Raw genomic sequence first — 72,089 nt, 5'->3', positions numbered from 1 at the left:
TTTTATAGGTAAGGAAAGGGAAATTTGAAGGAAGTTAATAGACTTACGAAGAGGTGGAAAGTGATAACCCACAGTGACAACGATGTGATTTGAAGACTTTCAATATAATTATATTATTAACTTTTTTTTTCTTTATGATGATTGTATAAAAATGTTGGTTATATGTTAATAGTATTAAATATAAGTAGTGTTGTGAAAATATGTGGTTTCTTGCATATGACAAATTAGAAGAACACAAGCCTCAAAAGGATTTTCAAATGCTATGTATTTTGGTTCCACATGGTTTTGATTGAGAGATTGGATTCCTATTACGATTATATATTAATTAAAATAAATATTAGACAGCAAGGATTTACAAGATAAAGTAAATACTAATGTCCATATTAAAAATTCCTTTTTGATGGTTTATTGTATATTAGATAATCAATCTCTTTAATAAAACAAATTAAGAGACTAATTAATATATAATACAATAAAATTACAAACACAATTAATTTGATTTTTTTTTTAGAAACAAATTGTAGATGTCACTCTAATATGTTGGGATATTTTTCAAGAAGACCCTTGAGTCTACTAAGACTAATGCACAAGTGTCCTCTAGTCCAAATAATTGTTATCTCACTTTTATATCATTTAAAGCTTTTAAATATTTATTTCTTTTTATGAAAATCTAAGTGATTACGGGTTTAAATTTTGTATTATTTAAACAATTGGTAATTTAAGTTCCTTCGTCATAAAATCACTTGCATTAATTACATCTATTTATTATTGAAATTCTTTTTCATTTTCTTGGGATGATTTTGAAAAACTTATTGTTAGTAGAATTGTCAGAGGACACAATGAATGGAAGATGTCATGTCCAATTGTACATATGTAAATGACATCTTCTATGATGTCATAAAAGGAATAGACAAAAAGAATAAGACTTGATTTTAGATAACAGAGTTCAAAAAGTCAAACTCCTTTAACTTCTTCAAATGTTGATTGAATTTGAATAAATGAAGCATGTCATGTCAAACTTATACTAGGCAAATTAAGTCCATGAAAAACATGATAATTTTTGTTACAATAAAACAACACAATTTAAACATAAAGTTTTATTGGACTAAACATCTTCTTTAATCCAACCTCCTTCTGAACAAATGCATGATGATTAATATGATGAATGAAACAAATAATCATTTAAGTTTTATGATATATGTAATATTAATACATGGAAAATAATGCTTATGGAAACAATATATTATGACTTGTATGTATTTTGTTTCTTTTTTAAAAAATAAGGTAAATTTTAGTTTATCTACATATTATAATTGATATGTAAATGTTCATACATAGTGTTTAATCTATCTATAAATTTATATTCGTACATAATAATTAATAGATAAATCGTGATTTTGTTGTAGTATTTAATATTTGCTATAGTAATATTGATACCCATTCTAAAATATTATGACTAAAAGTTTGTATAAAAATAACTAGAGGTTATATATTTTTCATAAGACAACAAATTAATAAACAGGCACAAACAAAATTACACATATATGTTATTATTACTCTTAAAGAGACAGAAATATTACACCGAAAAAAACTTATTTTAAACGGAGTTGTTTATATAGTGACAACAATGTGCTTATAGTGACTAATTATGTAAATTTGAGTTTAAGTTCTTATTTATGATCCTAAACAACCAATACTCCATTTCGTTTAAATTTTTTGTGATAAAAACAAAGGATTGGTGACAATATATTTTTTATTATTATCAATTATAAGTGAAGCTTTTTGTCATGAATGACTAAGAATGTTTTTTATTTTGTAACTACATTGTATTACGCTAAGTCATTAGTACAATATGCATGTCAAGTTTGATTGAGTTGAGTAAATTAGATTGGAAACTCTTTAATTTGATTACACAGTTCTTTCACATACATTATTTTAGAGATTAAATTTTTAATTGACTGCTTAATATATAAAGGTTATTTGACAACTATATATAAGTCAATAACCTATTTGAATAAATTTTGGTTATAAATATTTTTTATTTTAAAAAAAGTGCATCGTATATCTTCAAATAAAACTTAATCTTCGCCAAATACATATTACTAGATACATATGCACCACGTCTACACTACTTAATCAGGACAAGGTCATACCAATTACATTATTAATCACATTAATCTATAAGTTAAATTAGATTCATAATTAATTAAGATAACTTAAGGTTAAAAAGTAATTAAATCCAAGCTCATCCAAATAAGGGTCCATGAATAATAAATATAAACAACATATTTTACGAAATATATTAATGATGTTCATTTTGTTGCTTAACTTGAAAGTCTATAGCCATAATTTATGTTTAGAAAGAAGGAATGAGTATTATTGAAGAGGATGAGTATTCCTTAAGTTGAAGACTTGAAATGTTTAAGGTATTCGTCGAAGTCTTTACATGATATATTTTAGTTTTGTAAGAATAAGAAAAAAAAATTAGTTTTTAAATAATTAGGTACATTTTTTTTAAAAAAAATTGTATAATGTTACTTAACGTAGCATTAAGAAATTTACTTTTAAAACTCTAGTTGTTAAATCTGAGTTAAAAATAATGATTAATAATTATCTGAAATTTTAAAAGATGGTGGGTTGGTGAGTAGAAAATAGAGATTTTTTGTTTTTGTTTAAAAATAATAAAAAAGGAAAGTGTAGAGAAGGAATGATGAGGGCATGGTTGTACCTGGCATGCATGATTGCACGCTAACGAAAGAAAGCAAATGAATGACGAAATGACGAAGAGAATAAGAGAGTAACCATGCAATGCAACACTTTTGCTCCCCTCATCAGACATCATCATGGGACATTTCTCATGCTCTTTTCTTTTCTTAATTATGCCTTTCATAATAATTCTCACTTTCATAATCTCATCGTCTTCTTCTTCTATCTGCTGCTGTCAAACTATGCGACAAACTCTTCCTAAAATATTTGCACCACACCAAACTTCTCCACTCACCCTTCTTCAAAACTTTCTTCAAAAATTTATTATATTTGAATAATTATTAAATAAGTAATTATAATATAATATTTTAGTTTAATATGATGAAGGAATCGTGTTAAGTATTTCACAGCATAAAAAAATTATAATAACTAATTATATAACGTCAATATATATGATTTTATGTATATGTATGAAGTTTTCTATTTTAAAACTGCTTCTTAAATTAAAAAATAAATTTTTTTAGCTCTGATTTCGACCATTTGTTCTTGGTTTTTGGTAAAGATAGATTATCTTTTGAAAAATTCCGACTTATATTTTAAAAATACAATTAGCCAAAATTCTTTTTAACAATAGAAATCAAAATATATTGCTTCACTTTTAAGATTAAAAACAACGTAATTGATTTTAAATTGATTTCTTTTAAAATGTATTTTAAATAATTAAAACAATAAAACTTGAAATTCACTTAAAAAATGAACTTCTACAAATAATATATATATATATATATATATATATATATATATATATATATATATATATATATATATATATATATATATATATATATATATATATATATATATATATATATATATATATATATATATATATATATACACGCCTGTTTTTCCGTTGGTTAGCAATGTGTACCGAGTTTTAGTAGAGAAAAATATTCTTAGATATCATGAATTCTAAGTTTTAAGGTTAAGAGTATTTTAATAATTTTCATTCTCAAAACTAAAAAAAAAAAAGAAACCCCCAAACCCTTACTCACATCTCTCATTCCTCTCAACCCTTTTTTTCATCTCTCTCACTCCAACATTTTCTCTGTCATCCTACTGTAGCTCACAATTGAAAAAATCAGAAACATTTTCTGTTAAACAATTTGTCTTTGTAAAGAGTTGAGTCATTGGCATATTCACCTTGAGGCAAAGGTTCTTTCAAGATCTCTTCAATTTCACAATGTTCACTAACCTCTCTAATTTCATCATCTGCATATGTTGAATCATCATCTCTAAAAAAAACCCTCCAGGCCAATTACCAATTCCTTCGGATGTCATTATGCGTGTGAAAATTAGATAAAATTATATACGACAAAAATTATAAAATGAAAACTCATTATAAAATCATTTTTTGTAAGAAATTGTTTCACAACGAATGTTTCTGATTTTTTTCAGGCCAATTACCAATTCCTTTGATGTTATTATGCTTGTGAAAATTAGATAAAATTAGATAAGACAAATAAAATGAAAACTCATTATAAAATCATTTTTTGTAAGAAATTGTTTAACAACAAGTATTTCTGATTTTTTCTAGGTCAATTACCAATTCCTTTATGCTTGTGAAAATTGGATAAAATTAGATAAGACAAAAATTATAAAATGAAAACTCATTATAAAATCATATTTTGTAAGATTGTTTAACCGCCAGTATTTCTGATTTTTTTTGTTGGGGCTACCATAGGATGACAGAGAAGATGTTGGAGTGAGAGAGATGAAAGAGAAAGGGTTGAGAGGAATGAGGGAGGTGAGCAAGGGTTTGGGGTTTCTTTTTCCTTTTTAAGTTTTGAGAATGAAAATTATTAAAATCCCCTTAACCTTAAAACTTAGAATCCATGATATATAAGGGTATTTTTGTCTACTAAAATTCGGTACACATTGCTAAAATGTACCAACTGAAAAACAGGCGTACGCGCGTTAGCAAACCCCATATATATATATATATATATATATATATATATATATATATATATATATATATATATATATATATATATATATATATATATATATACACACACACATACACACATGTGTGTGTGTGTTTTTTTTTTTCGCAATAATAATGAGGTTGAATGATGTACATGATTTTATAGAACCGAATTCACTCATGAAGGTAATAAGTTTGATGATATCCAAACCTATGTCACCACATGCTTTAATAGGGAAAAACTAATGTTATCAAAACGGATCACGCAGCCTGACCCACCACAAATTGACTATTTAGTGAGTCAACCCAACTCATTTATTAGCGAACTGAAAAAGTTCGAATCCGGTCTGGCCCACCATGGGTTGGTGGATTAAATAGGATGACCAACTGACTCACTTAATTATATTTTTTAAAAATAAAAAAATATAATTTTTTTGTAATTCAAATTTAAACAAATTTACTCTAAAATGATGTTAAACTCCACAGACAATTCAAATTAAAAAAAAGTAACATACAACACAAATGTAATCCAAAAACAAACTCAAAAAGCAAAAAAATAAGTTTATAATATTGATAATTTTTGTGTCACTTATCCATTTATAAGATTAGAGTCTTGAATGGATAAATTTATAATATTTTGCTGTCTTGAAACATCTTTTTCTTTATTCCCTTTTACAATACAATAAAAAAATGTTAACAAATAATATTGAAACATAAAATAATTAATAATTAAATTAAACTAGGTGGGTTGGTGAGCCAACCGAATTATCATGGGTTCAACCCGAGTGAGTCGGGTTCTAAGTGAGCCGAGTTGAAAATTGGTCCATATAACAAAAATCATTTTTTTCAAACCCAACCTAGCCCGAACCCGTGGTGGGTTGGGTTGGCCCACGGATTCTAACCCATTTTGACAGAACTAAGAAAAACAAATATATTTTTTCCCTACATTGTTGCGTAAGTTTAGTTTGTTGACATGTACTTATAATCTCTCATTTTAAGGACAACATTGTAGTTTTGTTCATTGCACAAATCTCCCCCAACCATTTCAGACATGTAATAGATTAGTTAGAACCTTAATGTAATGAATTTTCTTTGTTATATGAGTGTATACTAAAATATTCTCTTTTTTATAGTTTAATTGCTGGACATAACATGTTAAGAAAATCAACTGATAAGGCAAAAAACTTGCTTGATTGTCTTTCCAAGTTTAGTATTTTGGTCCATATATTTATAATTGTTTGATTTGTTTTCTTCCTCATTTATTTATAATTGTGTTGATATATTGCAGTGTAATAAACAAACTAGCTCATATGAGTGTCGTTACTATGTAATGTAATAGATTACAACCATTGTTCGTACTCGTATTACAACTAGTTAAGAAACAATAATAATTGCATTGAATCAAATACTTTGCAATTTTATCTTTTTATATATTAATTCAAATTTTTATCTCTTGTGCAAAAATTCAAGAATCCTGCACCAATTCTCGATAAGTCCATGAAATATAGTTTGTACAAAATATATGATGTAAATGTACAACAATATTTAGTATATTTACTTATTGCAAGGATAACATATTGTTATATCTAGATTTTGGTTTTGTATACAATGTGTTGGTTTTGGTTCTATTTTGAATTTGTGTAGGTTTAATATATATGTAGACATAAACAATAAAAACAAAAAAATTATTTAAAAAAGGTGTTTAGACTTCAACTAACCAAACTTGAAGCATAAAAGAGTATTAGGCTTCTATTACCACGATAACCGAAGCCAAATTCTTTGTTTTTTTATTATTTATTTGTGATTTTATGTTTCAATTGCTAAAAGAATTGAAGTACAATCGTGTTTTATTAATTATGATTTCATGTTTTGGTTCTCTCATAACCAAAGTCAAAACAATACTCTTTTTTACTTTACTAGTATGTGTTTTTATTATTAAATAAAAATTCAATATAAAAAATAATCGGTGTCAAAATTATTGTGTACAACTTCCTTTCAAATTTAAATAACTTCATCTAATTTTATACTTATTAAAAATGTTAATTAATTTGTTTATTTTGTTTTTTTTATTATAAATTGTATTTCTTAACCTATCTTTAATCATATTCAATAAAAATGTTGTTAATATTTAAAATAATTTTTTTTATATTTTTAAACAGTAATTATAACTAAAACTGAATTAGTTAAATTTTTTCTTATATCTCATATTAAAAAAAAGTGTTAGAAAATCCAGCTATAAATAAGTAGATACTTGAGTATGCATGGTTGTTTTGAAAAGGGATGATTATTATATAATTGCAATAATCACAATGATGATTAAGATAACATTGATAAACAACAACTTATGCTTGTCCAAAAAAGCAATGATGGAAAAGATGAGAGGGAATATATTGACTTTGATGATGGAAGCAATTCGCCATGAAAAGAAGGATGATGCTCGAGAATGATGATGAGAGTGTCCACGAGTTGTTGACCACACACACTCACAGTGTATAAACTCTAACCAAATTTTGGATTGTTATTATAACTCTTTTATTTTATCACATTTATCCAATTTTTTACGAACTTCATTCTAAATTAATTAACTCTCATTTTCAAATCCCTTATATAAAAATTTACTCAAATTCATAAATTCATTTTTATTCAAATTATCTTCACACACCGTGAATATCAACACAATCGATGTTCAATTTTAATTCACTAATTATTTGTCAAACTAGAAGGAAACATCATCCATATGTGAGATAAAATTGATACAAAAATTTATAAAAGAGTAAAATACAATTTTAGATACAAATTTAGGGAATGAAAGTAATTAACCCTTAAATGAAATTCCATTGAATATTATATATATATATATATATATATATATATATATATATATATATATATATATATATATATATATATATATATATATATATATATATATATATATATATATATATATATATAGCAAGAGAATTAATGTTATAAAAATAATAAAATTATCGAAGAAGAACATAAAATAATAGTACTTAAAAGTAAATGTGACGATTTCAGCTACAGTAACTCGTGTGCCCGACCACGCCCTTTCAGTGAATTCATCATTTTGTTTTCGGTGTTCTTTTTCAAGTGTCAGTCTTACGTATATCAGAATAATGATAAATGTTCTTAATATTTCAGACGACAGAGATTAAATAAAATTCAACAAAATGATTGTTTTAATTCATAAGTTAAATTTTGAATAATGATTCAATTAATTTTACATTAAATTTTGATATTAAAAATTGAGACTGATTTGTTAAGGAGTGGATAGGTACGAACATATCGAGAGTTATACTAGACAGGGATGATATAACAATAACAACCCAATAACGCATTAAACAATGTCTACCATATTAGGATAATTAGGATAAGTTCTGATCTAACTCTGAGATATTAAAGAATAAATTTTAAATCTAACTTAATTTCATTACATTAGAAATAAGATTTACACTTTTGAATTTGTCTTATCTTTATTCACGTAAGACTTTCAACATGATTTTGTACTCTCTTTTTTTTTTAGTATTTAAAAATTAAATCAAAATGTTTACACATTTAACAATTAAATTAGCTTTTTATCCATAAAATATAAGAAAATGAAGTTAAAATCAAAAGGGATATATTAAAAGTTCCTTCTTGTATGGTATGTTTTTCCTAAGAGTTCTGGAATGCTAGGAGAGTCTATCAAAATTAAAAGATTTAATTATACTTTTTTCCCAAAGTTGTAATCTGTTTGTTTGTTTCTTAATATTTAACAGTTTGTTAGTGTGCGTCAACTAGTCACAGACATGATGATAACTTCGTGCGTCTCATAAGATAATTTGCAATGTTATTTTTATTTCTTCATTTATATAGAATAAATATTTCAATAATATAACTTTAAAATGCAACTTTTACAGGACATTTATAATATTTTTAACAAATTATTAATGAATTAAACCTCCAATTTATTTTAAACATTGTTATTATAATATAAAAATATATAATTCATCTAAATTATTAACTTTTTATTCATTTTTAACAAATAATTAAATAAATAGACAAATTAAGGTGTTCACATATGGATATCACTTATCACCATTAAAACTAATTTTTCTTATTAATAATTACTTTTACATAAATACTTCATAATAATATTATATATATAGTTTTGAAATCCTACATAAACATATTATAAATAATAGTAGCAACCTATATTTCATTCCCATAAATCACAAATAATGAAAGAAATATTACTTTATTAATATTATTCTTAATATTTTATTATTATTCTTAATATTTTATTATTATGTTTTATTGGAATTAATGCTGAGACAATCGAGATCTAATGTTTTCCATTTTCATACTTCAACTCCTAACTTTATATTTATGTATCATATCCTTTAATTTGACTTGTTAATTTATATTAAATATTTTGTATAGATGCCTTTTTGATAGTATAATAATTATATTAATAATATTATTAATACTAATAATATAACCTCTCATTTTAATAGTTTTAACACTACTGTAAAGACATAATATATTTAATAAGAAATAACACTTAACTTAACAAAAAGGTTATGCAATTATAACCATAACAGTAAAAACTTTATACATAATTACATTTTAACACTATGTTTTTATACCGAAACTAAAGATTTAACTAGAGTTTCCAAACTAAAGATTTAACTAGAGTTTTACAAAACTGAATAAGACAGTAAATCTAACTATTTAACTCTAAGCTTCAACATTACTCTTGTCCTATACAGGACTAATAAGAATATTTTTATCTGCTCACACCATTAAGGTAATCATTGCAAACAAGATTAAATCTAAACATTTATAAAACATAATAGCTTATATTAACACACATAAAAAGTTGACATTAGACTTGATTATCCGGATCCATACTTTGATATATGTACTCAATATATGTATGCATTCATATTAGTATTTATACTCTGCATAATACTAAACAAAGAGGTATTCACCTTACTACTCACGAGGTTAATCCTTTAACACCTTAAGCCAAGGTAAAGTCCCTAGACTAAGACCTCTTGGTCCTATCACCACATAACCTACCATTCTCTACTTGAGATTAAATTATTATTAAAATGTCAATATACCATACTTTCATAACTTCGATATGTCAAAGCATGCACTAACTTTACCATATTACGAACTTGAAATTCTCTCAACAACATCTCACATCATATTCTTCATCCACATAAATAACATCACACATAATTAAGCATGCATAAGCGCCAATATCTATCCCAAATCTATAATAATCATGTACATTACTAATAACGTCTCATTATCACCATTATATCATGTATAAATAAACATCATATCTACTCATACTCAAATTACAGTCCATGAAGCATCACCCATTTCATATTTTGTGTATATATATATATATATATATATATATATATATATATATATATATATATATATATATATATATATATATATATATATAATCCAAACAAACCAATTAGAATTGCGAAATTACAAAAAAACAAGTACACAAACTCGCAGTAGGGAGCGCTCAGCGGTGAGAGGGTGGTGCTCAGTGGTTTGGAGCTTATATACTTCAGACCCTCATTGCAAATCTTGCACTCAATGCCACATCAGGACCGCACAATGTCATGCCAAGAAGATAAAAACTCTACACTGCGATTTGGTGAACTAGGGACTTGCTTAAATGATCAATTTGGTAATCTTGACTCAGTGAATGATTACAAAACAAGTTTAGGTGTTAGATTGAATACCAATTAGATCAAATGACCAGATTCTTGATTCTCCAATTCAACATCACTTTGAACCAAAACAAGCATAATTTATACAATAAATAGAAAAACAACTCAACATACAAAAAGGACCAATTCAGACCAAATTAAACATATAGTACAGAAAATCAATACAACAACATATCAAATAGACAAGTTCCTTAATTTCTCAACTTAACTACAACCAAACAATTCAAGAAAAACACAACCATTGTAACATGTCATGTTTAATTAGTTCAACCACAAATTACAGACTAATTAGACATGCAATTTAACATTCTCAAACATTTTTTAAAACTAAAACAAAGTAATTAATTTTCCTTACTTGACAAAAGACCAAACTGCTCTGGAAAGCCTAAAACAGCTCGACAAACATAGGAGGTCATATATGCTGCTACAAACCACAGAAACATGATCAGTGTATATCGTTAGGATCAGTGATCATGACTAAGTTTTACAAAAGAATCTAACGTAACATGCATCCACAACAAACTCCATGCAAAAGAAGTCAAACCAGACTAAAAAGAGGACAAAAAACCAACTTACTCTATTTGAGAAAATGATTGATCCAAATTGAAAAACTCACTACCAAGATCAATCCTATTGTCTCAATTCTTCAATCAGATGAACAAAAAAATGAGAACCCCTAAAGAGAAGTTAGAAAACTCTAGAAAAGTGACTTCTAGAGAGATGATTTGTTTTAAAATAATAAAACTCATTCATAATGAAACTACTTATATTAAAACCCTTTAATATTAAAATAATTGAGTCTCACTATTTTTAAACTATATCACTTCTAAAATATAATTTTTTGGAGTTTTATAAATAATATTTGTTTTGGGTGTAGGGTCGATGATCTTCACAAAACACTCCTTCACACTTTAATCAAAATCCTTCTTTGTTCACGCTCTAAACCGTTTGGTGTACCTATTAAAGGCCATCTGATGCTCAATTCAATTATTAATCCGATCGGGGTCATAGTGAAATCTTAAATTCGCAATAAATGCAATAATCTACCTTCTTATCTTTGATCTTTATTTATATGTGTTTCGAGTAAGGTTAAGGTCCCTTATTCAAAGCAAAGTTGTTCGCTCCATCATCCAGGTTATGCTAATCTCTCTCTTCACCTTGTCCTAGCCGCAGGGAGGGTGCTTGCAGAAGACACTCCAACGCTCAAGTCTGTGACTTTGCGTAATAATCTTTAATCAACATGAGTCTTTAGAATTCGTTACCTGACCCTATGTTAAACATATATTTAAAATGCGCTTACCAGCTTTCATTATTCCATTAATTGCCAATCAATGACTGTTATTATTATTGATTACCCCTTTAATTATCTTAACGGTTGCCTTTACCTATCGTTATTGAGTTTTTAATTGCTTGCCTGCTCGGTCCATTGGCCTGAAGGGTATCCATACAGTACAATATGTTTCAAAATGAGCTTGTGAGTAGTGAAATCCTAATTACGGCGCAATCATTGTCCATTATCCACTAAGTAATTCTTACAGTAATCTTGATTATAAGCGATGTTTTAGGGGTGATTATTGTCGGTGGCCGTTTTTCGATCTTCCATCGTCCTTGACCGTGTAGTTGGTTAATAAACTATTTATCTTTCTTGCATGATACATGATGATGCTGATCTTAGCCTATTCGTCCAATCGCCCGTACTCGGTAGTCATATCCAATCAGTCCCTTTGTGCGGCTGTATGACCATACAACACAATATTAATAAATTTAATCCTTTCAATTTTTTTTATTTACAAATTAAGGTGTTCACTTAACGATATCATGTATCACCCACTAGTGCAAAAACAATGCATAACGTCACGCGTTCAACGTCCAACCACTGAATAACCAACGTTAAAAATGATCGGTGAAATTTTTGTAAATAAATGCAATTATTTGACGTCGTTTAGATTTGTAATTCGACGTCAATTTGTTATATTGGGTAAATTTTGCGAAAATGTTTGGTCCGAAGGTGAAAATGTATTTACGTATGACGTCGAATTCGCTAGAATTAGACGTCAAAAGGATATAAAACGTCAAATGCCCTAACGTTAGACGTTAAAAGGTTAGTGAATTCAATAAAAAATTGAGCAAGAGATTGAAAATTCATTCACTTTATCTTAGCGCGCAATACCCTCTTCTCTGCTCAAACTTTTCTGGAACAAAGTTTGACGACCATCACACGTAATCTTTCTTTCATTTGTTACAAATGGATGTTAATTAACTACTTTAGGTATGATTTTCGTTTGTTTTGACTGATTATTTTCGTGTTTTTGTCATTCTTAGGCACATTCTCTTTTCTCTCTCACTAGTGGCAATACTTCATTTCGACGAATCCACTTTTGAAGGTTAGTTTTCGTTTTTCGTTTTGAAGAACTTATTTGTTGAACTTGTTTGTTTTTTTTTAATTTGTTTATTGTTTTTGTTTGGTTGAACCTGTTTGTTGTAGTTGTTTGATTGAACTTGTTTGTTGTTTGTTATTGTTTGTTATTATTGTGTGTTGTTGATACTACACTACATGTTCATAGTTCATGCTTTATAAAATATCAAAAACTGAAATTTGTTGTTTTTCTGCGTTTAGGTCTCGTAGAGTTGTAAGAAATGACCACAATTAATTAAAAAAAAATAAAAAAAATTGATTAACGTCGAATATTGACAAAATTCGACGTTAATTTGATTAACGTCAAATTGTTTTATGTTCGACGTCAATTTAACGTCTCCCGATATGACGTTGATCTCGAATTCGATGTGAAAGGCAAAAAATATTTGACGTTGTACGTTGTTTTTGTACTGGTGACCATTAAAACTAATTTTTCTTATTAATAATTACTTTTATATAAATGCTTTATAATGATATTGTAAATGTAGTTTTCAAATCCTACATAAACATATTATAAATAATAATAGAAATCTATATTTCATTCCCATAAATCATAAATAATGAAATCTATAGAATTAGTTAACTACTCACATGTTAAATAAAAAGGTTAAATAATTATTGTAAGTGATAAAAACTAGTATTATCATATAATATAAAAGGGTTAAATATATTTTTCGTCCCTTAACTTTCAGCAAAAATTGGAATTAGTCCCTTTTCAAAATTTTGACCTAATTTAATCCCCAAGCTTTAGAAATGTATGAATTTAGTCCTTTTAACTAAATTTTGTTAGGTTTATTTGATGTTTCAAGTGCGTTTCATGATAGCATTTGAGTTGTTTACACCATTTGACACATTTTTGCTCCAATATTCACTGAGAAATGCGTTTGAAACATCAAATAAAGTTAACAAAATTAGTCCAAAGTTTTGAGGAGGGACTAATTCCAATTTTCGCTGAAAGTTAAGGGACCAAAAACATATTTAACCCAATATAAAATGATAAAATGAATGTTATTCATCTATCTGGATATAAGGGACCTAAACCATAAATTTAAAATTTTGAAGAGACAAAAATCGAACTTCTTTTAAAAGAATGAAAACCTAAAACAAATAGCTTTATTTAAAATTTTAAAAAATAATAAAATTTTCTTCTATCAATAGTAAACTTTGTTATGCACATTTACATAAATATTTACAAGAATAAAGGATTAATAAGTTTTACAACCGAGTCAAAAAAAATCTACCAATTAAAGTGTCATTAAATTCCAGTTAGATTTGTAAAGGATTAAACTCCCAATTTAATTCCGTTACATACATCTCCATTAAATAGTCTTTTATTTAGTACGAGACTTAATTGAAATAATATAGCGTGAATTACTATATTTGATGATTAAAATAATATTATTAGAATAATGTATTGGTAGTTTTTGAACTCGGAATATCTTTCATAATTTTTTCTTAAAAGATATTTTTGAAGAAATAAAAAAATTATTTAAATAATCTCTTATCTTAACTTTTAAGCAATATATATATATATATATATATATATATATATATATATATATATATATATATATATATATATATATATATATATATATATATATATATATATATAAGATTATTAACTATATCATCAGAGTTGTGGAATTGTAAAATACTAAACCTGAGTCTTCCTTCATTTGTACATTAAAACATCTACATTTGTACTTATTATAGATATAATTTCAAAAAAAATTCTTCTATATTTCAATAATTGTATACACCTTATTTATATTCTAAAGTTTTAAATTTAGCTTTTGTAATTCGTCATGGACAATTTCTTTATTATTTCTTCTGCACATTCTTTATACATATAAAATTCCATATATATATATATATATATATATATATATATATATATATATATATATATATATATATATATATATATATATATATATATATTGCTTTAGCCCATTTCATGAAAAAATCATATCAAACTAAGATTTGTCGTCTCAAATATTTAAAGCATTTCAGTTCTTTTGTTCATATCAATTCAAGTTCAAGTTCAATTTCAAAGTGATTTTGCAGGAGGCAAGGGACTTGTATAAATTATATAGGTGTGATTATGAAATTCCTTTGTATTTTTGTAAATGCAGATGCGGGCCTTAATTGGATCCTAATTGAGCTTTTCATTTGGGCCTTGTGAACGTCCAACCCTGGTCAAACTAGATCAAGGACAAACCACACAAACAAGAGTCCCACATCATGGAGAATAGGGTCCTTTTAGGCATTCTAGTATTTTACTCATCAAATGTAAAGTTTTTTTCTCATGAAGTTTCACCTTCTTTTATTTTCTCAACTATGAATTTGTATAATATCCCATACTTTTTTCATAAATATTAGTAAACTATAATTAAATCTTCAACAACTAAAAAGTCTAAAACAAATTATACAAAAACAAATTAAATAAAAAATAAATATGCTTCAGCTATTATAAACATAATTTCAACAACAATTAACAATCTAAAATATATTTTAAATGTTTCTTAAAATATTATTTTATAATAATAAATTTTATTATAAAGAGGTTTTAGAGTGATTAACTTTAAGTAAATATTCTCTGGAAAAAGTTACGGAGTGACGGGAAACAATTGCCCGAAATATTAGATTTGATAGTTTTATGAGCACTACACGAGCAATGATTACTTATTTATACGTATTTTAAAAAAATAAAATTAACTAATTTGTATACTAATAAAACATATTTCAGGCTATTTAGTTTTATTAATAATATTTGGAAAGGATTTTTTTTTCCTAAACTACTTGTCTTAAAGCTTAACATTTTACAATAAAAAACGTTTTTAGAATTTTACAAGAATATTTCTTACTAAATGAGAGATGAAATAACTGAACTATAAGCATGTCCATTTCATGTCCTTGAAAGTCTATCGTCCCAAAAATCAACATCTAAAAGATGTTCAATAATATAAATTTAATGTCCATAACCTTTATAAAGTTATTCAAATATATTACATTTAAATTAAAAAAATAGAAACAAGTTGTTTATAATATCTTAAAAAAGATGGGTATAACACATTAATATATATATATATATATATATATATATATATATATATATATATATATATATATATTATATTTTGAATATTAGAAGAATATCATATTGCGACTTTTTTAGAAGTTTCAGTATTATTGTCCACAATTTTAAAAGTAAGTAAAATATTTGTTTTAAACTTCTAAAGAAAAATGTTTCAATTTTTTTTACTACTAATAATATTTTATTAACTTAATTATAAAATTATATTTAAGAAAAATACCTCAAAATTGTCTTTTAGTAATAACATATTTCTATTAAATTAATAATAAAATTATGTTTAAGAAAAAAAAACTCTAATTTATTTACTACTAATATATTTTTATTAAATTAATTATATATATATATTCTTTAAAATAAAATTTAATTTAATTATTATCTGTGTTTATTAATTTTTATTTGTATTAAAAATGATATCAAATGAGTTAATTTTTTTTCAATAAATTATGATTTTGTTTAAGAAGATGAGAATGATTAATTACCTTTGTTATCTTATAATCAAGTTTTACTTTTATTTTCTTCTTTTATTTATGTGACTTTTCAGTTACCAGACTTCAAGTCATGACTCTCCTTGCTTTCTTTTATTATAGAGTTCTTTTTGTCATATTTTATTTTTTAAATTTCATTCTTTTTATCCTCGTTTCTAGTTGTTTTTTTTTTCTATTTGTGTTGCTATTGTTTTTATTCTATTTGTTGAATTTGTATTAGGATTAGAAATGTGTTTCTTTTGTCATGTTTTTTATTTTTGGTACTTTTTTTAATTTATGAGTTTTGAGAGTTTTTCTGCATAAATTTTAATGAGTTGAAATTTGTGTTTAGATTAAATTGTAGAACTATTAACTAGGGTAGCGTTTAGCCTTTTGGTGGATAATATAGTGGAAATCTCTGATGAAATAAGCCATGAAGAGGAATCAAAATTGGATAACAAGAAAGTTAAACGAAATTAATTACAACAATTTAATAAATAAGTTTGCATAAAAAATAGTTCAAAAAATATATTTTAAATAAAATGCTTCATTCTTAAGTTTTCTTTTAAGTCTTTCAAACCCTTGAACCACCTTTGAACATGTTCATTTAACTCACAAGACATATAAGGTACGGTAAACTAATATTATTTAAAGTTGACATAACACTTTAATTCACAATTTTTAAAAATATTATATCAATTTTATTACCATATAAATTATATAGTCAAATATACCTATGATTATGATTAAAATTATTAGTAATTGTATCATATATGTCTAAGTATCATTTGACAATGATAATATAAAACTTAATTCTAACCGAATACATGTCGGTCTACTAGGTTGACATATACCAACCCGCAACTACTCAGCTAGGACAAGGTCATACCAATTGCATTATTAGTCACATTAATCTACAAGTTAAACTAGAAGATCCACACTTAATTATGATAATTCAAGGTTAGTAAGTAACTAGACTATGTGACCTAGGCCCAGCCAAGTAAGGTCCCATGAATAGTAAGTATAGATAACACATTTTACGAGTTACATTAATGACATTTATTTTATTATTACATTGATTACCTTCTAACGCACTCAGCTGACTTGAGTGTTGGATTACTTCTACAAGCACAACTCATGTCTGACTAAGAAAGGACGAGTACCTTTGAAAAGGAGAACCTTGAAGTTGAAGGCTTGGAGCGTTTGAAGTGTTTTATTGAAATCTTCCTAGGATATAGTTGGCTCTATAAAAACAATTGACACCCGTTGTGAGACCAACTCATATTTTCTGAAGAGAAACATTGGTGTCTATAAGAAGCAGGATGACTGGAGCAAAAGAAGCAAGGCCTTCCTCGACCGACACAACCGTTGTCTTAGAAGCCCAAACAAAAATATAGTAGTAGTTTGTTGAGTTTAAGAAAAGGAATGTTGAAGAGATGGATGCCTTAAGGCAAGAGAACACTAGGTTGAAAATGAGAAGAGAGGTTAAAGTTAAGAGTTTTATACTTCACGTTAAAGATACTCGTCAAAGGTTAGAACATTGTTAGAGTTTAATAGATAAAACCTTACATCAAGAAATTAATAAGAAACTTGAAGTTTATGATGATGATATGATTATCCTTCAAACTTAGTCGAACAACATGTTATTAACTTGGTTGAAGTCTCTTAGAACAACATATCAAGACATTGAGACAAATTTGAATATGTAAACTTAAAGCATTAATCTATATGTAAATAAAAATGACAATAGGTTAGGTCAGGTATAGGGTAGTACACTACTTATATCCGACTTGCGAAAAACAAAATTCTTTGTTATCTATCCCATTACCTGTTGGGTGTATCCATGAAAAAATACCTGTGGATACTCCATGAATACCCATGGATACTCATGAATACTTATATATAATTTGAATGAGTTGTACCAAAATATAAATATAAAAGAATGAATTTTTCTGAAAATAAATTCAATTTTATAGGCTTAAATAAAAAATAGAAATCTATGAAATCAAATTTTAAACAATTTTTCAATAATTCTTTTTTTTACTAATCGTTTTATATTAATCATTTATTTTTTTTAAATACTAAAATAACATTCACTAATAATTTTTTCCAAAAAAAACAAAAAAAATAATTATAGTGGATAGTGATCATCTGCAAGTCAGATATCATAATACATATACTTATTTGTTCCACAAGTATCTATTAAAAATATCCATTTAATATCCGTAATAGATTTTAGTTACAAATATTTACAATTACATATTTCTTTTGCCATCAGCATATAAAGTCTTAAAAACCTTAAAAAGGATTTTGATATCACTAAATCAACTTACCTCTTTAATCTAAATGAGAATATCAAACAAATCATACAATTAATGAAAAGAATAAAGCACAAGTATTGAAAGGAGATAAAAAGAAGATGATTCATTCTCCATAATCAATCAAAACTTTTCTATCCTTCCCATTCATTCTTCAAAAACCAATATCGCAAAAAATATATATCTTCTTTTTAACAATTAATATAAGAGAAACCTATCAAAATAGTATAGAAAAATTACATTTTTAAAGTATTCATTATTAATTTATTCTACATTTATTATTATTTTTGTAAAAACTAACATATTAGAATACTTTTACAAACACATTCACCCCCTGTTTAAATGTATATAGAAAAATTCATCTTAATAGTATAAAGATTATCTTACCCATATGTAAGAACAACTAAATATTTCAAGAAAAATAATTTAAGTAATCATCTATAAAAATTTAGTGGATTGATATAATTATTAAAAGAAGATTGGTGTTAAAACTTAATAGATCAGGTCACAGTATAGTTAATATCCTGCAATGGCAAAACTAAATTTCTATATTAAATGCACATTCACTTTAAAATCCTTCTTCTTCCTCACATGTTTCCTTCTCTTTCTTCCTCCATCTTCTGCACTACCCCACTCCATTCAACACACAACACTAAATCAAGATCACAATCATCACCAACCAATCACTCACACTCTCTCTCTAGTACTTCTATTCCTTTCATCATCAACTAAACAAAAAAGAAAATTAAAAAAAAAATCAACCATGAATTTAAAAATAGATAAATTTAACGATTGAATATTTACCACATTTCCACCGTGTCATTCTTCTATGAAACCATGTGCATAAACTTTGCCACAAAAGGTAACGGAGAAGACTATGCAAACTGAGATTGACGCAGCACAAGATGCTTCAGCACAATAGGTATTCTTGGACTTGTTGGACCACTAAACAAATACCTACCTAATTGCTTACTATATATATATTACAACAATAATATTATTTCACAAAAACTTCGAGGAACCACAACCTGCATCATCAACTATACCAATTGGCACCAACTATGTCTGAAAATAAAATATCTTCATCAACATCTGGTACAAGGAGACATGCATTCTTACAACCTCAAATTTAGACATCTACGATGAAGGATGCTTTATGAACTACAGTGAATTAGGTAAACATTTCATTCCAGAACATGGTTATTTATTTGCACTTGACGTTTTTCTTTAATTACTATTTTTAAACAATTATATCCAAATAGTGAAATCCAATCTATAAATTGAGCAGGAAAATTGAGTTGTGAAATCCAATCTATAAATATATTTATTGTTCAATTTTGTTCATTCAAAATATGTATTTTTAAAATATTGAATTATTTGATTTTAAATAATACAGTCTATTTTTTAAAAACTTATCATAAAAAATCTTTAACAAAAAAAGTATGTTTTGACATTACAAATTTTAAAAGAAATCAAAATTTACAATCTAATTCAACCCAAGACCAATTTTTATTAGATTAGGTGAAGCCTAGAAGATGGGATGAGACAAAATGATACACATACGAACTCCACAACCATTTTAGAATAAACGTAAGTATTATAACTGGTTTTGCCCTAAAACAACGGTGACTGAATCTGAAGATAGATAGTAAACATAATTATAGATCAGTCCAATCAAAACAATATCAGCAAAGACAGTATTATAACTGGTTTTGCCCTAAAACAACGTGACTGAATCTGAAGATAGATAGTAAACATAGTTATAGATCAGTCCAATCAAAACAATATCAGCAAAGACAGTACCATGATGTTCTGGTCCTAAAATCAGGCTTAAATATGATCTAGTGAAGAGATATTTTATGGGTAAGAAGGGTCAGAACAATTCAACCACAGTAAAAGTAAACAAAAGCTCGTGCGTACATCGGCAGATAAACTGCTTCTTTGATACAAGTGGTGACCATCCCATCAAGGGATAATTCAGATAAAGCAATGCATTTTGGCTAAATAATAGGTTGGCTAAACTACTTATTTCATAAGCTCATTGCATGTTGAACTCCTACTTGAACAAAATAAAAAACAAAGGACTTTGTTTTGATGAACTTCATTATGAATCTTGTTGAAATAAGATTTTTGAGAAAAAAAACTTTTTAACAAATCATATATAGCCCTCTTCATGAGTAAAATAAACTCCATGTAAACTCTTCCGAATGGAGTAGCTTGGTACCTTATTCTATAGGAAAATTTAGTTCCTAGATGCAGCAGACTCTAGAAACGGCTCAATGCTTAAAAGAAATTCTTAAACCGCGAGTGACAGTAATCTGAAATAATCGTGAATCTACCAAAATTGTAAACGGTGAAAACTTCATAAATATAAGGCAACGCGAAAGCAAGAAGCACTTACATAGGTGTTGGAAAATTATTATCATATGAGGTACATGATAGAATAGTAATAAGTTGAAGATCTATAAAGAGTTTTTTATCAGTTCAAACGTCTGCGTCTTGGAGCACGAGAATCTCCACTATCCACGTCAGACAATCTTGAAGCATCATTCCTCCTCCTAGAAGAGGATGTTGACAAGGATACCATGGAATCAATCTCCACAGCAGTGTCCACTTGACTCTCTGAATTTATAACAGCGCCAATGCTTGAAAAAGAATCCCTGTCATCAACTGGAGGTGAAGGTTGTTCTTGGTTCCTAACAATTGCACTGCTACGGAAATAAGCCTCCAGTAACCTTTCAGCAGAAGTGAGTGCTGAAATAGTAGAAAGCGTTGCTCTGTGTGATTGTGTTCTTCGAAGCATATGAGATTGTTGCACCCTATTTCGGTTATCCCCTGCCTCAGCAGTATTATTAGTAGCATTATTCTGAGCAAAAGCCATCACATCCTCAGGGAGTGGTCCTAAATTCTGCTCTCTCCGAATCCCTCGAGCAGTCAAGAACCTACTTAGCAAGGAAGTAGTTCTCTCTGCAGTTTCACGGGCACCCTCCCCTTCATGTGGCTGAACAAAATCACGACTAAGATCAATTCTACTCCCGATACGCCGAATCATCTCTTCCACAGGGACTGTAAATGCATTTCTCTGAATGGTTTGTCTCAGACTCTCAACCCTCCTTGCTTGGGGCCTGGGAGGGATCTTAAGAGCAGAATCCTCCTCGTGACCTCGGACAGTGTTCCCTCGGCCATATATTGGGGTAACACCTTTGAGAGTGACCTCTCCCTTGCAAACTGGACACTCTCTCGCATCTGAATGCAGATGCAACCACCTATACAGGCAAGGCCAACAAAACAAATGGCCACAACAAGTCACAACAGGATCCCTAGAGAGGTCCAAACAGATGTTACAATCAAAAAAGTCCCCATCAGTGCCACTACCCTTTTCAACATCATCCTTCTTCTGCGAAGCCTCGTCCTCTGCAATACCATTCACATTCTCACACGCCTTCGGCACCTCCTCCACTCTCTCTTCGGCCGCCACACTGCCTTCTCCAGCCTGTAAGGCAGTTCCATTTCCAGAATTGACCAGAAACTGGTTCAATTCCATGGAGATATTGTGAGCCTCAGGAGGTATATGAAAATGCCGCGCAGCTTCAGGTGGGATGTGGACATGAAGTTCAGGATGCGGTAGCGGAACATGCCGCCATCGCCACCGTTGCCGTGCCCTAAACCTCACAGCTTCGCTGATTCTCTGAAGAGGCTCTCCTATCCAATCATCCAAGTTCACAGCTTCATTGCTTATGGGGCCAGTTTCAGGCTCTGGGCCCGGACCCAGATTCAAATCAAGGTTCATTGCATCGGAGGACTCTTCCTCCATCGCAGTTTCAATCTCCAAGCTGGAAAGATGCTTCCTTTATTGCAAATTTCAATTGCAGGGAAAGGGAAACAACAAAGAAAAGGAAAGCGAAAACTTTTCCACCAAAAACCTCGAGTCCAACACAAATCCAAGAAACCCAGGTAAGAGGGGAAGTAGGGTGTCGAAATTAACAATCAGAAGAGAAAATCCCCAATCTTGAGACGAAATTGGGTGCAAACCCTAGCTTCATCGCAAACATGAAGGACCCCAGATCCAATACAGAGGGTTGACCATGATTGTCAGGCGAACCCATGGTGAATTACTCGAATTAAACTCGAAATGAAGGGAAGCTGCGTTTAAGTGTTGCAGATTAGGGTTACGCAACTACAAGTTTACGAAAAAGAGACGGATGATTTTTTTGATACATGTAATAGAAAAGGAAAAAAAAACAGATTGAAGGAAGAAAAGAGGGAAAATGGAAGAAGAGAGAAGAAGAAGAATTGAAAAGAAGATAGAAGACCTTGGAGGTAAGAGACGGTAGAATTAGGGTTGGATCATTGTGTTGTCGTCGGTTCGGTGCGGTGCGGTGCTTGCGGTTGGATCTAGTGAGAGAGAGAAATGGGGTTTAGAGGAAAGAGAAAATGGTTAGTGAGGAAGAAGAAGGTAGAAGAAGAACAACCTCACCTTCACCTGGTATGGTACGTATGTTGTTGTGTTTGTGGTGGTGATGAACGGTGTGATGAGGTAGAGGACGAGTGGGTTCTGTGATATTCCTACGCCGCTCGCTGCACCAAAGCGCTATCAGAGCCGTTCTTGCGATGAATCACAATGAAACAATTATCCGTCTCTCTTAGCTTAATTACCATTATTATCTCATTAAAAAAGATAGATTTTTTTTAAAATATCTCATTATGTCTCAACTATATTAAACTCGGACCATTGTAACAAAAATAAAATCTCTCTAACCTTTAAGGAAACTGTATTTCTAAATTTCAACATGAAATAATTAATTATTTTAAGTACTTATATAACATAAATCATCTCATGCTAAGTGACTATTGACTATTAAAAGTATAATAATAAATTGTTTTATCATGCTAATTAAATCTTGGCTTAATACCTTTGATGATCTCTATTTTCGTTAAGTGTGTTCGATTTGGTTCCAGTTTTTTTTCTGTTTAATGTTGTCCTAAAGAATGTAATTTTTGTTCAATTTAGTCCTTTTTGCAGACGACATTTAAATCGTTAACAACCAATTATCCAGCTGTGCATATCAGTGCTGACCTGCCTTGATTGAAACATGACGCAACCAATGAGAGACTACCACGTGACAATCCCTTCCCCACCCAAAAAATTAGGGTTTCTGAATGTAAGGAGGAAAGACTTCCTTACGCCTACGCCGCTGTGAAAGGAAAATTGAATGAGTTTCGAAATGCAGGAGCGTCACGATGTGAATCTGGCTCGTGGTTGCTTGTCTGCGATTTGGTCACTTGTAGGTTTGAAGAGCAGCTTCACGATGGCTGGAGAAGATGAAGATTGATGGAGAATGGTGCTTTTGCGGCAACGATTCTGCTCCAATTGGCTTTTTCGTTCTTTGTATTTCCCTTTGCAGGTTGAAGACTTAACGGAGAAGATGAGCTCGCGCATGGCTCGCTGTCTCGTTGCAGAAGTCATGGTTGTCGTGAGAAGATGATGATGGCGATTCACGGTGGAGGAAGGGAAAGATGGTCATGGTGGTGTTTTTGGGTGGTTGCTGGATGGAGAAGATGAACAGCGATGGTGGTGGCGCGACCATCTGGTTAGGGTTTCAAAATGTTTGATGATGAAGGTGCGAAGATGGTGGCTGACCGGGAGCGTGGCGGCAACGGTTAGGGTTAGGGGGAAATTAGGGTTTCTGGAGGTAGGAGATGATGATGACGTGTCAAGGGTGATGTGTCACTTATTGCACGGCTGGACAGTTGGTTGTTAACGATTTAAACGCCATCTGCAAAAAGGACTAAATTGAAAAAAAATTACATTCTTTAGGACAACATTGAATAGAAAAAAAATTGGGACCAAATCGAACACACTTGACGAAAATAGGGACCATGAGGGGTATTGAGCCTTAAATCGGGTTTTTATTTTATGAAACTTTTTTATTTTATACTAAATTTATGATTTAACAAATTTTTTAAAAATAAAAGTAATTATCATTTTTATAATTTTTTTTAAAAAAAGTAAAAGTTTGACATCAAAGAAAGAAAATTATTTTAGAATTTTCACATTTTAAGAAAAAGATATTTATGCTCGTAAGGTGAGAAACACACGATAGAAATTTAACATTATTTAAAAGACTTTCTTGTTTGGTGAGTGATTATTCTTATTTGGTATGAAAGTCGTTTTTTTAGTTGATGAAAAGATGAAATCTAAACGTGGAGAGTAGTTTTTTTAGAAACAAAACTAGAGACCATTTTATAGAGTCGCTGCTAGAGAAGGAAATCCAAGATGACTTCTCACTTCAATTTTTTTGTTCACTTTGTCACTTTTCGTGTTCAAAATATGGAGGAGTAACTAACTCCTTTTTCATTCTGGGTGAATGTAATGAATCCCATTTTTATGTGATTTTCCTTGGCAATAGAAACACGTTATATGACTTGTATTTTTCTTGCTTCGTGTTGCATGGTTGATTATTTATGATTTTTGTTGTATCTAAACAATGAAAAATGTTTTTCGAACTTGATTTCAAGATTCCACAACTTAGACATGTGATCATTCTAAACACTTAACATTCATGCAAATCTTGTGTAAATAAAACTAAAGGATTAATATTTGTGCATCAACTTAGAATAATTGCATTGAGTTGAGTTCATGAAATCTAATCTCAATACATCTGTATCCTGATCAAATACTATTGTTTCGGTGGAATTGATCCAAGGGTCGGTCGTTCTTCTTTGCTCTGTTCCCTTTCGATCGTCCAATCTTTTCTGAGAACGCAATCCACTCCGACAGATGGTTGACCTATAGAAGACACTCTGACGCTCAAGTCAGATATGTTTCATAAAGATGTCTACATTTTATTAGGATAGAAAAAGATGATTGTACCTGACATCAGTTGTATTATTTATAGAGTTTGTGACAGTCAAGTCCATTGATTAGTTATCAATATATTTTTAGGGAATCAAACCCAATAATCAATAATTAATATCGTATATTTGTAAAGCGTAACGTAATCTGACCTATTAATACTTGATAATTGCCCATAAATGACCATTAACTCCGATCGGTATATTTCATACTATAAATTTAATTTGGTAGCTTTGAATCATATAAATTTAGAATTATAACACCTCTTCAAATTTTGTATATCAATATATGAGTTTGTAGTCCAAACTAAAAGAATTCACACAAACTAAACATACAATTCTCTTAAGAAATGATACTTGAAATTTCCATCTTAGTACTTGTAAGATTTGATATGTTTATTAATAAGTTACAAAAGAACTAGTCATGTCCTAGTATGTAGGTTGGACCTTAACAAATCATGGCGATGCTCCACGTTTGTTGGGGTCATTAAGCCAACTACATGTTTTTCTCTACCCATGAGGCTCTCACAACTTAATACATCATGCACTTTTAAGACTTATAGCCAATGAAAAACCCTTTAGTACATTACTATTTAAACCAAATTTCACACTTAGTAATCATAAATCAATCATAAGCTTTTATCATCCTTTTAATGCATGAGCCTTCAAATAGTTATTAACTTGATTGATACCTAGGACCAACATCAAATTCAATCATAATAAAAATGACATATCCATTCCTTTATAGCCACACACTCGAGCCTATTGTGTCCTAACAATGATATCTCACATCAACTTGATGTTCAATCTAAGTTCACCTAAGCCTATAGTGCCCATGAGACATTGTCTCACATCACATCGATGTTTGATCTAGGATCACCATCCAACTCCCTCTTTTTCATTATTTTTAGAATTAATATTAACTTTCACTAGTACAAAAAAAGTGTACAACGTCGAATATTTTGAGCCTTTCACGTCGAATTCGAGAATGACGTCATATCGGAAGACGTTAAATTGTATCAATAAACGACGTTAATCAATATTTTTACTTTTTTTAATTAATTATGATCCTTTACGAGACCTGAAAAGCAGAAAAGCAACAAATTTCAGTTTTTGGAATTTTGTAAAGCATGAACTATGAACGTGTAATATAGTATCAACAACAAACAATAATGACAAATAATAAACAAGTTCAATCAAACAACAACAACAACAAACAAGGTCAACCAAACAACACCAACAAACAAGTTCAACAAAATATAACAACAAACAAGGTCAACAAATAAGTTCTTCAAAACGAAAACGAAAACGAAAACTAACATTGGTTCATCGGAATAAAGTGTTGCCACAAGTGAGAGAGAAAGCAGAATGTGCCTATGAAGGACAATAACACGAAAATAATCGGTCAAAACAAACAAAAATCATACTTATAGTAGTAAATTAATATGCATTTGTATCAAATGAAAGAAAGATTACATGTGATAGTCGTCAAACTTCGTTCGAGAAAAGTTTGAGCAGAGAAGAGGGTCTCGCGCGCTAAGATAAAGTGAATGAATTTTCAATCTCCCGCTCAATTTTTTATTGAATTCATTAACCTTTTGACGTCTAATGCTGATGCATTCGACGTTTTATATCCTTTTACGTCGAATTACAATTATAAACGACATTTAATAATTGCATTTATTTACAAAAATGCCACCGATCATTTTTAAAGTTAGTTATTGAGTGATTCAACGTTGAACGCGTGATGTTATACGCTGTTTTTGCACTAGTGTTTAAGCATACAACATTCACCACAACCTTTTAGGTATTCAATCCTATAGTTTTAAACAAACAATTCAAGAAAGTTAATACATCATTTACATAAGGATTTCTTATTTAGTATATCTTAACGACATGAAGAATAAGTGGTAAAATTTTATAATCTATGTCTTCACATTATCATATATATATATAATACGCTTATGTTGGATTTTTTTAGCTTTTTATGTCAAGTAATACTCTAATGTGGATGCATGTGATGTAAATTTACATCAGACAAAAACTCTGACGTAAAAACTTCATATTTACGTTGAACTTAGATGTAAGTGGCATAAATAAATGCATAAAAGTAAGGGGGAAAGTTCAAAATTTGTGTCGAACCATGCATTGTACAATATACAATTTGGACATTTTTTTAAAATACATTTGGTTTTGGCTTCAAACCAAAATGTGAAATACAAAAAGTAAATAAATTCAATACATTGCTTAATTATGTTTAACTAAACTTGTGTTAAGATGATTTATCCTTTTTACCAGATGATATGGCGATTACACACACTGTTAAGAGTTCTATAACATTTGATGTTTTTTTTGTATACGTTAAACACTCTTGTGATATCATATGTTCTCATCTTATTTGATAGTGTTTGCATGTTTAACTTGTTGGGTACAAACAAAGTCTCACATAAGATAAAATAAGAGATGAACATGAGTTTATATACAGATAAGATACCTCCATTGATAAGAGGCCTTTTGGAGTGGTACCAAAAGCAAATCCGTGAGGGCTTGGCCCAAAGCAGACAAAATCTTACTAGTGTGGAGATCTATGTGTATATGTGTGTGTGTTGAACCTCCCTACAAATGGCATCAGAGCCCAAGGTTCAGGTCTGGTGACCAGACTCAAACGAGTACATGAGAATCGCTGTCAATACCCCGGTGTAGGTTCGGCATACTCAAACCAATTACCACTAGCAAACATATTAATGATGAGGAACGCTTTTTTGTGCTATGCTAATAATACTTTACTTGCTCCGCTATTCCAAAAGCAAATTCGTGAGGGCTTGACCCAAAGAGGACAATATCTTAGCAGTGTGGAGATCTATGTGTGTGTTGAACCTCCCTATGATTCATTTCTTTAAATGTTTTTTTGTTCAACATTATTTGGATATAAAATCTTTATCTTTAGTGTTTAGTTAAGAGTTTGCTAGACGTTTTCACATGTTTGACACAGTTTGTTAAACATTGTCTGTTAAACAATATATATGTATTGGAAAATGATATTTTCATAGAGCGTTATATAAATATTTATTTCATTCAATATATATTTTGTTCAATGTTGTTTTTAGCAAGTACAATCTTTAAACGTTTAACTAAATAAACAATTAATATTTTATTAAATATTGTATGTTAAACTTCAAAATATGAGTTACTAGATAGTGTGATCTCTCTGATGATCTTATCTTAATATTACACTTCCATATTACTAAAATAATTAAAATTCATAGAAAAATGATCAAATAGTTTTAATGTACACATCAAATCAATGTTGAGAATAATTTCAAAATGTGAGTTTAAGTCTCACATTAATAGAAATAAGAAAGTTAAACACTATATTAGAAAAGAAAAAAAAATCAATATAGTGAAGTCTTGAATTAAAGTATCAAAATAAACTATCAAAATTGTTTCGTCTTGGTGATAAACTTTCACAAACAACAAAAAGACGTCAATATAACACAAATAAAGGTCGTCACTTATAGAGGTTGGATTAAAGTCACACACAACAACATAATAATTTAGCTAATCAATACTTTCTGAAGAGATTCTAGAGTTTTTATAAAATTTATTTATACATAGGTGAGTTTCTAATATATTATAATATCATTGAAAATAAAAATCTCATTCTTTAAAGTGATTATTGTTAAATTTAAACTTACCTCTTCTAATTTCATTACTGTTGTGTGTCCGAAACTAACACATGTCGTTAGAAAATTTATCATTAATTTCCAAAAAAAAAATTAATTTGATTTCAATTTTTACTTAATCCTAATATCAAATAATTTTTGTGTAAAATAATAACCTTATTTAAGTGTCTAATGGTTATTAAAATTAAATTAAAACTTCCCTAATAATTGCAACTTTCAAATCAGGCAACAACAAAAACCTTAGTTATATAAAATATTAATTGCATAAATATTATCTCAACATGATTCCAATTTATTCTTAATCTTACCTATTTTCTTTCATACAAAAGTTATATTTTAGCCATAACTCTTCCTTTACAAACTAAAATTTATTCATTTTAAGTTTTACCTTAAAAAAAAAGAAAACTACAAAATATCAAAACTCACAATTAAATCCAGAAAAGAAATTGTTCAAAGTTCCAATTGTCATGTATATTAATAGGATATCGTATTTGTAATAAAAAAAAAATGCTATCTTCTATGTAACATTTTACAAATAACTGTTAGTTAATATTCTACTAGTCATCTTCTAGAAATTTTTGTAAAAATAGAATGTATTCATAAATTAAATTATTTATGACTAAACCTACAAAAGATATTCTTTTAATTATTCCACTTATCATTTTCTCCTTGTTTAAAATAAGTTAAAGGAGAATGCTCCTTCAAATCTAGTACTACCGTAAACATGGATTAGAATTTGAAAAAAAAAATTAGTGATCAAAAACCACAAAATTTCAAAATATATAACTAATTCTAGAAAAAAATATTTTCAATTGATTTGAGTTGTTATATACTTACACTACAATGAAGTTTGAGGAAAAAAATCTATGAACTTCCAAAAATAAAAACACGAACTAAACCCTAAGTTAGTGAAGTTAGATAATTTTTGAGCTAATAATCCATTTACTTCTTTTAATAGTTTTGTTAGTTTTTAAAGTTCCTTGAAATTCTTCCAATATATATGAGCTCCAAGTATTATTCCCTGTAAGAATACTTTCAATTTTCATTCAAGGTCACACCCATATAAGTCCAGTTAGATTTTTCTTTTTTAAAAAAATGTTATGCTATAGGAATAAAACAAGCACAAAAAAGTAGAAAAGTACATCCTTATAGTGCGCATTTATATTTTCTTAACGTATTTCATTATATTAAGTTTTGAACGAAAGTACATTATATTATATTATTTTATTTTTAGATCAAATAATATTAGGAAACAAATAGGAAAGAATTGGAAAAAAAAAGTAGAAATGATAAAGTTTTTATTTATATGACCAAATTATAGAAATATTATCAAAATTCTCATTTTACAAGTTAATTTAGTGCAATTGAATAAGGAAATAAATAAGGATAACTGAATAAAATTATTATTTTTTATTCCTGCATTAAGTATATCATATAATTAACAAATCCTTTTTCTTCTATAGATCTAAATATTATCTCCTTTACATTGTAACATCAACAAATCTTATCCATAAAATAAGACGGTAAGGTGAGTTTTATATTAAAATAAAAGGCATATGATAATTATTATTTTCATAGTTTTTTTATTATATTTAATTTTTATCTTTAATTTTTAATTTTTTTATTATCATTTTAAATAATTAAGGGGTTTTTTATTTTGGAAAAAATAATTATTTTAATTTTATTTGTGAAATATTGTATAGATAAGTGGATATATCAGAATATAAAATTGAACAATATATTAATGATTATTGGTTATAATGTATTCCAGTTCAAATTTTCAAGTCCGAATAACTTTATCTCACTCAATGACACTTTATCTCACCCAATTACCTGTACATTATAAATGTCTTTAAATAAAACTTGTCAAAGATTAAAATAAGAATATTTTAAGAAAAAGGAACTAACCCTAAAGGAGAAACTATAAGGACACGTTATGAAGACGGGAGATACTCATATTTATTATTTTCATCATCTATCTTTTTTTCAGAGTTGGACGTAATGCATTGTATTCTTTGTGATTTATGTTATTTAATATATTTCTTTTTCATTCTTTTATGTTTTATTATGTTTTTAATTGTATGATTATTAACTGTTTATCATATAATATTTGATTATTGAAAAATATTTTAGAAACTGACTAAATAGAAAAATTAATGGATTTTGCATATAGATATAAATTTTGATAAACTAGTCATTATAAATATCTAAATTTAATGTAAACTTTTAATAAAAGCATTTAAGGAATTAGATTTTTATTAATAAAGCTTAAACTTATTAACAAGACATTATAGGACTTATTAGCTTATTAGCTTACGGTATAAATGTAAAGTAAAAATTAGAAATATATTATTTAGTATTTTCATATTAAATTGGAATATGAAACCAAAACCAGGTGTCTCTATTATTTCACTTCATAAATTTAATTTTAATTAATTTCTAAAATTTATAATTATCTTATTAAAATTCAATATTTTTCATTACTTTAACGTTTATAGTGTTAATAAGTATATAATATACCGTTATTATCGTTTTATTTTTTTTTCTTCTACACTCTGTCAATGGTTACTAGCTTTTCGACATTTTATCTTTATTCCAACATCATCGGAAGAACTATTTAGGCCATTCCACATTTCTCTGCTTTCAACTACAAAATAGATACTACTAGCTGTAGTTTCGAAATAGGTACCATCGAGCTACTTAATTTGTAAAGTTGACTTGTGACCATGAGAAAAAGGAAAGAAATTAAAGTAACAGCTGAATCAAGTATCAACTAAAACTAGAGTCTTACATGTTACTACTAACGCAAATTTATTAGAAAAACGTATTATAACATCACTGTACGTAAGAAAACAAACCAATAGTCCAACATGCAGATACTGATTTCGAAGTTCTACCATACCCTGACATGATCACAACAACAAACACGAACCTATATTTATATATAGTTTTAAGTTTGTGTGTGTGTATATATATATATATATATATATATATATATATATATATATATATATATATATATATATATATATATATATATATGTGTGTGTGTGTGTGTGTGTGTGTGTGTGTTGATGGTAAGTAATGTGTGAAGAACAAGTTTTGCCTCATGGGATTCTTTCTTTTTTAGCTTCCATTGACTTTCTTACAATCTAATCTGATTTCTCCCTGGCTTCCTGTTAAGGGGCTAATATTACCCATGTTAATCATGGACTGAGCAAAGGCTTGGAAGAAGGCGGTTTGGTTGTTGGCGAAGTTGTTGACGATGGATATTGTGGCGGAGCCACTAGTGGAAAAAAGTTCTTGGTCTGTTTGAAGAAGACCCTGATTGTTGAGAAGATTTTGGAAGTAGTTGTTGTCGAAGGTGTCTGGGGAAGAAGGGTCAAGGTTGTTCAGAGTGTTCCCGTTTCCATTTTGTGGACAGTTTTGCTGCAGGGTTGCTAAATAGCTCGAGTTCAGCGTGGGATCAGGGCTACCCGTGCCACTGAAGTTGAACAGCCTCTGGTTGAAAAACCTGCACTGTGCACGACCAAAAGTGTGTGCACCTTTGAAATCAAACACTAGTTAATGAACATATGTTGTAATTAATTGTAATTGTAACCTTAAAATTCTAAGTTGTGATTAATTTAGGTTTTGTTTCTAACAGTTCAAACAAATCATTGTTAAAAGTGAGTGCTTCTTTTATGATACAAGTTGTTATTAAATGCAGTAAGTGTTGGAATTCAGAATACGATTACCAGATAATGCAACGAGATCAGTTATGTTTAAACCAACGGCAGAAAATTTTGCTGTGACATTGGCCAAGCTTTCAGTTGGAGCAGGAATGGAAGTGTTAGCACCAGATTGGTTTGCAATCAAACCGTCCCTTCTGCCTAGTAGTACGGTCCATGAAGGTCCTCCTCCCTGCAAATATTTTGGTTTTCATGTTGTGGGAAAATTCTTTGCTGTTGTTTGTGATAAACGCGTGCATTTCTTACAAGAAATTTGATAAGGCAAGGAGGATTATAAGAACTATAATAACAAGCAGATTACCAAAGACACAGAAGCTTCAGCAGCAAGGGCAAGAATATCAGCACAAGATACAACACCAGGGCATGAATTTTCAAGAGATGTCTTTATGTTGTCGACTACGTTGAAGCCACGAGCGGAATTATTGTTAGGCGCTGCATTTTTCTCGCTCAGCGTTATGTTCCCACCTTGGTCTAACAAAAGAGACCCATCACATCCCTGAAACTCAAAAGTAATACTTATCTGATATCTGACAGTGCATGACGATACCAAAATCAAAACGAGAATTATGCTTCTTGAAATGTGTACATTAACAAAGCAATCATGAAAATGAAGACGAGTTAGGCTGGCAGCAATACGAGTATCAGATTGCAGAGCCTGCTGAATAACACTGCGAACAATGGAAGACACGTTAGGGCATGTGGTGGAGTAGAAGGTTGAACTCAGTTGAGCATTTGATGGATGAAGAAAGATTGTGAGCACAGAGAAAATGGTTGTGGTGAGAAGGGAATGAGTTAAAGAAGACATATTTGATGACTTGTTGTATATTTTTCCCTATTGGTTTTAGCAAATAATGCATGGAATCTTGGTGGCATATATATATATATATAAGAAAGTGTAGGTCTTTGAAAAATTTATAATTTGCTTGGAGATAAAGTTTTCACCGTTACATTACTTGCAAACATAAGCTAGCCAAAAGGCCTAAAAAATAGGATTTGTAGTAATCATTAGGTGCACACAACGGACGTTGAAAGGAAAATTCAAACCATAATGATTACCACTTAACTACCTTGCGCTACTTGAGTCCATATTTGGCACCATATATAAATATGCACTTTATCAGTTAAATGTCATCAAACCTGCATGAAGTGATTGAATGGAAAATCAGAACAAGTTTACAAAGTTCAAGTTCTCACAACTCAACACATGATATCTCTGCTAAACGTTTGTCAAAATAAATGATGTGAACAGAAGAAAGCTCTCCAGTGAAGTATATATATTTAGCTAGAAATTTTGGAGATTAAACATTGTCAATGCTTTTCATGTTTTGGTCTATTCTAGAATTCTTTTTTTCCTTTTTCCATATTTAAGCGTTGAACTGTTACAATAAGATTCTTGGCTGGGGTTTAATATTGAAAATGAAAAAGATAGAAGATTCTAGGGGCCATGCTTCTTGTGGTAGGAAAATTATTAACGAGCTAAACGTTTGATAGATTGTTTTTCAGTCATTCTTGGGAGGTACCACGTCTAAGTCAGCAATGGGAAAACAAAACATTAAGGTACAACATCTAGTCACTGATATGTATAACCAATAGAATCATGTCTGCAATCAGTGAGAAGCATGTCGTGAATGTAATTTTTCGACTTGTAGATGCTTTTGAAATTGCATGTTAGGGAAAAGATGACCATTATGGACGACAAGTAACACTGGAGATGTCAAATGACAGGGAACAAGGTAAGATTTGTATTGTTACTAATTTAAAATATTTGTATATACCACAAATATACCAAATGTATACATTCGTAACATAATTAAGCATGTAATTAATTAATTAGAAAGTATTCACAAAGATGTGTTTTACGAAACAAAAGCAAAACTAAAATCTCAAAAATATCATCTAAATAAAACATGCATCATTGAAGAATAACAAATATACATTTGATAAGATGTTATTAGTGTGGTTTATATATGTACTTGCAAAATGTTCTCATAATAAATATGATGGCAAGACAAAACAGTAAAATAGTGCAGTAAGGTAATGTAATTTAATCAAAACACAAAAACAATCATATAAATGTTCATATCATATTACTTTTCATGTGATAATCTATTTGGTCATCTGAGTTACTAGTGTGAGATGGAAAATTGTTAACTGCAGTGAGAGTAATTGATCTATAGCTGGGATTTTAATGCCATATACATGTAGAAGTTGATAAATGCAAGTTATTTAGAAGGATTTTTTTGTTAAGCTCTCTTTTAATCTATAGAGTATTATTTATTCAAACAGATAAATATATTTCTTTCACTTTAGTTAAATATGACAATAATCATAATTGCATTAGTAAAATTAATTAAAAAGGTAAAATTAATGAAACAAAAATGTTAATTAAGAGCCTAGCGTCTAGCTCAATTAAAAAAACATCTTCCAAATTTCAATAATAAAATATAGTATGCCTATAAAAATTTGTATTGATATTCAAACAATAAAATTACTCTTTTTTTTACGGAAAAGTTTAACTTACTTAAAAAGTCATATATATAATTATAACATTTTTATTTATATAAATGTTACTATGGGTTAGACCCGACCAATCAGGCATGATTGGGTGTTATGGGTGCTAAGTCGAATGGGCCGTTTCGTCAAGACAACCATTGAGCATAGTTAATTTGTCAGATTCATGTAAACTCTATAAATAGAGGGTTAAAGTCAAGGTAAAAACTTGTTTTTCCATAATCGAATTACTTAATATTAGAAAGTGGACTTTAAACCTAACTCAACCCCACAAAACCGGCTTGTAAGGTGAGGTTTGCATCCACTTATATATTATAATTTGGCATTATCTCTAGTCGATGTGTGACTTCCAACACACCCCTTTCACGCCGAGATATAGACATCTCGAGCGTGATAGTAGAAATGGGTGGTTCGATAGTGGTCCGACAACGAGTGGAATAAAAATGTCCAAGAAACAAAAAATATTGCTAGGATAGACTCTAACCTGGCTTTGATACTATATTACAAAGTGGTTTTAAGCCTAATTCAACCTCACAAAATCGGCTTGTAAGGTGAGATTTGCACCCCACTTATATATTATAATTTGAGTTTATTTCTAGTCGATATGGAGTGTCAGAGATGTATTCTGCAAATCACTCCCTCAAACCGATCGATCACCATAAATACAGACGAAACACACATTCGTCCAAGACAGGAGTGTCGCACGACCTGGTCCCATTTAAGCATAACAATAAAATTTAATAATTAAGATTTATTTATGTAATAGTGTATATGAAAGCAATTTCTTATAAAGAAAAACGCATCGTGTTTGGAGTCATTGTCAGAAATATGTATTCAAAAAATATTAAAAAGAAGTCTTTCTATCGTCGTTTGTTTTTTTCCTGGAAATCACATTCAAGTGTATTAATCTAATCACCAGGATAATGTTATAATAAACAAAATTCTCTTACTCCTTTTTTTATTATTTATTTATAAGCCTCAAATTAGTAGTTACTTGATGATGTATCAGTATAATGACTAGCGATTCACACATCATAAAGACAATCTATTTATCGGGATCAATGGGTATCAAATTTTTTTTTTCAGGTTAAAGAAAATAATAATAATATCGCTCAATATTTATAATTATCAACTAAATTAAATATTTTTCTTAATCGTAAAGAATCAGACTTGGACTCCTATAAGATAAGAACAGGATTTTTTTTTATTGCAGCCACGTCTGGGATACTAAGTAATATTTATCTTACTAATTAAAATAATATTGTTTAACCAACATATATACTAAACCATACAGCATTCGACTAATATTTAACTATGTTGATATACGAACAAAATGGAGTTCGAAGTTTTTACAAAAGATTTTAAAACTTTATAGATAAAAAAAGTGATTAAAAAAAATTAATTACTGATGTGAACAATCAAGTTTTGAAAAAATTAAAATGTAATGATGAAGACAGAAAGACAATCACTAGTATTCCAAAATTCTAGAAGATTGAATCTTAAATAGAACTTAATTGGATTTTAGAAAAGAGTAATTTTATTCTACTGAATATTGTGCCTCTAGTCTATCACATTTAATTGAAGTTTGAGATCAAAATTGTTGTGATGGTTTTAAAAGTATAATAATAAAATTAAAGTATGGGGTGGTAATTTAACTCTAAATAGACTTATGCTACACTGTCATTACATAAAAAATTTATTAAAAAAAATAGAGGAACGTATTAAACTTATGATAAAATTATATTATATCCATAAATAAAAAATACTTATTATGAAAAAAAAAACTAGATAAAGATATCGATAAAAAAAATAATAAAACAAGAACAACATGTGTGATAGGGTTAATTTATAAACGATAATACGTTTCAAATATATTTTTTGAAGAATCTTATTCTCAGGGAAATAATAGTATAAAAAATCATGCCGGTAGGCATATATAGCCATTAAACTCAGGAAATTGCAAATGCGTATAATAGTAGGTTATGCATTTTTTAAAAGAATACAACTATAAAATAAGAGTGGAGATAACTAATGCAATTTTGTATGTGCGATTAAAGACTAGGTGCTAAATCTGGCTAATTTTGGGTTGGAACATTGCGTGCCATTCACTGTTATCACATCTGATGAGAATTCCAAGACAAGCGTATTGTAGAGTTGACATAAACAGAATAACCGTTGATATTTTTAATAATTTTTTGATAATAAATTATAAATTATATATTATTATTTTATTGATTTATATATATAAAACGGACGAATTACAAGTTACCTATCTATACAGTTGTAAAAAAGTTATAAAAGAAAATTATTAAAAAAATATTTTTCTAAACAAAAACAAAGTGTGGCAGACACAGAATGTACCAAAGTAGATGGAGACATGCAATTCTAATGGCATGTTTGGCATATTCTTTCGCCGATAGCAGCTTATCTTTAAACATAAGGATATTTTATTAATCATATAAAAGTCCATCTTCTACATCAAATCATCAAATCTAATAATGTAAACATTTTTCAGCACTAAAGGATAGAGAAATGTATTCATCATTAACTTCAAGAGAGAAAGTCACGAGATTATTTTCTTTTTTTTATTAACTTGTTGATGGTTATTGAGTACTTACACAAGTCATTAATATTTATATATAAAGATAGGTTCCTCGCTCTCTCTCTCCATAAAGTCATTCAATGATCTTTATTAATCTTGTTTTGTTTCTTTTTCTTTTTAAGAAGACTCCTATATCTTTCTTTCCATTCTTAGGTCATTTGTTCAATTAATATTTGTTCAATGTTTAATTTCGAGACAATAAACAATAACTTTTATACTATTAACTTTAATGTAATACAAAATCTTAATTGCAGTTTTTTATTTTCAACCTTATATAATTTTGGATTAATTATGTTTTTAATTTTTAAATTATAATGAAATTTTGGAATTTGTTCCTATTTAAAACTTTGATTATACTATATCTCTATATTTTATGAACGAATGAATGAAGTTCTCATTATCTAATGACCTTAACTTTTTTTCATGAGACAAATGATGTTGTTATGTATTGACACATTTGTATCTATGTATATGTAAGATATGTTTTTCTATTCTTTCTTTTCTCTTTCTCATCCTCCTTGTCTTTTGTTACCAGGAGAGTAGCAGAGGGAAAGAGACAAGAAGAGTGAGAAAGGAAAGGAACAACAAGAAGGAAATATGTGTTATAAATTAGTTATAGATTGACAACAAGAATAGAAGAAGGAAGAGAAAATGGTGGTTGAGGAGGATGACGAAGAATAGACAACAGTAATCATGGTGTTTACGAAAACAATAACGACGATGTTAATAAAGGAGAAAGAGAAGGAAGATAAGGAATAGGAGGAGGAGGAGTCAAAGGTGGTGGACACAAGGACAACAATGACATTGGTGTCAATGACAACAGAAGGAAATGACCATGTTGACAAAGAACGATAATAGAGGAAGACAAGAAGGAGGATGACCACAATAAATTTTTTCATAATTACTAACAAATTTTTACCAATGAAAATAAATATGTTGGTAAACCAAAATTTACTATCGGATTTTACCAACGACTTTTAGAATTTGAATTATTGACAAATTTTTCGTAGATAATTAATTCACATGTAAAGTTCATCGATAAGATTTCTCAGTAAATTAGAACTCGTATTATAAATGGATATTTTGTCGTTAATGTATCTAATGATCAATTATGTAAGTAAAGTCGATTCATAATTTGTAAATTCCTATTATTAATATATTTTTTCATCCATAAATCCATCTAAAAGGAGTTGTAAATTTCCCGACAACTTTAATTACACATTTTAATATATTAAGAAGAGATCGATAAGAACGAGAAGAGAAGAATAAAAATGAGGAGGAAAGGAAAAAGAAAAAGAGGAAGAAAAGCGCAACAAAGATATGTCGATGGCAATGATGCACTAACAACGGTGGCACAACAAATGTACTAACTGAAGTTGGAGGAGGAGGAGGGGAATGATTAGAAGACGAAAAGGAGGATAAATAGGACGTGGAAGAGAATGAACTTAAGATGGCAACAATAGATACGACAATGGCGATAGTGGTGGGGGCACGAAAAAAGGGGGAGAGGAGGAGGAAAAATAATAAGAAGAAAATAAAAAGAAAATAAAGAGGAAGATATGAAGGAAGAAGAAGAACCAATCGTGACCTTTATCGATGATCAAAATCTGTTAGTAATTATTGATGGATAATTTGTTATCATTGGTAATTGCTAAAGGATTTCATAATCTATTGATAAAATTTATCAATAACTATTTTATTTGCCTATGTAAAACCTACACTCTAGATATACAAGGACTTGAAATACACTTCAAGATTTTCAGCCAAGGTAATGCTACACACAATTATCTTAACCTACCACTTACATAATGAAAGAAATATAGAAGAACAACAAACAAAAGATACGAATACACTTGTATGATGTGCATATTTTACATCTCATTCCTAGATCAAACAAGAAAACCTTAGAACCAATCCAATCTTCTTTGAATCTTGATGGAAACTTGAAAAGTTGTGGTAATCTCTCCAAAACTCTTAGATCTTTTTTTGTCTTGTTTTTTTATTTTAAAAATCATAGTTAAAAATGAGATGGAAGTTGGTTTTTAAAGATACATTTTTTTTATCGATGATATTAACCTACTATAAAAATAACATAATCTCTTCAGCTTTGAAAACATTACATGTGTTTTGTTTTAATTGATTAGATTAATAAATCTAATCAATTAATACAAATGGCGATATATAATTTGAAATGAATCCTTTTCACCCAAAATTAATTTTAATTGATTATGTTGTGATGAAATTTTAAAAACATTATAGCTTGCTTACAATATTTTTAAACTCGATAAGCAACTAATATACTTTAACAATTATTCTATCAACCAAACATGATTTAATACTATGTATCACATAATTGTACCAATTTTTACTTTGAACATCATAAAAAACAATAATTTTATCTTTTTTGTTTTAATATTAACAACATAACTAGCTACTAAATTAACTACTAAATTAATTATTGGATTAACAAAAACAATTTACTAGTCCCAAAAACATGTTTAAAATTTTGTTTAGTGGCCAAAATGTTTTTGATACTAAATATACTTAAAATTTTAATTAACGACTAAAATTTGTTTGTCGCTAAATAAGTTTTAAATTTTAATTAGAGAAAATTTTTTTGGTTTCTAAATACATTTCAGATTTTAATTAGCGATTAAATAAACTTTTAGAGATATTAATTTATGTAACGGTAGAAATAGCGAAAGATAATCTTATTAATTAAATACCCATCACTAATTTGGTCTCTTTATACATTAAAATAAAAGTTGTTTCTGAATTATAAAATGATAATTTTTTTTTCTAAGAAAATATTTCATAATATTGTGTAATCCGAGAGGTTTTCAGATTGTAAGAAATTTCATTCCTTCCGTTTCCATTAAATAATATATTTATGCGTGTTGCTCTCTTAAAATATAAAAAATAATTGAAGAAATTTACAAATATAGTTTTTTTTGTCATATATATATATATATATATATATATATATATATATATATATATATATATATATATATATATATATATATATAGATATAGATATTTATAAGTTGATTTTTCTTTAATTTTTTTATCAACAATTTTAATTTTAAATTTTATTGTTTGACTAATAATGTTATTGATTTGTAATAAATTTAACAACTTGTTTATTAAAAAATAAAAATTCATATTTAATTAGATTAAATTAAAAAGATGTTTTATTTTAATATAATTTATTTATTTTTGTAATTTGTTCTGTTTATTTTTTATTTTAAAAAATAATATTTAATTAGATTAAACTAACATTATTTATTTTTTAATTTTTTGCTGTTTAAATAAAAATATGTTTCTGCTTAAAAATATTATAAAAATTAATTAGATACTTAGTATATGAAAAACTATATGATTTAATAAAACATTATTGTTTATAACTAAAGACTCAAATGTATGATGTTAAAATTATACACGTTAAATCATAAAATTATAGATTTACAATTAGAATATCTTTTGCGAAAACTCACTTTACAATTTCAAAAACTTTTTTTCAAATAAAATAATTTTTTTATAATGTAACTTTTTTTTCTTTACGATTATTTATCAGTACTGTTTCCTCCCAAGCTTAATTGATATACTATTTTAATTCACATGTTGATGGAGAAGGAAAAACTTATTAATATAAATTAAATAAGTTTTAGCTCCTTGAAAATGTACATTATTTTCCGTTGTATTCCTACAAATGTCAAAATTAAACATTAGTATCTTAGAGTGATATTAACTAACACACACTATAAAAATCTGTATTTTTACCGGGGTTTTTTTAAATATTACCGGTGGTTTTAACCCCTGCAAATCATATTTCCCGCGGTTGAAAAAATCGGTGGGAAAACGTCTGTCGGCAAGCAAGTACCGACGGTTCTGGAAAAAGCCGCCAGTATTAGCGGGGGTTTCCAGAAACCGCCGGAATTTCCAGGGGTTTTGTAGAAACCGCCGGAATTAGTTGGGGTTTTATCAAAACCGCCGGAAATAGCGGGGCTACTCAAAAACCGCCGGAACTAGCTGGGGTTATCTCAAAACCGCCCCTATTTTTGATGGTTTAGTTTACCGGAGTTTTAAAACCGCTGGGAATTTGTATAGTTCATTTTTTTTATTGTAATAAAATTAGATTATAATAAAAATGATTTTATTGACAAAACAAACAATAAATTAATATGAACTAAAATTTAATAATATTGTATAAAATAAACTACATTGTTCAACCTAATATCATTCATACAACTAATTGTTCATACATAAAAATTAAAAAGAAAGAGGTTCATTACATATGTTCAATATAGATGTTCAATACAAATGTTCAATACTAAAAGTATGACTCAAAGATATTCAATAACAATATTTAATTTTCTTCTTCATTACATCCATTGTTTGGCCCACTCCCTTTATCAGATACCTACAATATAACATAATAGTTAGTCGATAATATATTTAATAAAAAAATCATACAAATAAATTTTTGCTGATACAATTTTTGCTGTATCGTTCGTTTCACTCCCAATTGCACCTTTTTACCATATGTATTCCTCCACGCAACCCATCGCCCACACCGCTATATACCAACCTCCAAGCCCTCTTCTTTTTAACAGCATACGCATTATATCCCACTATCAATGTCTTTATCATGTTCTTGATGTGTTTCTTCAATCTTCTCACACTAATTTCCTCCTATTCTTCTTCTCACCATATCTTCGAATACCTAATCTTTTTCCACTCTCTCTTTCTCCCTCTTCGGCCATGCTCATTGAATAACTCATGCAAGAGAATTAATGAAGGTTTCCAAAGTAAGTATACAGTTCAGAAAGAATTCCAGCCAAAGACTCTTATAAAATAACACAAGGTAAATTGGAGAATTCCAAAAATAGTATGTGGGGGTGTGGAAAGAAGTTACGGGACTAAGAAAAGAAATTGCCTTCAAGGAAACATGCTAGTAGAAGGAGCTTGACGGATTAAAAATGATAAAATCTGAAACTATCTTTTAAAACTGAAATTTTTATATATTTTAATTTTACTCACCTGAAATATATTGTGTAGAATTGAAGGAGGCATAAAAAGTTCTTAACAAAAATATGTATATAATAATATTTTTCCTCATGTATATAATAATATTTTAAAACTATACTTGTTACGTTTCTTTCTTTCTTTTCTCCTCATGTATATAATAATATTTATGATATTCGCGAAAATCTAAATCCTAGGAAATAATAAAGCATCATTTTATCATTCGAAACTTGTGCACCAGATGCCTTATAAAGTGTATTTAAATTAATTCTTGATTTTGAAAGAGAAAGAGTAAAATCCAAATGAGATGCTGGAAAAGTAAAAGTTTACACGTTTGGCTTGGACTCAACAACGTGGTGCAATCAGCAGACGCCAGAGTTACATAGGTTAATGGTATCTCAAGTGACATTGATTAGGGTTGCGACCATCTCCCCCAGAACACATTTTTCGCCATTTTTTTCCCATCTTACCTAGCACCATCTCAAACAACAAAATTCAATCCATGAAATAAAGAGATGGAAGCAACATAATACTTTTACTTGGCAGAAGGGTATGTTGCAAGATAGTGATTAAAGCTCAAACTCAAACTGGGAAATCGTCTAAGGAACAAAAGGACGAGATACATGCATCAATTTACAGTCATGCAAGCTGGCCTCAGGAGTTATATATATAGATTCATATATTCACAGTTCTGAGCACTTCAACGAAAAGTGTTCGATTGGGATTAAAAGCGATGTCTTTGTATGATATCTGGAATCAGTAACCCAATCTCAAAGTAGTTTTAACGTCCAACCTCCATGCAAAACCACCAAAATCCATTCTCCACACATCACAACTTAACGTAAGCGAACCTCTCTCCCTCCCAAACGAATACTTCACCATCTTCTACTAACTAACAATTTTTGCTGCTTTTACTAACTTTTGCACTAACTCTTCTAACCTTGTTCGGGCTTTGTTTTCTATTTTGCTGATACAATTTACTAACTAATGTTTCTAACTAATCTTTTATGTTTAGCCATAGCTAGTTGTAGGTTCAAATTTTATTTCTTTTTGCGAAGTTGAGTTCAATTACTGTTTTCAAGTTCTCAAATTTGGTTCTCAAATTTGTGCTAGTATCAGTTTACTAATTTTTGTGCTAACTTTGTTGTGTTTGACAGTTTTTACTGAGCTATCTCAGCTTACTAACATTACTAACATTCTTTTTTAATTGCTTCTAACGTTGTTTTTGTTGGTATGTGCTGACAGGATTTAATCACTGCAGTTTCCGCACCAGTTTACTCATGCTAACGTTAATAGCAGATTTGTAGCTCTAGTTTCTTCCTTTCTTTGCTTGAGTCACTAGCTTTGATTTGCTGAAGCAATTCAGTTTTACTAACTAGCTATACTATTTTTTTTTGCTGACTTTTTGGGTGATTTTGTCAGTGCTAACATTACTAATTTTTTTTACATATGTTTGTTGAGTTGTTTCAGTTAGTTACTAACTTTACTAACATTGTTTTTGCTGAACTTGTTTAGTTTACTAACCCTTTAACCATTTACTAACCTTTTTTCCGACTTGGTCAGTTCCACCAACTTGTTTTTGTTGATTATAAGGGGACTATACAACAAAAAAAAACTCAAAAACAGAAATCAAAGCAACAAGGCAGAGAAAAACAGCAGCAAACAAAAATTAAAATGAACTATATAATATGACCTATTTGTTTATGCTTTGCGAGAAATTGAGATCACAACTTGATATATCAATGTCCAAAGAAATAAAAAGTAGATAAAAAAAATCAACATCAATGGACAAAGATTGCAGTCTCAGATACAAAAAGACCACTAGGACAATTATAAGCATATTGCAGATACAAACCAATTGCTATCATAATATAATTAATCCATCAATTCTTAGATTCCTAAAGTTAATGGCTAATTTCCAAGTTTCTTATTCTACATATAACCATTTCCCCCCTTTTCTTGACGGATAAGTAGATCCAACTTAATTGTTGTAAACAAAAAATTTAGTTCGAGTTGTCAGTATAAACACCTATAATCACCTTATTATCCACATTGCAAGTTCAGCATAACTACAAAGGTAACAATTCCATACATCTATTACTACTCTCATAAACCAACTTCAGCACATCTAGTATTTAACCTTAAAAAGATAACATAATATACATACACCTATTACTCTCATACACCAACTAGAACAGACCACCCTAGTGTCATACTAAGTTACAATCTGAGGTTTAGATTACAGCCCCTAACCAAAATTCATGGTTTCAAAAATCTCCCCAATCGCAATTCCGACCACATTTAATCATTTGCCTTCAGTTTTTAGCAATTTCAATCTCAATTTAAAGCCTTCATGCAAGTACAACTGGAGTTCATTATAACAAAAATAACAATTCTCAATAATCTCTGTTAAAACTTGAAAAAGATAAGTTGATATAAACTCATTAACTACATAAGAAACCATATGACCAATAAAAATATTATTCACTTAAGGGTTCCTAATAAAAAAGAGAAATGTTACATATTTCAATACATTCTTTGTTACTTTCTTTATCAAAAGCTATCAGAGACATGCAAACAAAGACTATTTCATCCTAGAAACATACTTAGGTATATATAAAATCTACACCCATACCACTATTTATAAAATAATTCATAACTGGAATTTAGATGATTGCCCCCTTTAATTCAATATAAGGCATAAACACATTTAACATTTCAATAATTGGTTTCTTAGGTTCATATTACTTTATTACGTTAACAAAAAAATCATGTATTTCCACCAATTTAATATATATAACTTTCAAAATAACATATCTTTACTTTTATTATTCCAATCCAAATATAAACTACCACCCACAACCTCAAACATACGTCATTTCTCTGCATCAAATATCCACATACCAAAAACATTCCAACCAATCAATCTTAATTCAAACATGTGACTATTTATTTTCAATCTCCTGTCATATGATACCCAAAAATAGCACGAATCATCCCATCCAACATTCACACAATTAGGCATATTAAAAATGCATGTCTTTGCATAATGTATTTACGATTCCCCAAAATCAAAGAGTGTTTAAGTAGCGTACAAAGTGTGAATCAGTTTTCGAGTAAAAAAACAACCAAAATTGAATTAAAAGATTACTGGAATTTGGTACCTTCAAAGGAACAGTGAAGAAGAAAAGCAGACATGCATGTGATGACCACAAAAGTGCCCTAGAAAACAAGTACCCTTTCTCTCTAAGCTTTCATTTCCTACAGCAAAAACATTATATAATTAAGTGAAATAATAATAATAATAATAAAAAGCTTAAAAGAGAGCTTCCATGCTGAAGCATATTAAAAGAGAGCTACTAAGAAGATGTTATGTTAGAATGACATTTAACTGATATATGTTTTCACAGTTTGTTTTTGTTTACCAGTTAATGGCACATCTTTTTTATTCACACATCTCATAATGTATACTTTACATGTGTTTTCACAAAGGATTCATGCTAGGACATCAACCAGTTTATACTCGAGTATCAATGCCTTATACTTAACAGAGAAGTTTATAACCTGGAAAAATGGCCTTATTTTAATGCAGTGCTCACTATGAAGTTATCATTTAGAGGTAATTTAGTTTTCTTAAAAGAATAAAAAGAACACAGTTAAATTGGTGAAGCTATGTAATTGAAGAAAAAAAGAAAAGAAACAAAAACATGATATAAGTGCTCTGATGTAAAAGAAAAAATTCAAATTTACAACAAAAAGATTCGAATTCTGGAAAGTTTCAAAACAAAGCTATCAAAATGAATGAAGAGGCCTAATTTTAATGCCAAATTCCCATTCCTTGCTGAATTTAAGAATTTTAAAAATCCAGTTTATCTATTCTAGGTTTGAAAATCTTAATGAATGAGTGTTACGTAAAGTTAAGGCTATGCATGATTTAGATGGTTGGAAAAACCATATAAAAAGTTTCATACATTCATTTGTACCATTGCTTACATATTTTATAAATTAAAACTAATGTTTTTTCTTACCATACCTTGTCAAAATATAAAAACATAATATACATCGTGCAAACCTACCTCCTGAGACAGAGTACCCACTGTTGGCACCACCAAATTTTCCACCAGCGTGCAAGACCTGCAAAGTTCAAAGGAGTAAATAATTGTTATCCAAAAAGATCAAGTACATAAAATATCTTTGTGAAATGGTGAGTTGACGCTGCACATGAACTAATATCTTTGCGAAATTGCTTTTGATATAATACGAATTGCAAAAATAAAAGAGCATAAACATAGAAATCACAAACCTAAAGGAGATGATCTTTAGAAACGATGAATAATATTAGGTTAGAGTAAAAAATGAAGATATAGATAGAGAGACAGATGAATACATACCTAGTGTGAATTGAAATGGGAAGTAAAAGAGGAAGGAGAGGAACTAAGTATTAGGAATCGGAGGCTTAAGCAAGAGGAAAAGAACACAAAGAATAATCTGATTGAAGAGATAAGATGAAGATTGAAGAGATAAGATGAACATACCAAAGAGGATTTGAGTTTGAGGGGTTGGAGACGGGAGTGATAAAAATCGCCTCAACAGAGTCCTCGCTGCCTCGACCTTGCCGCATGGACCTTGCCGCATCGACCTCGCCGCATCGACCTTGCCGCATCGACCTCGACGCTCAGCCCAAGCAGGGGAAGGCACAAAGCACAAATGAACACGAAGCAGAGGGGAAAGATTGCGATGTAGGGAAGGGGTTTGGCAGAAAATTTGATGAAAACAGCGGGGAGAGATGCTCCACGAACACGTAGCAGGGGAAGATTTTGATGAAGGCAGCGGAGAGGGAGGGAGGGAATTAGGGTTTAGATTTAAGGAATTAGAAATGAAGGTGCGGGAAAAGAAGGTGAACAATAAGGATGGCCGAAAAATTATTCAAAATAAAAAACTACCTGCGGTTATAAGCATAAACCGCGGAACTTATTCGGGGTTTTCCAAACCGCCGGAAACAAACCCCTCCTAAAATTAATTATTTTTGTAATGACATAAGCTATAATTTTGACATGATCACAAGTAACAATTAATGTATCACTTATTATATTAACAAACTAATTATCAAAACTTAAAATTAAATAATAATCTTAATTTTAGACATTAAGAAGAAGAAAAATTAAATCAAAAGAATAAATATAATGTCAAGTATCAAATACCAAACACAATAAAAGGGAGAAAAAATGTTCATAAGAACACCTCCGACTAACTATGCTTAGAGTTCTTAATTTAGGGTCTCAAACAACATATTTAACATTTAAAACTAACAATATTTTGTTATGGTAAAACAACTTATGACCTATATATTCATATTCAAAGAAAAAGAAAAGATATCACTGGGAATTTTTTTTTTCTACTTTTTCTTCCAAAATCTCCCATTAAAGTTACTCTAATATTTAAAAGCACCAATCACAGAGGAGAGATACATACATGCTAGGAGAAAGAAACAACCAAATGTCATTAAATATAATATAACTAAAGAATATTCAAATATTTGTTATTCTTTTCACTTTAAAAATCTTATGCTATCAAAACATTGATATCCTTTTAAAAGATAATCCAGAATTATTTAATATTTGGAAAGTCTTTTTTTTTTTGTAAAATAAGATTATGTAAAAAAATTGTTGTTAAAAATCAAAATTAAAACAAAATAAAAGTGCAATTTTATCATAAAATCAGATTACAAATTACCAATATATTTTACAAAATAAATTAATAAAATTTTTTTATCGTTGATATCATTTTATATTAATAAAAAACAATATTTCTTAAAACATAAATGCAAAAATATCAAGTAAGACAGAAAAAATAAGAAAAAAATTAAAAAATATAAATTTTAATATTTATATAATTGCACTAAAATAGAACAGACACAGCTTTTATAGGATACTGAGGTACTATGTCCCCTACTGAAAATACATAAATGTGGTCAGACTTATTTGATTTTGAGCACATAATGATAGAAAAAACAAGGTAGGTTAGGAATGGAAAATGTTTTACGTTTGTTTCGTGTAATGAATAATGGATGGGTTAAAACATTTAGTTTTTGGGGCAAACCTTTTTATTGATATAAAAAATGCAAATTTTATTTATGTTTTTTCAATTTGAATTGGATAAAGTTGTAAATTTCTAATGCTTGGGCCCAAAATGAGCTAGGCCTTGAACTCCTTTAAGTCCATTTTGACTTACCATTTTGTCATAGAAAAACAATAAGCGAATAGGAATGGGATGTTGTTGCACCTCCCAATTTAATAAGTACCCCTTTTTCCTCACATGTATTTTTCTTTAATAAAAATAAAAATATCCTTTTCATAAAAATAACAAGAACACTATTTTCTTTATCAACCCTTATTATTCTTAAATCTTGCATCTCCATTTTTATTATTATTTAAATCCTATTTTTTTTTACATTATATTTTTTATTCCTTTTATCATTTATATTTTGTTTTCTTTTGATTTTTCTTATCTATAAAAACTGATCATTTTAAATGTATTTTTCAATAAATGGGTCTTTGGAGAGGAGTTCGCATGAGAGACAAATAACACCTATGAGACCTGATCCTTGTTTATAAGAGATTGAGAGACCACATTCAACTAAAACCTTAAGAGAATGAATTTATAGGTCTTTTATTTATATATGATACTCAATTTTTTCATTTCTACCTAATGTGAAACTTCGACTCATAATTTGATTCTTAACAATCTCTCTCTCAAGGGTGAGTCCATTCAAAATTGACCATTCACTAGTATAAAATTAGGATTCTAACGTGCCTAATATGTGCCTAATACACAATGACATTTTTGTAAATTTTGAGAACTAGTTCATTCAAGAATTGAAGCCATATGTACCTTTTGGCTTCAGTTAAAAACAATCAAAGCATAAAGGAGTGCCAAATCATCAAAAGTTTTAAAAAAACTAACACTTTAAACTATTCCCTTGTTGAAACAGTACTTATGGCTTCAATTATTTATAGAACTACTACCATAGGGTTTTCCAAAATTGTATGTCATGCCAGTACAAGACCTATGGCTTTGATTATTTATAGAACCATTGTCATAAGGTCTTTAAAAATTGACAGTTATAAATTATTACATGTCTGAACAACTTCTATGACCTCAGTTGTTTACAAAATTGATGTCATAGAGTATTTATGCTTCATTTTTACATAAAATTGAGCCTAAAAGTTTGATCCAAATTTCAAAATTGACACTAAAAATTTTATTTTAACTTTTGTTTTTTGGTAGGCTTTAGGCATCAGTTATTAGTAAATCAATGTCATAGAGGTATTATTATTTCATTTATTAAAATAACTGAAGTAATATGTCTTTCCTGGATTAAAATTTCACAAAAAAGTCATAGACCCATTTTTATATTTTTTTTCTTCCTTTCACATGTGCGAACTAGCATCGCTGCATTTCGTGGTCTCTCTTCATCTCCGAACGTGAAAGCCACCATCACTACTTTAATGTTGTTGCACCTTTCATTTGTCGATCTAACTGTCGCGCCACCTCTTCATTCGTTCATTATTCGCTTTCGTTGTTCGTCTTCTTCGTTGTGGTAAGTGTAACTCTCTTTGTTTATTTGTACGTTTTTTGTTTACTTTGGTTCCTAAGACTAATATGTTGTTCGTATTTGTGTTCAAGTATTGTACTTTTGTGTAGAGATTTTGTATCTTGCCAAAATGCGGGTAGTTGGATCATTTTCTATTGTTGTTTTCTTTTCACGCTCCCTAGTTCATATTATTGTATTTAAAATTTACTTTTTAATATGAGCCTATAATTTTGTAGTAAGTTGTTTATTTTTTTGATGTTGGATATGATTAATTGTATGCTTAAATATATTGTTGTATTAAGTTAGTTTTATTTTCTTGTTTGAGATTCAATATAAAAATTATTTATTATCTCCAAGTTTCTTAAAGAAATGTTTTTTTTAAATGAATATAAGAAGAGTCGGTACTAATAATTTATAAGTATTAAGAAATGGACTTTAAGCCTAACTCAACCCTCACAAAATCACCTTGTAAGGTGAGGTTTGCACCCACTTTATACTCTAAATTGACTTTATCTCTAGGTTATGTGAGACTTCCAATACACCACCCTCACGTCGAGTTATATACATCTCTAGCGTGAGACTAGACATTAATGGATGGTCCGATAGTGGGTGGAACAATATGCCCAACAAACAACAAATATTGCTAAGATAGGCTCTAACATGACTTTGATACCATGTTACGAAGTGGACTTTAAGCCTAACTTAACCCCACAAAACCGGCTTGTAAGGTGAGATTTGCACCCATTTATATACTCTAAATTGACCTTATTTCTAGTCGATGTGGAACTTCTAACAAAATCTTGAATTGTCTGGTTAGATAGTTTAAGAAGATTAATCGCTTCTTCATAGTTTATTATTGCATATAAGTTTTATATATAAATGTCTTAAAATTCATGAGAATATTTGCAATTGTATTTTGTATTGATCTTCGGATTTATAGTTGATTGTGGTTTGTAATCACTTTCATTTTGTGTAACCTGAAAACCAATGCAAAATGTTGACAAAATTTCGTTAAATTTAAGATATATTATTTTTAATTTATATGTACTATAAACTAAAGAAAGTGAATCTTCTTGAATGAGATATGGTCAAACCTTGAATACAAAAGTGATCATTCAAGATTACTGAAATTATGTGAACAATTTCAGTATATATACTTATGGATCGAAATTGGATTAAATCACAATGTATCAATACTGAGTATGAGAGAAGAGTAGAATAATTTATACAATTTGCGCAACATAATGATGGTAGACGTGATGACGAAGTGAAGTTTATATGTTCTTGTGTCAACTATTTGAATGGGAGAAACTTGAACGCAACAAAAATTAAAGAACATCTTATTTGTGATGGTTTCCTTCAAAGTTATACAACATGGACATAACACGAAGAATTACACTTTCCATCTGTCTCTCGAACTGAACATGTATTCGATTCTACTATGGAAGATCGACCGAAAGAAGACAAAATTGATGACATGATTCGCGATGTTGGCACAAAAGCTTTTTCCCAAGCACATGTGTATGAGACGATGTTCACTGACACAAAGACTCCTTTGTATGTTGGTTCAACTAAGTTCACACGATTTTTAGCGGTGTTAAGGCTCATGAATTTGAAGGTGACCAATGGATGGATCGATAAGAGTTTCATAGAATTATTGTCGTTGTTGAATGAAATGCTTTCAGATAGAAATTCACTACCTAATCGTAATTATAATGTAAAGAAAATTATTTGTCCAATGTGTATGAAGTATAAAAGGATACATGCATGTCCGAATGATTGCATATTATATAGGAAAAAGTCAAAGGTTTGAAAAAATATTCAAAATATGGGTTATCACGATATAAGCCAAAAAACAAAAGTGAAGATAGTGGTTAGATAGAAAAGGTTAATTCTGCTTTGAAAGTAGTTTGATACCTTTCAATCATGGCTAGACTTAAACATCTGTTTGGATATTCAAAAGGCGCTAAAAATCTTAGATGCAAATGAGAGAACAACTGACAGTCTGTTTTGTCATCCACCTAATTCAATGCAATGGAAAAATAATTGTCTTGAATTCCCCCAATTCGGTCAAGAATGTAGAAATATTCAGCTTGTTTAACTACTAATGGAATGAACCCATTTGGTAGTTTAAGACTAACGATATAGTTGTTGGCCCGTTATATTGATAATTTACAACTTATCTCCTAGATTGTGCATCAAGAGAAAGAACATTGTGTTGTCTATGACGAAATCTGGTGGGAACCGCTACCATAGATCTTTAAAATTAAATAATTATTTAAAAACTGATATCATTTATGGTCTTAGTTCTTTGTAGAACCGGTACCAAAAAACCAATTTTTTTTTCATTTTTTATTTTCGATTTAGTGCTTCGGTTTTTCTTAACCAAAGTAAAATCTTGATCTTTTTGTTTTAGTTCATAATTGAGGGCAAAAGCTCCCATTTTTTTACCTCGTCTTAATATGTCACAGTTCTCAAACCGTTGCCAATTATCGAAAATAACCATTATCGTATCCTTTCACTGCATTAGTGACTCCCCTTCAAGCGAAAACATTCCCAATCATAAGTACTCATTTCGTACCATTATCCATCTTAATGAGACATACTTACACGAACCCTCTATCAAAAAGACTTTTGATACAAGGACTATACTATACTCATATAAGCCAATCACCATGACTAATCTGACTTTGATACAATTGATGGGTTTATCAATATAAGAATTTATTGAAAAGATATGACACCAATGAGAATTGAGCCTAACCTATATATGCGATGGACACTATTTTCAACCAAAACGTTAAGGTAATGGGTTTTTTAGATCAAAAGAGTATGTGTAAGTTGCAACCCATGGAGGAGAGAAAAGAGAGAGATTTACACATATTAAGAAGTGGACTTTAAACTTAACTCAATCCCACAAAATCGACTTGTAAGGTGAGATTTACACACACTTATATATTATAAATTGACCTTATTTCTAATCGACATAGAACTTCTTCTTTTGTTTAATCTCAATGACATTTTGGTACAGGCTGATTGAATAATTTTAACTATACTAGAACCTAAAAGCATTTATTATTCTTCGGAATTAATTTCTTATATGACTACAATGGTTGATTTCATAAGGTGATTCTCTTTCGAAAAGTCTATGAAAGTCATAGTCCTGACACATGTATTATCGTCAAATTATGTCAACAAACACAGTTGACTTTTCATGGTTTTAAATTTAATTTAATGTCTAATTTAAACTATGATTCACATTTCAGAACAATACTTTTTAAAATATAAAATGAATTATTCAAAGATTAAATTTTATTTTATCATCTCAACTTTCTACCGTTAATCTTCTACTAAATAATTACAAGGGCATTTCATTATCTAAATTGCGGCACCTCTCATTTGAGAGAAGTAAAACATTAATATCTTTTCCAAATATCAAAACTTTTAAGTTTTAAATATAATTTTTTAAATACACTCTTTATTATTGACTAAAATCAGTTAAAAGCTACAAGTTTTGATGAACCACAACTGAATATTAATTTGATGATGAACTTCACCTGTTGTTTTATAGTTTTCCATAACTTTTCATTAATAATAAAGAATCTATCTAAAATGTATTTTGCTAGCATTTCTCATCAAGTTGAAATGCTTGTTAAGGAATCGAAGCAATTGTTGTGTAATAAAGAAGTGAGAAAATAAGACAATATATCAAGATTCTGCTTATAATACTAAGATTCACGTTTAATGATATTAAGACAGTATCTAATCTGTTTATTTTATTCTTTTATGGCAGTGTTTTTTTTTATATGAACTTTTATAATCGAATTAAAAAGGAAACAACTTTCGAAAAATAATCTAAACTCGGGAAGATCCTGTATGAATTTTTGTGAGTGTTGTTAGTCCTGAGGGTATATTTGAAGGAGTGCTGGGAGTCTGATCTGATACAAAAAGGTTCTAAATCTGATCTTAGCATCAGACGTAAAGTCCATATTCTCTGCACTTTTTAAGCAGCATATTTAAACCAAATAAACAAGAACATATTCATGATTTCCAAAAGAAAATTTATTTTTGCAAAACAGCAATTTTCTGTGATATGAACACTTGAATAAACGGTGAACATGAAGAAGGGATAAAAAAAATGGTGAAAGAGCATAGAAAGAGAAGAAGACATGAAGAAAGGTGAAGAAGGTTAATGTTACGGTTAAGGAGGGTCGGGGTTGCGGGTCCCACCGGCTCACATCTTAAAAGTATAAACGATAACGCCACCACCCACTCCCTTCTTCTCTTATCAATTTTTTTTCTTCTTTTTCCCTTTTTTTTAAATTGGTGTAATTTTGTAATGTAACGCTTTCTTCCACTCTCATTTCCTCGTCGTACTCTGTCCCTTTCTCTTTCTCTCTCTTCCACTGGCTACCGTCCCACCCGGTGCCGCTCTCACACGTGCCCCCTCCTCCCAAAGACTCCGTCGCACGTGCCGTCCCTCACCCATACAACTCCCTTTCTGTGGTGCAACAAATAAAAGTTAGAGAGAGAATAATAACTCATGGAAGCAATATATATGGAGATAGATAGATAGGGAGATAGATAGATAGAGAGAGAGAGAAAGAGAGAGTGTAGGTATGCGTTTGTGTGTGAAGGGTGAGAGATAGAAAGAGAGAGAGAGAGAGAAAGAGTTGATAAAAGCATAATTTTTTTTCTTGGTGTTTGAAGGGGCATGTAGATGCAGTAGCTATAGATTGGTTTATGGATACCCTTCTTTATCTTTCTTTCTATCTGGTTTTGTTTGAAATCTGAAACTTCAAGATCGGTTTTGGGTGAGTGAATCTTCTGGTGGGATTCTGTTTTGCACCGATGAGGATCCGGAAAAGGCCGGTGCTTTTCCCGTCGTCGGTCTCGCCGTTGCCTCTGTCAGATCCACACCTGATCAGCCGGTCGCCGGTGGTGGTGCAACTAAGCGAGGCTGCTTCCACGGCAGCGAAACGTCCTTCTTCTCCTTCTTCTGCAGTGCTCCATCGCCATGCTGGTTCGTGGAGCTTGGATCGTTGCCAGCCATCTGATCAGTCTCTCCCTTCGATCGGGAAGCCAAGCAACGGCTGGGATGATCCCTCCGGCATCGGTGAAAGTGGGGCACACAGACAGCACAACAAGCAAGACCCTTTGGTAAGTAAAAACACACACAAACACTAATTGTTTAATTTCCGTTTCCCCTTTTTTAAAAAAAAAAAATTGGTTCACTATTTCCGTTTTGTTTTTTCGAAATATCATGATGTGGGCTTTTACAAGTGCACTTTTTTCCAATCTCTCGCAAGTGGTTACCCGTTGGTCTCAAATTCGTTATTTATTAATTTTTCAAAATTAATAAATTTGTTTTTGGTACACCCAGAAAGGGGCACGCTTGGGACAAGAACAAGATCCTATGTATATTTTGGTTTTGTTGGTCTTGCAGGAGGAGGTTATTGTTGGAAGGGAAGAAAGTGGAGAAGACTCCGGAGAGAAGGGTAATCATACCAGGTAAGAACCAAAAAAGAGAAATCGTTTTCCCCTTCTCTTGTTCTTTCATGAAGTCTCGTAGTAAAAAAAGGTGAAAAAAAATCCGATACCCATATCTAGATTTGAAGTTTTTAACTAGCATGGAAAAAGAAAATATTATTAATATTATTATTTATAAAAAAAAAATGTATACATCAGTGGAAAATACTGTTGAAGTGATTTTAATTAAGAGTTTTGTGTAGCCACCGTATATGCTCTCCCACATATCTAACCAAAGTCCTTGTTTCTTTTCTCAAAATTGGACATCTACCATTTGCACTAGAGGTGCACAAGTAGCCACCACCGAATGCTGGTCCCCAACTACACTGTGTTTTCTTCTTTCGAAGCATTGCACTATTATTTTCACTTCATCTCCCATCCTTTTACCGTAAATTTTATGTATTCACGTTCATCTATGCATATGTTATGGTTCTGGGTCTTTCTGGGTCTTTCTGGGTCTGCTTTCTTTGTAGGAAAGGACGCAACTTGGGTTTGGAAACTCTAGCCGGGGTGGTGTCACCGTTAAGCCCTTCTTCTACTCAAGGTAAATGGCTAACACCGAATGCATGTGAATGTGAAAGTTATTCCGCCGAAGAAAAGGTGTTCACCGTGTTGTGTTATTCATGCGTTGCAGACAGATGGTACGAGGAAGAGAAAGTTATTCCGCTGAAGAAAAGGAGAGGGGCATTCGAGGAGAATAATACTGCTGCCACCCATAGCAGGAAGACGAAGGCGAAGATGAAGACGAAGATGAACAAGAAGTGTTCCTCTCGCAACGAGGATAGCACGGAAGAGGAAAATGAAGAAGAAACGAAAGTGGATGATGTAAACGTGAATGTGAGTAAGAAGAGGGTAAGGGGTAGTGCACTCATGGAAGGTTCTAGGTGCAGTCGTGTGAATGGGAGGGGATGGAGGTGCTGTCAGCAAACTCTGGTTGGTTACTCGCTGTGTGAGCATCACTTGGGGAAGGGAAGACTCAGAAGCATGACAAGTGTTAGAAGCCGTTCCATTGCATCAACTGCACCAAAGAAGGTGCACGTACACCCCCACCATTCTTCTTCTTCTTCTTCTTCTTCTCTAGAGAAGCAAAATACGAGTGTTGATGAGCCCTTTGGGGAGGAGGAGGAGGAGAAGAAGCCGGAGATAATCACGAAGAAGAGGATGAAGCTGGGCGTTGTAAAAGCGCGTTCCATAAGCAGCTTGCTAGGACAAACCAACACCCAGATTGCTGCTGTAGCTCATGAGAATAGCAAGTAAGTATAATAAGTACAAGTGCAGAAAACGGTTATTATTTCATGTACTTGTGGCTGAGAGAAATTTTTAATGCTGGAGTTTGTCCTAATACTTGGTGCCACTGAATCATGTGTCAACTTGGTGTGGTGTTTTACTTTGTTTCGGTATCATGTTTATATTTTACTTCGGCAATTGCTTACGTTGTGTACGATTACTTTCAAAGCACTGCACTGAAGAACATATTCTGATTTTTCACTGGAATGATATGTTATCCAACGGGTATTTTGGCCTAGCACTGGACTTGATCATCATAACTGCGTGTCCTTTGACCGAGGAAACAGCTTGGACTATCGCAAAAAAATTAGTTTTTTTTAATATCAAAATAATCTTTAATCGATAATTTTGTTATTATCAGAAAGGAAATTAACTGGTTTGTAGATTAAGCTTCAGTTTAAGCTTAATGGTATTGGTGTTGATGTATATAGATATCACCCGTGCATGCATGGTGCTAACAATTGCACCCTCTAAGTGCGCGAGGTCTGCAGTCCGCGTAGTTATTTTGATGCTTTAAGAAAAATATACTATTTACATTTTTTTTTTTATTTCTGTCATTTAATTATTTGATTAACTATTATAAATTCTAACCTTTTACATGTTTTTGGAATTATTCTTCACTCTTTTCGACATTTAAAGTAACGAAGTACTTTTTACATTCATAAAAATTTTATTTTTACTTAAACTATGAAAATGATGATAATGTTATTATTAATAGTTTTGTTTATACAAATGATGCAGGAAACTACTTATTATTATATCTTTGTGTTCTTTATTCTAGGTGATAAAGGAACCACGATTTAAAAAGTGGTAAAAAAAAGTTGAATAAGAGTTAGTAAAAGAAAAGAGGTAACGCATCTTTTTAAATTTTATTAAAAGTTTATTATTTACTATATGCGATAAAATTTAAATTTTTTTAATGAAAATATGTATTTTTTAATGGAAAAAATTGTTAAAATATTTATACACGAAGAACCCTTATATAATGCTTTTTCTAGGATCCCTAAAATGTTAGTATCAATCCTCTAAGTACGTGATTTGTATTTGGATTCTGAAATCAACATTTCGGACGACATGAAAAATGGATATTTATTATTGCTAATAGTAGCTTCAATTTCTTAGAGGTAAGTAATGGATTTGTTTTTAATTTGATTCTATACGGAATGCATAAATTAATTTTGCGAATTTACGCAGTTCTATATTGAGTAAGTAAATTAGTTTGTATTTATTATTGTGAGGCGGTTACTAAAAAAACAAGAGTATATTTCAATCTTGAATAGTATATTATATTGTGGGGTTTTATGAAAATCACATCACTTGCATTAAGTGAATACGTGTTCTATAATATAACATGCTATTATAAAAAATTATTTGCGGCTACAATTGTAGACGAACACTTACATTTGTATTAACCATAAAAAAAAAAATTGAAAACGATGGCATGATTTTGTCCGTAAAGTTTGGAAGTGGAAAGAATGTGTTTGCCTGGCTTTTAGCAATAAAATTGCAACAGAAGTTTGAGAAACGTGCATAAACCCGCTGGAAACACTTCTGCAAAGAGTTTAATCACTTGCAATATTCTCAATGAACCTGGCAAGTCTTTTTGTTTCTGTACTCTCTGATATTATAATTTGTCTTCACTGGCCACAGTTTTTGGTTTTGAGAGCTACATGGGAAACAACAGCTTTTGATTCAGATGAATGGACCCTCAATACCCTTTTTCTTCCATGACATGACCTACATATGGCAGGTCAAGTACCCCAAAATTATTTGCTTTAATTATAAAAGGGTAACAGAAAAACCAACAACCCAATCTCATCATTCGTTACTTTCAGCTTCTATTTACATGAAAAATAATCATTATTTAGATGTAAAAGATAAACATGCAGTCAGACTATATGTTATAGAACTTATATTTGAAGTTATAGTTTCTTGATATGATTTCGGGCTACGATTGTTTGATGTTGTTCTGGCCCGTTTTTCGATTTGTCGCATAAACATTATCTTACTCTTGTTTTTGTCGAGTTATTTAACTGATGAAAAATATTGACGGCAGAATATACTGTACAAGAAATTATCTAGTCTATGAAAAGGTAAAGTTTTCCTTGCGTAGCTATTACAGAAAAACATGACTGTAGACCAGTGATTTGTATAAACAATGTTCTCTAACAAAATAATCCTCTACAAAGTCATATCGTACTTTTTATTACTAATGAAAAAGAGAGGGTTGATATGAATGATTCCTGCATGATAACTTTTTGTGTGGTCGATGCCTTTTATGGCCTAATTGCAGTAGTATGGTAGTGACCATTTTGATTAATATTATAATATATGCAGCTTCTTTATATCTTCTCTTGAATTTCCATGCCAATTCCTAGTAAAGTTTATATGACAGCCATTGAAATATCTTACGATGTTTTTCCTCCTTTTTTTCCACACATGGAGAACCGTCGAGAAAAGTCTATCCTTTGCATACTATTAGCTAGGTGATGGGGGAAGGGTTTTAGATGACAACCACTGAAAAAGTTGCCATCTTTTTGAGTGGCTATAGGCTAGTATATATGTATACTCATGTATTCCGTTGACTAGTTGCAGCAAGGTAGGGCTTAAAAGGCGTGTGTATATTTGTTTTGGTTTTGTTCATAACTATAATATTATGCTGTTTTACTTTGGTTTCATGAATAGAAAACTAATAAATTTTGTGGAATGTTTTTCGTAGGTTATCTGTGTTTCGTAGAAAGAGACGCAGCATTACATGAAACTCACTTTTCTTGCAAAAGGAATCTCTCACCCACACACATACATATATATTGAGTACATATAAGTTTAAATCAACCCTAAAATACTGTAAATTAGTTTTACTTTTAGTCGGTAATATTATTAATATAAGGGTAACGATGAAAAAGGAAAGAATGTCTGCTAAAAGCAAGAAGTATAAGAACAGATATAGACATGAGAAATGCACGCTATGGACATGAGAGTGATCGACACAGATTTTATGTATTATGTATGTTTTGAAGTGTTGCATCGCATTGGATGCACGTCTTTAAAGCCTAGTGTAAGATGCTCCTTCCTTTGATGATATTTGATATTTCTTTTTGACTAAAATGACTTGCACTGTTACTCTTTTTTACTCTCTCTTACCTTTTCTATTTTTAGTTCTATTATTAACACACATTGAGTCTATCTCACTTTCATTTACTTTTCCTTTTACAGTTTTACTAAGTCCTCAAAAGTTAAATTTATATCAATAAATTTTGAACTAGGGATGTTAACAAAAGAGTGTTAATATTTAATTAAATTTGTAAAAGGATGAGAGTATATATATTGTTTGCAGAAAACATAAGGTAAGAGTAGCAGTGATTGTTTTATATGTGAGAAAAGTACAAATAAGTCTATTGGTTTTCATTTATGTGCCTTAGCCATTAAATATGAGAGAGAGATTCTCTTGGATGGAGACGGTTGAGATGGAGACCCTATACCAGCAGTTCTCCACAAACCACAAGACTCATGTCCTCCACCCAATTCCCCAGGGAGTCTTAGCTACAACAAATTAATACTGTAATCAAATGAAGAAGACTAAATAAGTTACAATTAATATAAAAGGTTCTGTTCTGGTTGCTGGTGTCACAGTTGTTCCTAGACAAGCCAATTAACTCATGTTCCTCAAACAACCTCAACAAAAGTCCTCCAAGTTTATCACATGCATTGAAATTTGACGAGAAACACAGTATTATGAATAAGCTTCCTACGACCGCAAGCTTCAACCATTAAAAGTGAATCAACTCACCATGAATTAAAAGTGTTGAAAATCTTAGGTCGATATTTGAAAGTCTCACGTTAACTAAAAATAAAACCAATTTATAATATATTAAAAATAAAATCAATTTATAATATATAAGTGGATGTAAACCTCATCTTACAAGTCAATTTTGTGAAGTTGAGTTAAGCTTAAAGTGCACTTCTTAACATCGACTAAGGATAAAATCAATTTAAAGTATACATCACATAAATCTTGTCATATAATTTTATAAAATTTTAAAGTATACATATGTGAATATAAATCTTGTCTTATGATTTTATAAAGTTGAATTAGGTTTAAAATTCACTTTAACATAATATCATAATCATGAATTAGAGTCTATGTTAACGAAATTTGTCATTATCGAATCATTTATTGAAAAAAAAAAAAGAAAGAAAGGAGAAACATATATAACAAATTTGTAGAGTTTGAATTTGTTAAAAATACAAGTAGCTTTGGAGATCATGTATATTGCGTGTTGCTTTGGGTCTTAAATTGAGGCATTGATGGATGATGAAACTCACATGCATTAAGATGTTTGTTAGTGGTGGAAATGGTTAAAAAGTTGATATTTTTTGGGTATGTGGATGCCACTTGTCAGTAGTGAAAGGGGCAAAAATGGGTTAAGCTTGATGAGATGAGAGGGCCCCCAAACAGCAGAGCAAGTCTTGGCAATAGGCAATACCATCCTTTCACTTACCCCAGTGGGATAATGTATTCAATTGCATGTGCCTACATGGTCCACCAATGCCACACCAAGCCAAACTACCACACACTTAAACAAAATTAATTAACCACAACCATTTTTTACTTCTCTAATTATTCTTAATTAATCTCTGCAACATTTTGGATGTTTTCATGCCAAAGCAGAAGCATCTTTCGTTCTTCTTCACATTCCTCATGCATCAAAATTATTAAAGACAGAAAGTACTTTATCTATCTCATATTTTTCTAAGTAACTTAATTATAACCTTTTAACATATTGTAAAGAGAATTTGAAGTGTGAGGAGTTAATGATGGAGAGCACAATGATTCGATAATTGATTCAAGAAGTTGAGGAAGAAGTGGAGGGTGAGGCCCCGGGTTTTGAGTCCTCAAAAGGGTTGTACTGCATAAAAGAATTAATTGATAGATCCCTTTACCATTTCCATTTTTATCACAAGAGTGAGATCTGGTTGTGTGAGCACTATGTGGTTAAAATGGTGGAATGTGAGAATTCAGAACTATGGTGGGACTGTTTCTCTCTAGCTACCTCTGATTCTGCAATGATGCCTTTTGCTTCTTTGAACTCATCATCATACCTCTCAGAAAAGTACGCAATAATTACTGTTTCTTCTTCACAACCAAACCTAGATATGTTATGTCTTCACTCCCTCACTAAGGTACTAGATTTTATAAAATCAAATTTATATTTCTTTATATGCTATAAGCTATAAATTAACTTTATTTATAATTTAAGATATCATTTCACAAAAGAATTATAATCAAGCGTCTCATTCCAGGCATGCATAATTAGCAGAGCATTCAAAATGCGTCTAAACCTAATGCACAACCGACCCACCATAGGTTCGGGATGGAATGAGTTTGAAAAAATTGTATTTTTTTTTATGTGAATTAGATTTAAATCCGGTTCATTCGGATTGAACTTATGATGGGTCGGGTTGACCCACCAACCCACCTACCTAATTTTATTTTATTAAATTTTAATTTTATAAAAAAATATTTATTATTTTTTTTGCTTAAAAAAATTATTTAAGTTCCCTATTTTCAAAACTAATTAAACACCGGGAGTGGAATTTAGGAGTGAAATTTGTTTAGATTTAAATTATATATAGTTTGTAATTTTTTTTATTTAAAAAAATTGTAATTTAGTAAGTCAGTGAGTCAACCTGTTTATCTACCATCCATGGTGAGTCGGAACGGATTCGAATTTTTCTAACTCACTAATAAATAAGTCAAGTTAGGTTGACTCACTAAGTTATCAACCCGTAGTGGATTGGACCTGATCGGATCGGATGACCCGTTTTTTTAACACTAATAATTAGCATATTATTTTTCAAGAGAATAAAAGATAACTAAAACCATTGTAGAATGTGACTGTGATTCATCTCTTACCACTTTCAGAGCCTCACAATTGCTGCTATGTTAATATTTGCTTGCTCTATTCGATCTCATTTCACTTATAATTTTCGAGACAAATTTCGTCACTTCTGGTTTAGTGGTAATACAATGTCTCCTTCATTGCGGGAATGGTACACTTTATCATAGTATTTAGAAAAAAATATGTACTTTTGATGTCATTCATTAAAGCATTCATACATTAAATAAAATCCTAAATCAAACGAACAAATTATTTTTTTACTAATAACTAAATAAAAATGTAAGTCCAGTAAGAATTTTGTATTAAAATAAAATTTATAAAAAGTATTTTAGAAATAATATGACATTGTAAAATTAAAAAAAAAAAATTAAGACACAATAAAATGATTTATACACTGAATGTACTCAATTCTTCCTCACTACACCGTTCTTAGAACAAGTTGAATATTAACCATCAAGTTCATTTTGTTATAGATTATTTAATGGGTGTAAAATTTTATGAAGTATTATAATTTTTTTTGTATTATTGTATTTATTGCTTTACTTTACATTTATTCACCTCGTGATAACTTTTATAATTTTTTTTCCTTAATGTAATAAAGTAATATTCTTGTGACAGTGATATCATATAAAGATTATATATATTTATTTGGTTGCTCACTTTTTTTTTTTAATTTCTTTACTTTCAAAAGATTTGTTGCGTCTATCCAACCACTATGATATGGATGAATTAAAATTTTCAACCCAATACTAGTATGAGACCGGGTCGTTGTTTTTTTTAACTGTTAACTTGTATTAAAAAATTAATGTAAGTATTATTATATTTAAATGAATAATTTATTTAATTTAAGTATTATAATTATGTATAATTATAAATATAATATTTAAATGAAGACTTTAAAAAATACGAAGAAAAAAAAGTCAATTATGGGTATTTTTCACCTTTTATTTAAATTAATGAAAAATAAATAATATTATTTTTGTAACATTCTAACTTTAATTTAAGACATTATAAAATTATAAAATTGATAAACAAAATAGATTTTCTCAACATATAAATATAAAGTATTAATACAGTTAACTAAAAACAATAAAATATGTTTAAAGTAACTAAAAAAAACTACTAGACTATAAAGAAGAATATTTCGCATATTACAATCTCCACCAGATGCTTCAACACCTACCTTTCATCTACTTAGACTAATAAGGTGATCATCACAAAAAGAACAAACAAATAACAAAAAACACTAAATAAACTACAAGGTAAGATAATGTGCAATAGAGTTTCATAAAAGAAACATAGAGACATTATCATACATCACTAATTCATAAAGACAACCATATCACATAAAAACTCATACTAGACTCAATTATTTGAATCTAAACATTGATGTAGGACTAATGGTCGTTTTTGCACTTGTGATGACCTCTACTACATGTAGAGTCATTGTCAATGAGTTTCACCTTACCATACACAAAGTTAGTCCCTTTAACCGTTGTAAGAACCCTGGGACTGTTCTTAATGATAGGATCTTCTGCCTCTCTCACCACATGATTTATTTTGTTGTACATGAGCTTGAATGAGTATTAGAGTATCAGGATAAACCTTCAGTGTTGACTCTTTACATCAATGCACACACTATTAATTACATCAAATGGGATTTCCTTCCCTGGAATCCCCTACATTCACATCATCATCACATTTCATAAATCATTATTCGCATACACATTTATCATAAATCTATCAACCATCCTCGGATAAACATCATAAACCATCATTTTAACATTCACAATATCATACATTAAACTTATTATAATAGAACATATAAGAAAATAGAGTCAGGCTCTGTAATTTTGATCAACGAGAACATTTACTCGCTTAGTGAGTAAGTGCCTGACAGCCTACTCGCCTAGATCAGTTATCACAATGAACGAAATAATCATTGGAATTCACAAACTTAAATTTTTCCAAAAGTAGTTCAACGAGTCTTGTCTCGCCCAACTAACATAATTTTGTAGACCAAGAATTTTTGCTTTTATTAACTTATTCATTGAAGACATCCATGTAGAAGAACGTCGAATCCATTCTCGATCCAATAGAAGTGGGGGATGGATGACATGTCTCATTAGCTGGCACTGGCTTTGGACACAGGGGGCAGGCTATTTGGCTATAATATTTTGCCTTTCTATCCCTTGATGTGAGGAAAGGGGGACTGCTTGCAAGGATCAAATGAATTGGACATTAAGTCGAGTCCGCCCTCCATCAAGGATAGGAAGATGCATTCCCCTAAGGGAAGGGGGCTTCTTTCTTGCTAGTACACTTATAGTAATTCCTAATATCAAAATAAAAATAGGCACAAATACCCAAAGAATTCCATATATCTCTTTAAAAAATTGCAATCTGAAAAAAAAATATATATCTTGTATTTCTGTTAAATCAATTATCATTTCAACGATCAACTTCTCCCACATTAAACTATCCATGTGGCTGAGAGCCCTCACAGTCCAGGCACAACGACGCAATTATCAGGGGCGCGCTCTACCACTGAGCTAATAGCCCGTCGTGCGGGCCTCCCGCCGGGGCCCGCGAAAGCTCTTTTCTTCCTGGTTCCCCGCCAAGCTAATAATCAACAGTTGATGCTGTCTTAGAGACCGAACAAAGACCAGACCGGATTGAACTTTAGAAAACCAGTGCGTGCTACCGATAGAACCGAACCCTAAGGCTTAGACGCGCATCAGAAGCACTCGATGAATAATAAGATTGGATTGCCTGGGAGATGTAGCCAGAGAGCTGTGGATTTGAGGGTTCTCCTTTATCCCCTTCCCCCCATTTCCGGGGGCCTCGTCCTCTTCAGGTAGGAGAGACTACACCTTTCAAAAGGAGAAACTTAGAAAACAAAGAGAATCAAAAAGGCCATCATTAATGCGAACAAGGCAATAGCCTCGGTTAGAGCAAAGCCCAGGATTGCATATCCGAATAACTGTTTTGCCAATGATGGGTATGCCATTTCAGCCAACGAACATAGATGTTAACACATACCAAATTTGAATTACACAACCTTCAATAATTCAAACAATATCATATCCAATACCAATTAGGCAACATTCCTAACTTCCTCATACAATTCAAGTAAACCAAATCGAAACCTTAATATTTCATCATAGAGCTCAATCATGCAAGAAAAACATCATACAATCTTACAGTTAGCAATTGTATGGTATTAATCATATAAAAATTATGCAATTAACTTCTCTTACATGAAAGACAGATGGAATTGTTCTAAGGAATCCCAAATCTCTTCAAGCTCACAGGATGTCCTATCTATACCTAGGAACAACACAAACAATCAGGACACACCATTAGAATCATTGATCAATAGAGACTCGTATAGAACACTCAAACACTATATGCGAACTAAGACGATTCACATGCACAGGAAAAACATATAGACCAAGAAATTTGGTAGAAACCAACTTACAAAAATGAAGAAACTGATCAATCCAAATTGAAGAGTTTGTCCTAAGGATTAATCTTATGATCTTGGTTCTTCAATCAGAAGAGTAGAGAAGAAAAATTCTAAGAAAAAAGTTAGAGAATCCTAGAAAAAGTGATTTCTAGTGAGATTGTGTGTTTTAAAATAATGAAACTCATTATATTAAAATATTTTCATATTAAAAGTCTCATTATTTTTAAACATTTATCACTTCTAAAATGTCATTTTCTAGGTCTTTACATTCTCCTTAACAAGAAAAATTTTTGTCCTCAAAATTTCACTCATCAGGTAGAAAGAAAAGTATGCTCTCCGTATTTTCTCTTATAACAACCGTCTAAACTTGATCGAGTTAATGTCCCCAACACCTTTACTAATTGAAAACCATACCTTTGTGCTAAATGATAAAATGTTCAAAAGTGTAGATTGGCATAACCATTACTCTCAAACGTAACTCTCAACCTCAATTCTAAGGCGTGAATATTCCTTTAAGTTTGACAAACAATTTGTATCTGCTACACATAACTCACCTTCCGTACATTCTCTAATCCGTTAATTTGCAACCAACCCTTAACAATATTTTGTTTTACTTGAAATCATTAGCTTGAACAATACCTATCAGCTCTAAAGTACTTCACAGCTCTAAGATGATTTACATGTACAAGAAGAACATACAAACTAAGAAAAGGGGCAAAAAACCAACTTACATGAACGAAGACACTGATCGATCCAAATTGAAGAGTTTGTCGCAATGATCAATCTTATGGTCTCGGTTCTTCAATCAAATGAACGGAGAGAAAAGACTCTTAATTAGAAGTCACAAAACTCTAGAAAAGTGGTTTCTAAAGAGATTGTTTGTTTAAAAATAATGAAACTCGTTCATAACAAAACTATTTATATTAAAACATGTTGATATTAAAATAATCGAGTCACACTATTTTTAAACCACTATCACTTCTAAAATGTCATTTTCTAGGATTTTACAATTTTAATATTGATTTCTTTAGATTATAGAAAATACAACTAAAATACCAATAATAATAATAATAATAATAATAATAATAATAATAATAATAATAATAATAATAATACAAATAACAATAATGACAAGATTAAATAATAATATTTGAATATGAAATTATTTGTTTTAAAATATAAAATTGACATAATTAATTAGTGATGTGTAGTAAAATTATATTGTTATATGATTAAAACTTAGCATTAAACATTTGAATTATATATTATATTAAGATGAACAAGTCGTTGTTAAAGTAAAATATAAGCATATATTGCAAAATTGATCTCGTACAAAATAAATATATGACAAAGTTGATGTTAAAACTTTTAAATAAAAGCACATGTAAATATAAATAGCTTAAAATAGAGTGAAATATTGAAAATGTATTGGTTATATAGAAAGAAAAATGAAGTTATATATTCTAAAGAAAATTAACATCTATATATGCATAAAATGCAACATAGATGTAAAACCTATTAAAAAAAGTTAAAGTAACATCAATTTGAGGTTAAAATTTTTAAACAAAAATTCATGCTGGTATTGATATTGACATTGACACGGTGGAAACTAATCATTGATGCGTTCATAGTTTTTTTTTAGAATTAAGCATTTAAGTATGAATTTGTTTGTGTTAAATCATAACATACATAATAATTAATTAGTAATGTGTAGTAAAATAATATTGTTAGATAATTAAAAATTAAAGTTTTGAATTATATATTATATTAAAGAAATAGAGATCATGGTTAAAGTAATATATATATATATATATATATATATATATATATATATATATATATATATATATATATATATATATATATATTTATTGTGAAATATGATCTGTACAAAATAAAAACAACACAAATTTAATGTTAAAATTTGTAAATAGAAGTACATATAGATATAAACAACTTAAAAGACATAGATATATTAAGAAGTATTTGCATATGAAATCAAAGAAAAATGAATTCAAACTTAAAATATTATAATAAAAGTAATATATGCTCATATGAATAATTAACTTAAACAAAAATGAAAACGTATTGTGAGATATATTCCCTGTTAAAAAAAATTTAGACTAATTAACATCAATTTGGATTTATAATTTTAAAATTAAAATTAAAATTTATTCTAACGAAAATTATTATTTGTTTAGTCTATTATCTTTTTAAGTCCAATTTTTAATCTTATGAAAAACAATTGAGAGTCTAACATTTTAAGCAATTTTAAAATAATGATGTGGTAAACTGAAACAAAAATGGTCACATTTAATAATATATATATATATATATATATATATATATATATATATATATATATATATATATATATATATATATATATATATATATCATTTCATATAAACTATCTAACATATTAAATATATAGTAAATAGTTACCACAATCTTAAGTAGTCTAGAAAGAAGAACCATTTTGACTTAGATATACCCATAAATATCTTTCTTTCTTGCTAAAAAAAATCATAATTTGAAATTTATTATGTAGTTTGTAAAAAGTAACCAAACCATATTGCTTGATTTTGTTTGATTTTTCAAATTGAAAAAAGGGACAAAATCGTGTCCCGTAAACTATCCCACACATTCATTTCAATCAATCTAATACATAAATATATATATATTACTAAGTATCAAAAGCATTTTACAGGTGAATCTCTTATCTCTTTTCTGATTATACTTGAAGCTCGATCTAGATTACTTCACAATTACAACCCAACATTTTGAAAACAAGAATTCCACATTAGAAGCTCCTCTGCGAATCAGGTAAGTCTAGTTTCTTGCGATATCATTCTGCTCTTCTCAAATTTGAAAACCGATTTATTATGGTTTTCATATTATGTGGTCCAAACATGGTGTGCCTACCACTTGTCAATGCTAAAGGCAGCAATTTAGGAATTTCCTCCAACAAGAACAGCTGGATCTTCCCTGAAAGTATCAATGTATTACATTAGTTATTGTATTTTTACTTAGTGTCATCATAATGAAAAAGACCCCATACTTAGCTTCTGTTTTTTACCTGTCGGATATTCCAAAAAGGCAGCATACTTAATTATTATGACTAATAATTCTATATGAGAATTCACGAAAAATAATTCATGTTACCCCATATTTTATTCACACCTTTTATTTTATGCTTATCTCTCTGCACCAACTTCTAGAGAGAAAGAAACTTCTACACCCAATCTTCTCTTTCTCTTCTTAATCTAATTCTTTATATCATATTTTCAACACTAATTTTATTTCCTTTTATGATAATATTTAACACTCATCAATATTCCCATCAACAGATATGAAAGAACAAAATAGAAAAATCGTAGATCATAGAACATATAATAATAGGAGAGATAATTATTGTTTTGTATTTATTACTCATATATTTACAATTAGTTGACCATTACTTAATTATTTATAAAATTATTATCAGCAGATTCAAATATTAGTATTATATAGTATATTATTATAAAAAATTGTGAATATATAATTTCTGCAGTTAATAAGGTTTATATACTGTTATCCTTCTTCCTATACCACTTTCTTTTCTTCTGCTTTATTTCATTTATTATTTATATCTATCTCTTTACCTATATATTCCACCTCTCTCACTGCAGAGGGAACTGTGGAATGATTTTTCTTTTTTGTCATTCAGATGAAAAAACAAGAATCGATTAAAGAGATTTTATTTTGGAGCGTGGAGGCTGAAGAAATAAAAGGTACTAATTGGAACTTACTGTCTCCGATATTGTTTTGTCTTGAACAGACCGTTTAGCGTGGCTTTCGTTAGCATTTTTCATCATAACTCTCCGGTCTGATTTCCCAACATCACTAGTTCGTCCTTCTTTGATCAAAACATCTGCGTTCCGCTTATTATTAACTGGAACGGATGGTTCTTCACGTTGTCCACAATTGCTTTCATAGTTAGTAGCAGCTCGTGTTATCTGGTCACTACCACCATCTTTTTGAACTTGACTTCTACCTGAATGGGTTGAATATGACTTTGCCAAATCTATTGAAAAATATGAGTCGCTGTTTTGGTAGCTAAACGGTGAATGATCAGAAAGTGGAGTCCATTTATCCCGAAGTGGTGTTCTTTCTTCTAATTTTGATAAAAGTTCATCAGGGTTTAGTTCTTTTCCCAGTAATTCAAGTTGAGCATTCTTCATCCTCTCACTCTCGGCTCTGTTAAGATTTTTCTTTGGACTACTGTACAATCTCTTGTTCCATCCAGCGGTTTTACTATAAAAATTTTCTCTGGGTCCCCCTCCAATCTGTTCCGCCACCAAACTCATGATCCCGTACTCATACCCTTTGAAACTATCACCTAAACTTGCACTGAATTTTGTGTGCTCCACTTGGTGACGGGTAAGTTGCCGTAACAGAGGGCTTGATCGAGAGAAAGACGGGCTTTGAAACAGACGGGGCTCTAGGTTTTCAAGGGCACAAGCTACATGTGTGTCGAATTCACACATGTTGCATCTATAGAGCCAGCGGTGGTTGTAATTACTGGGCTGGTTGCACAAGTCACAGAAGAACTCATAGGGTGGTGAAAACTCAAGCTTGATTTTGTGGGGGTGGCATGTGATTGCGAGGGAGAGAGGGAGTGCAAGACACAAGGCATGGAAGAAGATGGCGCATTGAGCACAGTGGTAGGAAAAGGCCGTGACATGGTGGCCACATGCGACACAGTTGAGAGTAGGTTTGGTGGAAGGTAGAGGAAGGAGGAGTAGATGGTGGGCTGGATGTGAAGGGTGGTTGGTGATTAAGGGCATGTTGTAGCAGACATGGTGAAGAGAAAAAGCACATGTTTTGCACTGGTAATAGTCGTCAGCAGAGTTAATTTTGATGTTGCATCCAAAGCAGCTTAGAATATTTGGTGCGGAGGGTAGGGTGGTGCATTGCAAAGGATGTGGATGGCTAAAGTGGAAAACATTGGGGTCCTCATCGTGTGCTGATCCCATGTTCTCTTTTTGTGAAAGTACATGAACGATTGAACATGTCCATCTTTGTGTCTCGTGTATATACTATATATTGCAGCATTCCTCATGTAATGTTTTCTTTTTGGTGGCATAATTGGA

The 72,089-nt window shown here is 29.9% G+C and overlaps 4 protein-coding genes and 1 long non-coding RNA gene across 13 annotated transcripts in view; 1 reads left to right on the top strand and 4 right to left on the bottom strand.

Moving 5' to 3' along the window:
- Window positions 1–21,095: 21,095 nt before the first annotated feature.
- Window positions 21,096–23,409, bottom strand: LOC108329485 (uncharacterized). 6 transcript variants are annotated; one of them, XM_052872213.1, is made up of 3 exons: window positions 23,243–23,409; window positions 23,079–23,160; window positions 21,096–22,942 (listed from the first exon to the last, which is right to left on the bottom strand). In XM_052872213.1, the coding sequence occupies exon 3, from the start codon at window positions 22,577–22,579 to the stop codon at window positions 21,245–21,247; it is 1,335 nt and encodes a 444-aa protein (XP_052728173.1). In that variant the 5' UTR covers window positions 22,580–22,942; window positions 23,079–23,160; window positions 23,243–23,409; the 3' UTR covers window positions 21,096–21,244. The 6 variants fall into 6 exon arrangements, with proteins under 6 accessions (XP_052728173.1, XP_052728174.1, XP_052728175.1 ...); XM_052872214.1 differs by having other exon boundaries at window positions 21,096–22,908; XM_052872215.1 differs by having other exon boundaries at window positions 23,249–23,409.
- An 8,639-nt stretch (window positions 23,410–32,048) lies between these two features.
- On the bottom strand, window positions 32,049–33,890 carry LOC108328249 (peroxidase A2-like). Its single transcript, XM_052872212.1, has 4 exons — window positions 33,621–33,890; window positions 33,336–33,530; window positions 33,041–33,206; window positions 32,049–32,848 (listed from the first exon to the last, which is right to left on the bottom strand). The coding sequence occupies exons 1-4, from the start codon at window positions 33,837–33,839 to the stop codon at window positions 32,430–32,432; spliced, it is 999 nt and encodes a 332-aa protein (XP_052728172.1). The 5' UTR covers window positions 33,840–33,890; the 3' UTR covers window positions 32,049–32,429.
- Window positions 33,891–42,326: 8,436 nt separating this feature from the next.
- On the bottom strand, window positions 42,327–48,071 carry LOC108339012 (uncharacterized). Of its 3 annotated transcripts, none has more exons than XR_008246756.1 (5): window positions 47,711–48,071; window positions 47,252–47,309; window positions 46,340–46,436; window positions 42,682–43,645; window positions 42,327–42,570 (listed from the first exon to the last, which is right to left on the bottom strand). It is a non-coding gene; the product is annotated as an uncharacterized LOC108339012 (long non-coding RNA). The 3 variants fall into 3 exon arrangements; XR_008246755.1 differs by having other exon boundaries at window positions 43,506–43,645; window positions 47,711–48,062; XR_008246757.1 differs by lacking the exon at window positions 42,682–43,645 and having other exon boundaries at window positions 47,711–48,059.
- Window positions 48,072–55,110: 7,039 nt separating this feature from the next.
- Window positions 55,111–57,823, top strand: LOC108326891 (uncharacterized). Its single transcript, XM_017560484.2, has 4 exons — window positions 55,111–55,929; window positions 56,216–56,280; window positions 56,772–56,842; window positions 56,933–57,823. The coding sequence occupies exons 1-4, from the start codon at window positions 55,621–55,623 to the stop codon at window positions 57,553–57,555; spliced, it is 1,068 nt and encodes a 355-aa protein (XP_017415973.1). The 5' UTR covers window positions 55,111–55,620; the 3' UTR covers window positions 57,556–57,823.
- Window positions 57,824–69,606: 11,783 nt separating this feature from the next.
- Window positions 69,607–72,089, bottom strand: part of LOC108326775 (uncharacterized) — a 2,945-nt gene continuing 462 nt past the window's right edge. Inside the window, exons 1-2 of one of the 2 annotated variants that reach the window (XM_017560328.2) lie at window positions 70,746–71,179; window positions 69,607–69,942 (exon numbers count right to left, since the gene is read on the bottom strand). In XM_017560328.2, coding sequence (XP_017415817.2) covers window positions 69,892–69,942; window positions 70,746–71,177 — 483 coding nt within the window. In that variant the 5' untranslated portion in view covers window positions 71,178–71,179 and the 3' untranslated portion in view covers window positions 69,607–69,891. Of the gene's footprint in view, window positions 69,943–70,376 lie in introns of those variants that run through there. The other variant, XM_052872211.1, reaches the window with a different exon arrangement.

This window comes from Vigna angularis, chromosome 2 (genome assembly GCF_016808095.1).
Source record: "Vigna angularis cultivar LongXiaoDou No.4 chromosome 2, ASM1680809v1, whole genome shotgun sequence".
NCBI lineage: Eukaryota > Viridiplantae > Streptophyta > Magnoliopsida > Fabales > Fabaceae > Vigna > Vigna angularis.
This window is presented reverse-complemented; position numbering and strand designations above follow the sequence as displayed.

What these genes read in the sequence shown, in the direction of transcription:
- LOC108328249 (XM_052872212.1), bottom strand. Translation starts at nt 33,839, where the DNA reads ATGTCTTCTTTAACTCATTCCCTTCTCACCACAACCATTTTCTCTGTG. An exon ending in TTCATGATTGCTTTGTTAAT is followed by an intron (nt 33,531 to 33,620) that starts GTACACATTTCA and finishes TTTGAGTTTCAG; the next exon opens with GGATGTGATGGGTCTCTTTT. An exon ending in CTGAAGCTTCTGTGTCTTTG is followed by an intron (nt 33,207 to 33,335) that starts GTAATCTGCTTG and finishes AAATATTTGCAG; the next exon opens with GGAGGAGGACCTTCATGGAC.
- LOC108329485 (XM_017563707.2), bottom strand. Translation starts at nt 22,579, where the DNA reads ATGGAGGAAGAGTCCTCCGATGCAATGAACCTTGATTTGAATCTGGGT.
- LOC108326891 (XM_017560484.2), top strand. Translation starts at nt 55,621, where the DNA reads ATGAGGATCCGGAAAAGGCCGGTGCTTTTCCCGTCGTCGGTCTCGCCG. An exon ending in ACAACAAGCAAGACCCTTTG is followed by an intron (nt 55,930 to 56,215) that starts GTAAGTAAAAAC and finishes TTGGTCTTGCAG; the next exon opens with GAGGAGGTTATTGTTGGAAG. An exon ending in AAGCCCTTCTTCTACTCAAG is followed by an intron (nt 56,843 to 56,932) that starts GTAAATGGCTAA and finishes CATGCGTTGCAG; the next exon opens with ACAGATGGTACGAGGAAGAG.